Source organism: Oncorhynchus masou, chromosome 9, assembly GCF_036934945.1.
Source record: "Oncorhynchus masou masou isolate Uvic2021 chromosome 9, UVic_Omas_1.1, whole genome shotgun sequence".
Classification (NCBI taxonomy): Eukaryota; Metazoa; Chordata; class Actinopteri; order Salmoniformes; family Salmonidae; genus Oncorhynchus; species Oncorhynchus masou.
In genome coordinates, this window is record NC_088220.1 from 33,474,417 (window position 1) to 33,546,505 (window position 72,089).

At 44.2% G+C, this 72,089-nt stretch overlaps 1 protein-coding gene across 1 annotated transcript; it reads right to left on the bottom strand.

Annotated features, from left to right (window-relative positions):
- Window positions 1-5,230: 5,230 nt before the first annotated feature.
- Window positions 5,231-57,910, bottom strand: LOC135544994 (neuronal acetylcholine receptor subunit alpha-7-like). Its single transcript, XM_064972669.1, has 11 exons — window positions 57,849-57,910; window positions 52,204-52,268; window positions 51,507-51,646; window positions 25,343-25,387; window positions 24,276-24,385; window positions 13,575-13,822; window positions 12,947-13,141; window positions 9,040-9,126; window positions 5,944-6,053; window positions 5,690-5,836; window positions 5,231-5,659 (listed from the first exon to the last, which is right to left on the bottom strand). The coding sequence occupies exons 1-11, from the start codon at window positions 57,908-57,910 to the stop codon at window positions 5,231-5,233; spliced, it is 1,638 nt and encodes a 545-aa protein (XP_064828741.1).
- Window positions 57,911-72,089: the final 14,179 nt, after the last annotated feature.

Genomic DNA, 72,089 nt, shown 5'->3' on the forward strand with positions numbered 1-72,089 from the left:
TGGGTTCAGCCACAGGGTTCTATATGACACTTCTGAATCAGTTTAAGAAAACCGTAGCTATTTGAATACATAAATGATAGAATAACACTATTTTACCAAGATAGTCAGAATAAATCATCAAATACATTAAGTTATCTATTCTCATCAGATTAATTACTGTCATCACTGAACAACAACGTGACATCATTTACTTGTTTTTTTGCTTGGTACCATTATTGCTGGCTACACTAGCCTAGACCATACTTAGAGGGAAATGGCAAAGATGTGTTCTGATTGGTCTATTTGTATTTGTTCAGGCTTGTGATTGGATTGCAGATAGAACTTTATAGGGCCAAGTTCAAATGGTTTTAGACAGATAGAACTTTCATTTGTTGCACTTAAAATATGATTTTTCCAAAAATATAACTCCACAGTCATCTGAAAACCCATCTAAAGATCAATTATATGTGACTAACTCATTTCTGACAAAATTGTCAGAACCTTACAATCCCAAGGTCTCGATTGGTGAACGTGTTGCTAGACTCATGGATGGTCAGCTACTTTAGCAGTGAGAGTAGAATGCTAGGGCATTGAGGCTAATAATCCGGTGTGGGTTGATTACATGTAATCTGATTACAAACAACTAACTGATCAGTTACATTACCAGCAAAAATATTCTGATCAGATTAAAGAACTAGATTACTTTTTGGATTGCTTTTTTTTTTTACATCGACACCTTTCTGTTTTCTCAATTACATTAAATTCAGCATTGAAAAAAGGTGCAATTTTAAGTTTGTTCCACCTGAGCAAGTCTGACCAAGTCAGAGACCACTATGAAGACGCATTAAATGTGTTTAATGGATCCCTTTTGTCTTCTAATGCCTCTTAAAGACATGCTCTGGAACTCTGAAGACTACTAAGTATTTTTTAAACCTCCTGCTTTGGGCTGGTTGTGTTAATGTGTAGTTTATACATGCATAATCCATGAGCAGAATGACTGTTTTACCTCAATTAGCCACAAAATTCCTAGTTGAAAGCGACTGTTTTTCTGGAAGCTGTGCTGCGCCATTTTCCCATTCGAGATCAGCCAATGAACTTCAGACCTTCGCCATTTGAGTGACAGCTAGCAAGAGGCACATCATGCACATACAGCAGTGAGAGCGAGAGCAATGACGTGATGCACAAATCTGCATGTGACGTAGTACACAATTTTCAGGGACCACTTTTAGCGCATGAGCGCTACTTTCAGAACTAATGGCTAAAAACATATACAAAAGTATCTTTAAAGTAAAAGTAATCCGATTACATTACTGAGTTTGGGTAATCCAAAAATCAGGTTACTGATTACAATTCTGGACCGGTAACTGGTAACGGATTACATTTGGAAAGTAACCTACCTAAACCTGCTAATAATGATTGGCCTGCAATATGGAGAGATCCCTTGGATATTTACATATTTCCGTGGTCCCAGTCAGCCCATATTCACCCAGTAGGCCCATATGTGACTTGTTTCAGGAAACTAGTCATAGGTCGCGGGTCACTACTTCACAGGAGATGTTTGAACGTAAACTTTTTTTTAAATTCAAAATTACGACCCTAGTTGGTTTAGCCACAGGAAAAGTCAGCAACCTTCCCGCTAGCCATGATTGGCTGAAAAAATGAGTGGGCTGGACATGTCGATAGATGAGTTGGGATTGGTCTGCCATATAGCATGCTTCTATCTATTTGAGCTGGTCAGTTTGTGTAGGCAATCCTGTCTAACGCTGCTTTTAAAAAAAAATGTATTGCGTCTTCACTTTTTGGAGGACCGAGTTTTGAAATCAGTGGAATTAGACTATGATAGCTAAGGAGATGGAGAAAATACCAGTCTCTTTATTACATCTTCAAACTAAGGGCAACCATGGCATCCTTGACAGGGAGAAGCATCCATCTATGAGGTATATGGGCAAGATAGTCCAGCAAGCTACATTTTCAGATATTACACATTTCTCATTTTGACAGAAAGTAATTTCTATTTCAGGTTAAAGTGTTCTGTTAGCTAGCTAGCTAGCTAATATGTGTGTGATTGTATTACTCGTATCATAGAGCCATTTGCTTTGCTAGTTATAGTCTAATGTTAGCTAGCTAACATTGAACCTGGTTGGTTAGCTACCTGCAGATTCATGCAGGGTAGTAACATCATGAGTTGGGATTGTGTTTCATTGTTTACCTAGCTAGCTAGCTACATGTCTTAACAAAAGACACAACTATGCAAGTAACTATTTCAATAGAATGTCACTGCGACAACTGTTGATAAACGTAGCTGGTAAAATCGCTCTGGCTATCTACTCCGATTTCAGAGCACTCTCGTCTGTGTGCCAGATCGCAGAATAACTGATGAATTTCAAGCTTGTCAACTTTCAAAGCAGAATAACTTTCCCATTGTTCCTCAAATGCAGTGTATGACATACCATTTTGTAGCTCTGATTCTCTGCTTTTATCAACTGTTTAAAAAAAAACAGTTTCAAATTGTGCTACATAAGACCGAATCAAGGCGATCGGTCACATATACACCCAGTCAGACCATCTCCTGTCACATTCATGTATATATGGATAGTCCAGGTTGATATTTTCTTGGGCTACATGGGAGATTTATTAGGGAAGTGCAACGAAATCACAGGAAGAGAAGGACAGCAGTGTGACAACCGATACAACAGAGGAAGACTGACTGTGGGGTGGGGGGAATATGTTCAGTACACAGTAACAATGGTTATTAATAGAAAAAGACAGACACGGACTTACTCTCTGATATGACAGGCAGTCGATAAGTCATTGAACTTAACTATCTGCCCTGAGAGCTTTGATATACCATGGTCTTTATGGATAATAATATCACATTAAAACAAAACATGACATCTGAGTTTGTTTCAATCAATAAAAACAGGAAGAGTCAGAGGTTATCACGTGAGACAGACATCCTCCATGTTAATGTAACACCACTATATCCATTCCCCTATATACAACACATGTCATATCAACTGATCGCAATTACTAATACTACGTGGATCTACTGTAGTTATCTGATGTATGGGGGCATTACGGTGTCCATACTACATTTTAGTCATTTAACAGACACTCTTATCCAGAGGGAACATCGACAGATGTTTCACCTAGTCGGCTCGGGGATTCGAACCAGCAACCTTTCGGTTACTGGCCCAACACTCTTAACCGCTAGGCTACCCACCACCTTTTTATATTAGGACAGCCTCCGTCTCAGCAGGAGTATCTTCCGTCTAGCAGCCGGTGCAGTAGTTCAGTATCCACTGAAAGTCGCATGGTCATGTCTTTGTCCAGTGGTTTGTTTCCATAGCTCCTGTTGTTGCAGGTTGTTGAAGGTTGAGTCCTCTTCTAATGTACATATGAGTCTTACACCATGACGTCACAAATCATTCAATGTTATCATAGGGGCACAGTCAATGTCAGAGTTAATGACGTTATTTGTGGACCTAGAGGACACCGACTACTTCTACACCCGTGACAAAGTTAGCTGCTATTTAGAATCGACAAGTAAACCGTGTGTATGTACAGTACGCAAACTTATAATATAGTGAAAGTAAAATGGTTAGAATACGATAAGAAGGTCATGGTCACAGTGAAACATCTCTGTATTTACACAGTTACTTTAACAATGCCACATAATGTCACAAAGTCCAGAAAGTCCAGTAAAGTTCTAAAGGTCGTAGAATGCATGACCAGGAATCCAAAGATCAAAGGTCAAGTTGATATTATAATGAGATAACTGGAAGGCATGGCAACAAACAGGAACAACCTCAGTTAAGCTGGATCCAGTCAGAGAAGAGGGACTATGGAGAATCCTTGCATTGATTTTCAGTGTACATCTATTTACATTAAAATCTATTTTCTCAAATATACTCCAGAGTAATCTGGATAGAACATGTAAGGCTTGTTTCCCGTACACAGCATTGGCCTAGTCCTGTACTACAAAGCATGCTGAATGGAGATTCTCCATTGAAAGTGGTTCTTAGTCCAGACCTAGGCCTAATCTGTTTTCATGACGTTGGCCTGGGGGTAGGTTTTTCCTCTCTCTACCCTACTGATGTTACATTTGCAAACACCTTGGTTAACAGAGATTCTGGGAACATCAGAAGGTGGGGGGAAATTAACTATATTCTAGTAATCCGACCAATTGAACATATGCGGTGGTACTTAATGAATATGATGTCAGTTCGGTTGTCATCTGAGACATTCTCATCAATGATAAGATGACATAAACTCTACAGTGGAAAGTCTACACATCAGAGTTATCGGATTCACTGGAATTGTTGGAATTCAATGGAATTGTTGTTCAAGTTAAATGTTTGAATATGAAATTATTTGTGATGGGATGAAATGTGATTTTAGCTTCTAAAATGTGAGATTTGGGTTTTCATGAGTGAATTAGGCCCGACTCAGTGGCCCGCCCACGTGAAGAGACATAAACTATGAAACACACCCTTTTTCTCCCTTCCTATATAAAGCCTTGACGACAACATAACCTTCTGTTCCGAGGATGTGAGGACGACGGTCCTATGTCAGAATGGTTCAGATAATAACTACAGAACGAAGCCAACATCAGCGTGAGCTTTGGTTGCAAATGGTATGAACTTTGAACTCTTATTCACTACAGAAGTCATACCGCCTAGCCGTTGAGTTAGCAACAGCCCCTGCAAACAAGGGTTAGGAAGGAACAGACAGAGTATCCCGTCTATCACACAACGACGTTACTACAACGTATCCAATTGACCACCAGAGTCATTCTTCAAAGGACAAAGTTTGGCAACGCGGCCTTCCATCTACAACAAACCTACCTAAGCGCAGCTCAGAGTAAATATTTATAGCATTTTCCTTTTCCAAATGGGCGGTAATTTAGAATACATAAGATATTGTATTTAACTTGTTAGCCAGGGTTCGTGAAGATAACCAAGAATTTACAACTTTCAGATGAGACCGAATTAAGGTGACGATTAATATGGACTGCTATTGATGTAAAATATTACTAGGTCTTTATTCGGAAGATAACAGCTCTATAAATATTATTTCGTGGTGCCCCGACTCTCTAGCTAATTACATTTACATGATTAGCTCAATCAGGTAATATTAATTACGGAGAAATTATTTTATAGAATAGCATGTCATATCACTTAATCCGGCATAGCCAAAGACACGACACTGTGTTTGGGGAAACTGGCCTATACGGTTTAATATATTGACACTATTTCTTTAGATAGTCCTTGGTGACGGCCTCCAAGAAGTTGGGAGCAGACATGAGGATGGTGAAGGTGCCGATGATGGAGAACAGAGTGAAGGCCACCAGACACAGCCTGTCCACCACGGCAGCAGCAAACTTCCACTCGCTGCAGATCGCCACTTCCTCATCTTGGTCCCTAAAGCGCTGGGCGATATACGACACCTCCTCCAGGATCTGAAAGACTTCCGGAGGAGTAAAGATCAACCCCCCTCCACCTCTCCCTCTTCCAGCACCTCCCCCTGGGGGCTCAGCCTCCTCGCAGGGGGTCCCTTGGGCCAGTCCCCCCGACGCCACGCCGGAGTCGCTGGAGGTGGGACAGCGGGGGCTCTCCACAGCGTTGTAGCTGAAGTAGAGGCTCATGCTGCCGTTGGAAGTGCCAGTGGGGCAGGGGGCCTGGGAGAGGGGTGGGGTGAGGCCCATCACGGTGCCCATAGGTCCCATCTCGATGGAGCTGGCGCTGGAATGTTGCTGGGGAGGGTGGCCGTACTGGTAGCCAGCGGGTTTGCGCTCCTCACCTGGCTGTTTCATTCGCAGAAACCAGGCACACCAGTTCAACAGCACCACTCTGACCTGGACAGAGAGAAGAGGGGGATGAGACTGAGACACACACAATGGCGACGATGATGATAACGATAATGATGATGAGGGATACGATGAAGACTGGGAGCGAGACTCACCCATCTGGGCATCTTGCCGCCCTGTGGGTCGTGGTGATGGAACTGCAGGACCAGAACAGTCACCACCACAGACAGACCCACTATCATCATTGTACTGGCAAAGTACTGAGCTACAAAACAAAAGCCACAACCACATCAAACATTAACACAGTAACATCACACGTGATACAGACACTGACCAAAAGAAAAAGGAGAATGTGTGTCCCAAATGGCACTGGTCATGGCAAAAGCTGTGCACTCAATAGGGAATAGGTCGCCAGTTGAGTGTGTCATTGTATATCAGTGGAAAATCAAGCAACCCAATAAAATAACAGCAGTAAAACAGAAGAGAAGGCCAACAACACCGAGCTTTAGTGCCGAGTCATTGAGGGCACATCATGAATGGGTTCTCTCAGGGGAGGGACTGGGGGGAGACAGGGAGGGATGTGAGGGGAGCTTCACCCCATTCAAGCGTTAACTCAACACTGTTCTTACCCAAATATCTCAGCTCTGTAGCTGCCTCCCAGGCCAGTCACACACCCCCCCTCTCTCTGTTAGCAAACAACCGCTAAACAGTTCAGACAAGAAGAAATGCTAGCAGGGCAAAGTGCACATGACCCACTGTGGGATCAGGGGTTAGGGCTATCCTAGTCAGCTTAGGAAGAGGAAGATGAGGAAGATGGGAAGGAAGAGGAAGATGAGGAGGGAGGAGGAGAAGGAGGAGGGAGGAAGAGAGGAAGTGGAGTGAAATAGAAAAGACAGAGGAAGAGTATGGTGAAGGGTAAGGGAGAGAGCAGGAGAAAAGAGGAGGAAAACACGGAAGCAGAACACAAATTAAGATAAGTATGAGAAAGAGGAGGAGGTGGATCCATGAGAAGAGTTGGATTCTAATAAGGAAGAGTTGGATGAAGACACCAGATAGCAGTCCTGCCAGAGTCTAATCCAGCAGAGTGGAGGTGGGAAGTGCAGAGATGCCCCTACAGACCTACAGAGTGCTGACTAACACTGCCCTTCACTTAGAACTCTACCCAGCCCATCCCCATCGGAGCCTGTCAGCAGCTTCACATTCACACACACACACACACACTCAAATCTACATGAGTGTGTTCGAGTGAGACACACAGAGATGGATCAGGCCAGGGAAGGGTAGTATGGGGGGGAGATGAGAGAGGGTGCTGACGTTACCACTTTTTGGGTATAGTGGGACCTCATCAGTACCCTGACTGTGGTTCAGTGTCTCGAGGCCCAAAAAACACATTCAACCAATCGACTAATCATCAACGTGGATTTGATGGATCAGGTGTGTTAGTGCTGGTCTGGAACAAAAGCCTGCAAACACTTCGAGCAGCAGGAGTGAGAAACACTGCTGTATAATGTATAAACAGACTGAAATGTACAGGCAGCTTCTGGAGTATACCTCACTGGCAGACAAACGCGCTGTGTAGTTCATAGAAAAAACGGGCATCATTCATTTGTATTTGACTCCTCAAAGTTTTTGAGCGCTGAGCCTCCCTGCTGGTCAATGGGACATCAAATCTGATTGATTACATCATAAACACAACTAACAGTTTCTGGCGCAAATGCACAGATATTTACATGGTAAACAAATGTAGGACTATTTTGCAGGAAGATGTATAGAACCTGCATAGGTCGACAGACACAGACACACACACACTCCTCATAAGCCTCCACACCAGAGAGTTGATGGCTGAATTAGTGAGCGTTTTACCCTCATATCATGAGTGTCTCATCGCAGCAGCTGAAGCCTTTGAAGTTCTCTCTCAGAACTTTAGCCCCTAAAGGTTACTCTACTCCCTCCCTCCCTCCATCCAGCCTTCCGTTCTGGTCTTCTTCCTTTCCTCACGGGGAGCCTGACTTGCTATTCTTCCTCTCCTCACGGGGAGCCTGGCTTGCCCTTCTTCCTCTCCTCAAGGGGAGCCTGGCTTGCTCCGCATCCTCTGCTCACGGGGAGCCTGGCTTGTCACAGCCTCCTAATAATGGTGACAGTATTATTGTCATTGTCCGTCAGTTCCGACACCGTCCTGTTCCATCATAACATTAAGGGATTGACACTCTGACATACTGGACGTATATCACAGGAGGCTGGTGGCACATTCATTGGGGAGGACGGACTCGTGGTAATGGCTGGAGCGGAATAGGTGGAATGGTGAAAAATAATCTGATGCAGCCGAAATGCGTCAGATTTTTTACATTTTGTTTACATTAATATTCCATACAAATAAAGGCATGTTAATTAATGATATGCAGAGTGCCTTGGTCCTCCCTTCTTTTTGATAATCAATGTAAAGGTCTTTGAAAACAAAAAGGCTTGGTAGAGTATATGCTCAGTGCTCCATTGACATTTCACATCCAATCTGGTTTGAGTTTGGTGGGACTAACATTTGATTTTCAACTGGACAATGACCCAAAACACACCTCCAGGCTGTGTAATGACTATTTGACCAAGAAGGAGTGATATAGTGCTGCCTCCACAATGGCCTCCACAATCACCTGACCTAACCCAATTGAGATGTATTTGGGATGAGTTGGACCGCAGAGTGAAGTAAGAGCAGCCAACAAGTGCTCAGCATATGTGGGAACTCCTTCAAGACTGTTGGGAAAGCATTCCAGGTGAAGCTGGTTGAGAGAATGCCAAGAGTGTGGAAAACTGTCATCAAGGCAAAGGGTGGCTAATTGTTTGGTTACTACATGATAACATATGTGTTATTTCATAGTTTTGATGTCTTCACTATTATTCTACAATGTAGAAAATAGTAAAAATAAAGAAAAAACCTTGAATGAGTAGGTGTGTCCAAACTTTTGATTGGTACTGTATGATTTTGATTGGACACCCTAGTACATAGGCTCTCAGCCCTCACTGACATTAATAACTTATTAATGTACCGCTAGTCAAACCTAGCGAGGCCCTCAGAGGATCACAGACTGTATAAACATACACATTAACACAAGATTTGCACACACACACATTAATACAAACACACACTCTGGCTTTACACTCACTAATGCACAGCCAATCAAATGAAACCATAAGAGGACAGAGGATAATGTATATAACACACACACACACACACACACACTCACACACACAGAACCCACCGATGAGAGGCACAGAGTCTGAGGTGGCGGGCATGATCTCAGCAACCAGTAGCATGAAGACTGTTAGAGAGAGCAAGACCGTGATACCTGGAGAGAGACAGAGAGACAGAGGCAGAGAGAGAGCGAGAGCGAGAGCGAGACAGACATAGAGACAGAGAAAGCGAGAGGGAGAAAGTGAGAAAGAGAAAGTGAGAGAGAGAAAGAATAAGTCCTTCTACCTGTTAAGTAAAGCATGATAAAAGACAAGCAGGTCTAGAGGGAAAGGGGTGGTGTGTGCGTGCGTGCCTGGGTGCGTGTGAGTCTTTGCTGCCTCAGCCCAACCTGTCACAGTAATGTTCAGTGAAGTGTTATGCATGGCTAGCTGTGGACCAGCCAACACAGGACCAGAGGTGATGCCCAGGTGAGCTGATGATGTCATAAGATGTTAAACATGCAGCGACAGTCAGTGAATAAACAAACCACTGTCGTCCTTCATAAGTAATCTGCTCGCCTGCTGTGCCTGTTTATGGCTGAAGCACTGCTACTGACTACTGGGTTGTTGTAAACACACATTTCTATTAGTGATCGGGGACAATAACTTAAATCAGTTCTACCAAATTTCTATCAACATGTTAAATATGCAACCAGGGGGGAAACAATTCTAGATCACCTGTACTCCACACACAGAGAGGCATACAAAGCTCTCCCTCGCCCTCCATTTTGTAAATCCGAGCACAACTCTATCCTCCTGATTCCTTCTTAGAAGCAAAAATTAAAGCAGGAAGCACCAGTGACTCGGCCTGTAAAAAAGTGGTCAGATGAAGCAGATGCTAAACTACAGAAATGTTTTGCTATCACAGACTGGAACATGTTCCGGGATTCTTCCGATGGCATTGAGGAGTACATCACATCAGTCACTGGCTTTATCAATAAGTGCATTGAGGATGTCGTCCCTACAGTGACTGAACGTACGTACCCCAACCAGAAGCCATGGATTACAGGAAACATTCGCACTGAGCTAAAGGGTAGAGCTGCCGCTTTCAAGGTGCGGGACTCTAACCCGGAAGCTTACAAGAAATCCTGCTATGGCCTGCGACGAACCATCAAACAGCCAAAGCGTCAATACAGGGCTTAGATTGAATCATACTACACCGGCTCCGATGCTCGTCTTATGTGGCAGGGCTTGCAAACTATTACAGACTACAAAGGGAATCACAGCCGTGAGCTGCCCAGTGACACGAGCCTACCAAATGAGCTAAATCACTTCTATGCTCGCTTCGAGGCAAGCAACACTGAGGCATGCATGAGAGCATCAGCTGTTCCGGACAACTGTGTGTTCACGCTCTCCGATAGCCGACGTGAGTAAGACCTTTCAACAGGTCAACATACACAAGGCTTTGGGGCCAGACGGAATACCAGGACGTGTGCTCCGGGCATGTGCTGACCAACTGACCGGTGTCTTCACTGACATTTTCAACATGTTCCTGATTGAGTCTGTAATACCAACATGTTTCAAGCAGACAACCATAGTCCCTGTGCCCAAGAACACAAAGGCAACCTGCCTAAATGACTACAGACCCGTAGCACTCAGGTCCATAGCCATGAAGTGCTTTGAAAGGTTGGCAATGGCTCACATCAACACCATTATCCCAAAACCCTAGACCCACTCCAATTTGCATACCGCCCAAACAGATCCACAGATGATGCAATCTCCATTGCACTCCACACTGCCCCTTCCCACCTGGACAAAATGAACACTTACGTGAGAATGCTATTCATTGTCTACAGCTCAGCGTTCAACACCATAGTACCCGCAAAGCTCATCACTAAGCTAAGGATCCTGGGACTAAACATCTCCCTCTGCAACTGGATCCTGGACTTCCTAACGGGCCACCCCAGGTGGTGAGGGTAGGTAGCAACACATCTGCCACGCTGATCCTCAACACTGGAGCTCCCCAGGGGAGCGTGCTCAGTCCTCTCCTGTACTCCCTGTTCACCCACGACTGCATGGCCAGGCACGACTCCGACACCATCATTAAGCTTGCAGACGACAACAGTGATCACTGACAACGACGAGACAGCCACACTAGGGAGGAGATCCGAGACCTGGCCGGGTGGTGCCAGAATAACAGCCTATCCCTCAACGTAACCAATATTAAGGAGATTATTGTGAACTACAGGAAAAAGGAGGACCGAGCACGCCCCCATTCTCATCGACGGGGCTGTAGTGGAGCAGGTTGAGAGCTTCAAGTTCCTTGGTGTCCACATCACCAACAAACTAGAATGGTCCAAACACACCAAGACAGTCGTGAAGAGGGCACGACAAAGCCTATTCCCCCTCAGGAAACAAAAAATATTTGGCATGGGTCCTGAGATCCTTAAAAGGTTCTACAGCTGCAACATCGAGAGCATCCTGACTGGTTGCATCACTGCCTGGTATGGCAATTACTCAGCCTCTGACCGCAAGGCACTACAGAGGGTAGTGCATACGGCTTAATACATCACTGAGGCTAAGCTGCCTGCCATCCAGGACCTCTACACCAGGCGGTGTCAGAGGAAGGCCCTAAAAATTGTCAAGACCCCAGCCACCCCAGTCATAGACTGTTCTCTCTACTAACGCATGGCAAGCGGTACTGGAGTGCCAAGTCTAAGACAAAAAGGCTTCTCAACAGTTTTTACCCCCAAGCCATAAGACTCCTGAACAGGTAATCAAATGGCTACCCGGACTATTTGCATTGTGTGCCTCCCCAACCCCTCTTTTTATCATATATTCATAGTCACTTTAACTATACATTCATGCACACGCTACCTCAATTGGGCCGACCAACCAGTGCTCCGACACATTGGCTAACCGGGCTATCTGCATTGTGTCCCACCACCCACCAACTCCTCTTTTACGCTAATGCTACTCTTTGTTCATCATATATGCATAGTCACTTTAACCATATCTACATGTATATACTACCTCAATCAGCCTGACTAACCGGTGTCTGTATGTAGCCTCGCTACTTTTATAGCCTCGCTACTGTATATAGCCTCGCTACTGTATATAGCCTTGCTACTGTATGTAGCCTCGCTACTGTATGTAGCCTCGCTACTGTACGTAGCCTCTCTACTGTACATAGCCTAGCTACTGTACATAGCCTCGCTACTGTACATAGCCTCGCTACTGTACATAGCCTCTCTACTGTTTATAGCCTCTACTGTATATAGCCTCTCTACTGTATATAGCTTCGCTACTGTTTATAGCCTCGCTACTGTATATAGCCTCGCTACTGTATATAGCCACCCTACTGTATGTAGCCTCTCTACTGTATATAGCCTCTCTACTGTATATAGCCTCTACTGTATATAGCCTCCACTGTATATAGCCTCGCTACTGTATATAGCCTCGCTACTGTATATAGCCTCGCTACTGTTGTATTTTATTTCTTTACTTACCTATTGTTCACCTAATACCTTTTTTGCAATATTGGTTAGAGCCTGTACATAAGCATTTAAGCATTTCACTCTACACCTGTTGTATTCGGCGCACGTGACAAATACACTTTGATTTGAAATATGTATACAGTTACATATCACAATAATATTTTGGACAATATTATATCGATACTTTGATCCCAAATAGTAGTTTGTAAAAAAAAATGATAATAACATTTTTTTTTGCTAGGTACAGTAGCGTTCGACAGCGGCAGTCAGCTGTACCTCCGGCAAAATTCTGGTAGAGCGAGATAAGATTGTCAGATTTATAACCTCTTGGCTAAACTGACTTGTTAGACTGACAGTTTAGGCAAGTTACCAATTGGAAGAGATTACAGGTAACTGCTGACCCTGCGATATCTATTAATAAACCTGACAGAAGTCCAGTATAGATAGTACTCCGTAACATACAAAAATCCAAGATGGCTTCCCGGCGTTCCTTCCTTACCCAGGGAGATCTTCTCTCCGGAGTCAGCGGGCAGCAGAAAGACCAGCAGGGCCAGGCCAGAGATGAGGACACAGGGGATGAGCAGGTTGAGACCGTAATAGAGGGTTCGTCTTCGCATGGTGACGGTGAAGGTGACGTCAGGGTAGGGCTCCTTACAGCAGTCATAGTACAGCTCATTACGCTTGGCAGGGACTCCTAGGAGACACACACACACACACACACATTAAGAAACACAGAGGGGGGATTCAAAATCACTGCATTTACATTGATACAACGATGGACTGTTCACATTTTCTTTGACACACACAAGTACGAACCACACATTTCAAAGGACATACAGGCAACAAATAACACGGGATGGGGATCTCCACACATTCCCAAACACGTGATCCTTTTGCTAAGCAGAGTTAATCCCAGTAACATGCCCTCTCTGGCAGTGTGGAGTAAACATGAAATGTGCCATCAGGTCTGACAACCCCCCCCCCCATACGCAGACACCCCCCTCAGGGCAACTGGCTGGGGTGACAGCCCCACCCCCTCTCCCACAACCCCATTCCCACCCACCTCTATAGAGGTAACGACAGAGGCATGGACATACATGCTGAGAGAGAGATGAACCACATCGTACCCACGAGGTCCCACTCTCCATTGGGTATGTAGGTAGACGTGTCCACGTCCAGCATCTGCAGGTCCAGCAGCCAGCCGTTGTGGGTCCACGAGCCAAACTTCAGGTCACACTTCTGGACGTCGAAGGGGAACCAGCGCACGTCAATATAGCAGGTACTCTTCAGGATGCCCGGGGGGATGTACTGGCAGTAACCCGACGCATTGACCAGCACGTTGGTGTGGAAGGTGGCATCAAATCTCTCATCAGCGCTGCAGGGAGAAGGAGAGAGAGCGATGCATCCCTTTAACCTGTGACATCTCAACAGATCCAAGTCAAAAAGGGTTACTTGTATATTTGTGATGTATTTGTGATGCAAGACAGAATACAAGGAGAAAGAGTGTATGTGTGTATTAGAGAGAGAGAGAGCGAGAGAGCGAGAGCGAGAGAAAATAAGTCATTCTACCTGTTAAGTAAAGCATGATAAAAGACAAGCAGGTCTAGAGGGAAAGGGGTGGTGTGTGCGTGCGTGCCTGGGTGCGTGTGAGTCTTTGCTGCCTCAGCCCAACCTGTCACAGTAATGTTCAGTGAAGTGTTATGCATGGCTAGCTGTGGACCAGCCAACACAGGACCAGAGGTGATGCCCAGGTGAGCTGATGATGTCATAAGATGTTAAACATGCAGCGACAGTCAGGGAATAAACAAACCACTGTCGTCCTTCATAAGTAATCTGCTCGCCTGCTGTGCCTGTTAATGGCTGAAGCACTGCTACTGACTACTGGGTTGTTGTAAACACACATTTCTATGGTAGAGCATATTAGATATATGTTTAGAGGTCAGCTAAAGCCCGAGTTAGAGAAGTTAAAACAGTCAGACAACCTGTCCTGTGTCAACACACACACCCTGTGAGTAACGTACACAGATCTACATTGACACACACATAAACTAACGGTGCCCACAAACTGTTAGGGCCTACATAAAGCTGTCCCAACAGCAGAGTCCCAACAGCAGTCCCAACACCTTACCACTGCTACACCTGGCTATCAGCAGAGCCTGTTCTGGCAGCGAAACCATTCATTCACTGTCATTTACTGCCTATAAATAAATATAGCTGATATGGCTGACTTGCTTTTACAAATGTGGGGGGGTTTCTACTGACAATTGAGATGTACAAACTATGGCATAAGGGGAAGACAAGCAGATAAGAGGCAATCCGTGATTAAGACATTAATGAGCGAGCTAGGACGGACATAGTCAGTATAACTATTTGGTCAGCACTTTTGAAATGTACAGCAAAAGAATTCAGAACATGGGTCGTTCTTACAGTGTTCTCCCTGCATACAAAGTCAGAACTGTAGGATAAATAAAGGGGGCATATAAGCAGACAATGAAAGCTCTTACAATATTTGATGATTACATTTCTCAAAAACAGGTTATAGGCTACATGTGCACCACCAAGTCAGAAAAGTAGGCGAAATTAAGAGGTGTAAATAAACCAAATTATTAGGGTGAGGCACATGGGCTACTAACAGCTTACTACACAACATACACTTAGTATTACTTTCTAAGCTACAGTATACATATCTCCCTGGCATATACAGAATGTATGCAGCAGCATATGATACATTTTCGGACTCCTCTTGTTTTGCTGTGCTCACTTGAACAGAAAGGTGGCGCAGCGGTCCCTCGTGGACATATTTTGTCATTAAACTTTGATTGCTTTGCAATGATCTGAGAAAGATTTAGTGAGTCCCATTGCTTTAGGACTTGGTCAGGGGGTTTAAGCATATCCCAGTTTTGGTCACCTAGCAGGATAAATTCAGACTTAGTGTAAGGGGCCAGGAGAGAGCTAGGGCAGGTAGGGTACAGGCCGGTGCTGATGGAGGACGATAACACCCAGCAACAGTCAACAAAGAGCTATATGGTAAAGATTGCCACTCCCCCACCTTTGGAAGATCTGTCTTTCCGAAAAAGGTTATAACCAGGAAGGTTAGAATCAGTATTCAAAACACTCGTCTCAGTAATGACCAACACATCTGGATTGGAGCTGTGAACCCACACTTTCAATTGATCCATTTTAGGAAATAAGCTTCTAGTGTTAACGTGCAGTAAACCTCGGCTTTTATTGAGAGCAGAAATCAGTGAAGCAGATATCAGAGCACAGTCAGAAGTCAGAATTGGGGCTAGCAACAGTAGATGGGTGTACATGCACATTTCCATATATCATCAGCAGAAATACAATCAAGGCACGGCAGAGGACTAGGAGATCTCTGCAGGGTTGATTTATGACATTTGAATGTGCATTAGATGGCAACAAGATCATATTGTACAGCAATTGTATCAGGTAACATGAATACAAAGCCGTCGAGAGGTGGTTAGAATAGGATGGGAGGCCAACAGAGAGTCAGAGTCCCGAGTGTGGGAACAAACATAGTCTGTCCCACAGTTGGGTAAACAAGAAAGCTCAGTCAACAAAGCATTCAGGAGTCATGAGGCAAATAACAAACTGTACAAGAACAAAAAAACGACTTGGGGCTAGCCATTGTAAGTTCAGAGTCACTCGCCTCAACAGTGCCTGTTTGCTGGAGGCGCTTGAAAGCTCGGGAGACCTTGAGCCTTCTTGGATGGGCACTTCTAATGCAACTCTATGGCAGCATCCAAGGGGCTTGAATTTTCTAGCGTCCCCATGAGTGACGGAACACAGCGCTACGCTCCGTATTTTCTGCTGGCTTTGCCCCACCACCACAGAAAGCACTGAGCGAGGCTGAAACACCTGCATTTTGGAACTGCCTTACTCAAATAAACAACAAAAGAGACCATGTTTGTATGCGGCTTTATAAACTCAATTATATACACTACCGTCCAAACGTTTGGGGTCACTTAGAAATGTCCTTGTTTTTGAAAGAAAGCACATTTTTTGTCCATTAAAATAACATCAAATTGATCAGAAATACAGTGTAGACATTGTTAATGTTGTAAATGACCTTTGTTGTTGGAAAAGGCTGATATTTCATGGAATATCTACACATGCGTACAGAGGCCCTTTGTCAGCAACCATCACTCTTGTGTTCCAATGGCACGTTGTGTTAGCGAATCCAAGTTTATCATTTTAAAAGGCTAATTGATCATTAGAAAACTCTTTTGCAATTATGTTAGCACAGCTGAAAACTGTTGTGCTGATTAAAGAGGCAATAAAACTGGCCTTCTTTAGACTAGTTGAGTATCTGGAGCATAAGCATTTCTGCGTTCGATTACAGGCTCAAAATGGCCAAAAACAAAGAACTTTTGTTCTGAAACTCGTCAGTCTATTCTTGTTCTGAGAAATGAATGCTATTCCATGCGAGAAATTGACAAGAAACTGAAGATCTCGTACAACGCTGTGTACTACTCCCTTCACAGAACAGCGCAATCTGGCTCTAGGGTTAGGGTTGAACCGGGATGTGGACATGAAGCTAGGGTTAGTGTTGAGGCTAGGGTTAGGGTTGAACCGGGATGTGGACATGAAGCTAGGGTTAGAGTTGAGGCTAGGGTTAGAGTTGAGGCTAGGGTTAGAGTTGAGGCTAGGGTTAGAGTTGAACCAGGATGTGGACATGAATGTAGGGTTAGGTTTGAGGCTCGGGGTTAGGGGTTAGGGTTGAACCAGGGTGTGGACATGAAGCTAAGGTTAGTATGGAACCGGCATGTGGACATGAAGCTAGGGTTAGGGTTGAGGCTAGGGTTAGAGTTGAGTCTAGGGTTAGAGTTGAACCAGGATGTGGACATGAATGTAGGGTTAGGTTTGAGGCTAGGGGTTAGGGTTGAACCAGGATGTGGACATGAAGCTAAGGTTAGGATGGAACCGGCATGTGGACATGAAGCTAGGGGTTAGGGTTGAACCGGAATGTGGACATGAAGCTAGGGGTTAGGGTTGAACCAGGATGTGGACATGAAGCTAGGGTTAGGGTTAGGGTTGAACCAGGATGTGGACATGAAGCTAGGGTTAGGGTTGAGGCTAAGAGTCAGGGTTGAACCGGGATGTGGACATGATGCTAGGGGTTAGGGTTGAACCAGGATGTGAACATGAAGCTAGCGTTAGGGTTGAGGCTAGGGGTTTAGGGTTGAACCGGGATGTGGACTTGAAGCTAGGGTTAGGGTTGAACCGGGATGTAGACATTAAACTGGGATTAGGGTTGAGGCTAGGGGTTCGGGTTGAACCGGGATATGGACATGAAGCTAGGATTAGGGTTGAGGATAGGGTTGAACCGGGATGTGAACATGAAGCTAGCGTTAGGGTTGAGGCTAGGGGTTTAGGGTTGAACCGGGATGTGGACTTGAAGCTAGGGTTAGGGTTGAACCGGGATGTAGACATTAAACTGGGATTAGGGTTGAGGCTAGGGGTTCGGGTTGAACCGGGATATGGACATGAAGCTAGGATTAGGGTTGAGGATAGGGTTGAACCGGGATGTGAACATGAAGCTAGCGTTAGGGTTGAGGCTAGGGGTTTAGGGTTGAACCGGGATGTGGACTTGAAGCTAGGGTTAGGGTTGAACCGGGATGTAGACATTAAACTGGGATTAGGGTTGAGGCTAGGGTTCGGGTTGAACCGATCGTGCCGTCCTTGACCAGGATGAAGCTAGGATTAGGGTTGAGGATAGGGTTGAACCGGGATGTGGACATGAAGCTAGGATTAGGGTTGAGGCTAAGGATCAGGGTTGAACCGGGATGTGGACATGATGCTAGGGGTTAGGGTTGAACCGGGATGTGGACATGAAGCTAGGGTTAGGGTTGAGGCTAAGGGTCAGGGTTGAACCGGGATGTGGACATGATGCTCGGGGTTAGAGTTGAACCGGGATGTGGACATGAAGCTAGCATTAGGGTTGAGGCTAGGGGTTTAGGGTTGAACCGGGATGTGGACATGAAGCTAGGGTTAGGGTTGAGGCTAAGGGTCAGGGTTGAACCGGGATGTGGACATGATGCTCGGGGTTAGGGTTGAACCGGGATGTGGACATGAAGCTAGCATTAGGGTTGAGGCTAGGGGTTTAGGGTTGAACCGGGATGTGGACTTGAAGCTAGTGTTAGGGTTGAACCGGGATGTGGACATGAAGCTGGGATTAGGGTTGAGGCTAGGGGTTCGGGTTGAACCGGGATATGGACATGAAGCTAGGATTAGGGATGAGGCTAGGGTTGAACCGGGGTGTGGACATGAAGCTAGGATTAGGGTTGAGGCTAGGGTTAAGAGTTGAACCAGGATGTAGATATGATGCTAGGGTTAGAGCTGGGGGATGGATCCAGTGATTAGGTGGGACTGGGACTGAAGTTGTAGTTGGAGCGACTGGGTATAGAATCTTACCTGTGTGAATGAACCATTATCAGATATGATCAGACACACGAAAACACATCCACAACGTCACTAGCACAGGTAGCACAGTATCAGAAACGAACACACAAACTGCGGGTCCTATGGGGCCCACCCCCCGCTTCCCCTTCTGTCAGGGGCCCACCCCCCGCTTCCCCTTCTGTCAGGGGTCCATCCCCAGCAGTGGAACCCAGCAGTGGAAACCCATTAAGGCACCTGACAGTTCTATTCAGACCCCTATCAACGACCACTTATCCCCCAGACAACCACGAGACACCCCAAGCGCTAAAGTAGACGCGCCTGGGAACACAGTCCTCAGGTTTACACACTCATTCAGCGCGGTGACAGGCCGAGCCTGAGAGAGGATTTACTGATTACCCTCGTCTCCCTATCTCTCCTTCCTGCTCCACTCAGTAGGTTGAATGATCTACATTTCCAGAGTTTAGTAGCGTCATCAATTTCTCGTTCGTGTCAGTGTGTTATCTGTGCTGGTCGGGCAGGAGACGTGTGTGTGTGTGTGTGTGTGTGTGTGTGTGTGTGTGTGTGTGTGTGTGTGTGTGTGTGTGTGTGTGTGTGTGTGTGTGTGTGTGTGTGTGTGTGTGTGTGTGTGTGTGTGTGTGTGTGTGCCTGTGTTGTGGGGCAAGGGAGATAGGGCTGCATGTGCAGGGGCTGGGGCTGTGTGTGTCGCTGCCATCCCTGGCTCATTGAATTATTCAGACCTCTGCTTCATTGTGTCAGAAAGCTTCTGCCCGCGTTCCACTGCAACCAGCACGCATATCAGCTAGTGTGTGTGCCAGAGTGCGCATGCACACACACACACACAAAACAGGGAACATCAAACAACACATAAACATAATCCAGAAACTGACAAAACACACCCCAAAGATAGAAGCGCGTTAACACACAATGGGACAGGTGATACCCCTGAGAGAAGGAACAGAGAGCGGGGGCACATAGTTTAAATCACACACACAGAGACAGAGACAGAGACAGAGACAGAGACAGAGAGAGAGAGAGAGAGAGAGAGAGAGAGAGAGAGAGAGAGAGAGAGAGAGAAGCCCTAGACATGTGTCCTAGACATGTGAGCACAGTGAAAGGGGACAAAGCATTCTGGCGACACACAGAGGTCAGACAAACAACGGAGGTAGTGACAGGTTTCTGCAACCAGGGGACGTGAGTCACCTTGCTGTCTTCTCCACTTACTCAACACCTCATTCTGCACCTCCACGCACGCGTGGTAATGAGATGGAGCAGCTCACGAGAGAGAGAGACAGAGAGATTAAACCCAATGAAATACACACAGAGAAAACAAGAGAGAAGTAAGAGATATGGAAAGGAACAGACACCCAGAGGGCAGAAGAGACAGCCAGTCCAGTCTGCCCCGAGAGGAAGAGAGAAGAAGAAGAGAACAGTCTCTTTGGAGGTCCAGCCAGGGTTCTATGTTCTTGCTCTCTCCAGAAGCTGAGGACATAGTATGGCTTATGCCTCTGTGAAACAGAGTAGAAGTTATCCAAGCACATTATTCTGGATGTGCCTTCCCAGATCATTAGGATCAGGCATACAGGGTGACAGCCCCAGGGGCCTGATGAGTTGGAGTTTGGATATGTCCATCTCTATCTCTGCAAGCCTATCGCACTGAGAAACAGTGTAGTGACAAGGTGAGCCTCATCTTCATATGTTCCCAGTATAAATACACACAATATTCAGTACAGAGAAGGAAGAGGTAAATATTTTCTTAACTCTTTTTTTCTTAAAACGGCACTGTCGGTTACGGGCTTGTAAGTAAGCATTTCACGGGTAATATTGTATTCGGCGCATGTGACAAATAAAATGTGATTTGATTTGAAGAGAGAGAGAGAGTGATTATCTCGCTCTTTTTTTTTTTTTTTTAAACAGAATGTGTCCGTTCACATTGCGGTCATAGTCACAGCGGCAGGTAGCCTTGCAGGTTAAGAGCGCTGGGCCGACCACCGAAAGTTTGAGGTGAAAAATGCCGATGTGCCCTTCAGCAAAGCACTTAAACCTAATTGCTCCTGTAAGTCACTCTGGGTAAGAGCGTCTGCTATAAATGACTCCAATTTATTTGAGAGACACTACTGTGTGGCGTGTGCATGTCCCGCCTGGCTCCTTGACTTGGATGTCCTTGGTCTGATGGGCCCTATGAAAACATTGACTTTAGCCCTGTCCTTCTCAAATGAGGGAGATGGTCATGTAGTAACTGATCTAATGGTGATTAAAGTCTGTCTGATGCTGATCCACATCTACACAAGGTTATGGCGTGAGATGTGCGTACTTGTCACTGTAGAATTGTCAGTGCCCACATGAAAAACATACTACAGTTTACTATAGATTACGACAGTACTTACTATAGAATTGTGTAGTAAACTGTAGTGTACTGTAGAATACTATACTACACACTATTATCCCTCGATCATGTGTAGTACTTACTATAGAATGTTGTAGAATACTATAGTAAATACAACAGTATACGACAGGACGCAAAAACACTTCAGTGAATACTAGAGTAATGTCCGCAAAAAAACTCCATAGTAAACAGTTCAGTATACTACAGTCTGCAAAAACACTACAGTATTTACTATAGTATACACTTCAATATTTATACTATAGTAAACTGTAAATACTCCTTTAGTCCACAAAAACACTACAGTAATTACTATAGTATATACACAGTATTTTTACGATATTAAACTGTAAATACTACTTTGGTACACAAGAACACTATAGTACTATAGTATTTGTACCATAGTACAATACCATAATAAAATGTGGGTGTGTACAATGCTCAGTGTGAATGTACCTTTTCCTGAGATGAGCTACACGTGTCATGTTTGAATTGTTTTCGTGTAATACAACAGCATATAGCCTTTCACACCCCCATGCCATTACATTCAGCACATAGTGTCTATAAGCACGACACTAATAAGGATTCCTTCATGGCAATTTGTCAATGGAATCAACTGACATTGAAGTCAAATCCTGCTATGTGCTGAGTCACAAACAAACAGCAATCAGAGACGTGTTCAACTTCCTTTTCATCCCCCAGCCCTCGGCGGCTGAATACCAGACCGACTGAGATGCGAAAGGATCGTTCAGAGGGGAAATGAATGAAATGGCATGCAGAAAAATAATGCATAATCTGTCACATGCTGTTGATCCTTCCATTGTGCCTATACAACCCTCCACACTGAAATGGCCTTTTGATGAGATACATGGGATGTATTGAACTGACTCATTAAGGCTCTCGTTAATTAAGCGCAATAGAAGTGAATACATTCGTTATTGCGTTTTCGCACCTCAAAAGCATGCTAATGAGACCGGGTTCCTCTGCTATACACCGCTGTCAGACTAGCGTGTTATTGCTTACGCATTCATGACGAACGGTTTAATGGCGCATGTTATGTCACCAACGTCTGCTGTGTCAATGTGTGTCTCTATGTGTTTGTGTGTCGATATCATGGAAGCAGACTGCAAATTTGAACTTCCCTTTTGGGGAAGCTAAACCTCAGCAACACTCGGAAACGGGTTCTCCTCGGCAGCTACCCTCTATTACAGGGCCATGACATGATCTACAAGGTTAACTCTGCTCTTACGGTGAAATTCGTCAACATCTGTGATGTTTACGTCACATGACCCAAACCAATGACCCAAACCTGTCATGTAACTTCTTTACAGCATCGTAAACGCCAAAGAATTGTGAGAGCATGAAGAACAGACGCATTTTACATGAATGAAAAGTATGTTTCCTGTTACCTTTGACCTTTTGGGACGTGAGTGAGGGGTGAAGCAGGTTAGATGAAGAGAAGAGGGGAGAGAAGTAATCCCTTTTGCAAATGCAGCAGTGCTTTTAAAATCAGGATTAAATACCCATTGTTTCTCTCCTTAATCCTGTGATCATGTGATGGTGTGGTGCTGTGTGTGTGTGTGGTGTGGTGTGTTGGGTGTGTACGCGCATGGAGATTGTAATTAAGCAATAATACATTCAAGTCCATATGTTATGGCATTTTTATCATGGCTGTGACGTGGTCATAGCCACGAGGCGAAGCCGACAAGTTACCAGCATTAAAAAGCAAGATTACTATTATTATTTGTATTTTTTTTACCTGATGCTACATTCACTAACACTGGTTGTCAAGTGCAAATGTAGGTGTTCTCTGGTCTTTAGTTCTATGTCCATTGACTGCCATGTAAAGCTAAACTAAACGCATGATCCAGCGCTGGTGGATCATTCCGGGAACTTTGCAGGTTGCTGGCCAACTACACAGCAAACTAGCTACATTTCATGTTGTTTTACCAGTTCTGATGCTGATTGGTGATTTGGACTGGCTGAGAAAAGCTGCATTCCTCTCTCCTCTGTCGACACATTCATTAATACAGGAGACTGTGGAGATCAAATTACAATATTACAAACATTTTGCAAATGTCGGAGATAATGTCTAGGCACTTTTTACAGTGGAGATCAAGTTAATTAATTGCGTGGCTGGGCAGATCTGTAAAAGTAGTAGTACTAGCAGTAGCAGAAGCAGTAGTCGTAGTAGTTGCTGGTTACCAATGTAATTAGAACAGTTAAAATAAATGTTTTGTCATACCTGTGGTATACAGTCTGATATACCACAGCAGTGAGCCAATCAGCAGTCAGGGCTTGAACCCCCCCAGTTAATCATTATGAATGAACCCTCTTAAAAAAAGGACTGAACTTCCTTCACTTCTCTGTGTGCCTACCTCTCTACATATATTTCTCTTTCTCACATGGTCTAGCCAGTGCATTTTCTTGTGGTTTTGCCCTACATGGCAAAGTGAAGAGGAGTAGATACCATCTCTGTAAGCTTTCCCCACTAACAGGAGAAAGGGGTTAAGAACAGAGAGATGAGACAGAATAAACCCGACCTGTTCCAAACACTGTGCACGTCTAAAAACACATATACCCCACTGTATCTTAATGCTAACTCACACACACGCACACGCACACAGAAAGAGAGATACACACACACACACACACTCACACAGAGAGAAAACACACACACACACACACAGAGGTACACACAAACACACACAGGTACACACGCACAAAAACACACACACACACACACACTTCGGGAGACTTCCAGACTAAACACAGCCATAAACATATTTCACATTCAGGTCCCGTCCCTCCAGGCAGGCTGATGCCAGGTCACAGATGCTCCGTTGCTGTTGGTTTATCAACCAAATCTCAGCTCTGAAGTCATCCAAAGAAAGGATCAATCATAAATGACTGCATCAGTAAGTTGTGGGAGGAGATGAGGATGATGGGAGGAGAGGATTATTGGAGAGAGGAGGGTGATGGGAGGAGAGGAGGATCATGGGAGAAGATGGGGGTTGTGGGAGCACACCTGTTGTAGAGGAGGATGTCAGGGGTCCAGATCTGGCTGGAGGGGAAACGTAGGTTCTGAACCCCAGGGTAGTTCTCTGGATTCCAACTCAGGTACACATCAGTCCAGTACTGAGGACAGAACACAGAGATACACATCAGAGATAATCACACAGCAAAGAGGTACATCAGTCCAGTACTGAAGACAGAAGACAGAGATACACATCAGAGATAGTCACACAGCAAAGAGGTACATCAGTCCAGTACTGAAGACAGAACACAGAGAGAAGGTCAAAATAAAGACAAGAAAGAAGTGTAGAGTTAAGTGATACAATTGAGATTGTCTTCCACCAAGTTCCACCGGGGGGGGGGATCAGTCTGTCTGTGATAAAAGATCCAGTCTGAGCTTGGGTCTTGGCAGTCTGTCAACTGAAGGGTTGCGACAGCACTCGTCTCTTATGAGTTCACTCCAGTTGACGGACATTGAAATATATTTCCCATGGCCCGCCTGGGATGCGTCGCATAAACCACACAGCAATGACACTGATTGGCTAGAAAATTGAGGCTGACGTCCTGTCAGGAAGACTTCTATAAAGGAGTAAATGACTCGATAAAAAATCAAATGAATTGATGGGAAATTGGACGGAGGTCTGTTTGTAGTGACTGTGGAGAGTGGAGGCGTTGTTCTCCTTCTCCTGGGTCGTGTCGATGGTAGAGACCAGACAAGGTGGACCGCATGCCCCTCTCACAAATCCAACCTCATCAACTCTCCATAAGCATGTATCCTCCAGATTACCAAGGAAACATTGGGATAAGCAATCAAAGCTCTATGTCCAATCCAATATGTTGGATCAAGCTCAGACTGGCTAAGAGAAACTAGCAGTTTTAACTTAACAGAAGCAATATTTCAAGAGACAATACGGACAGGCTATTGTCATCTCAATATACAACTAACAGTATGTGGTGGTGCCAGTCAACACCTGCGGCATATCAACTTGAGATGGTGTGACTGCCTTTTTGGTGGGATGGGGGGGATATGAGAACATCATGAGTCACAGTGTCATTCAGTCCTCAACCATTTCCACTCACCAGCTGTAGCCATGCGTTGGTCATCAGAACCTGGTTCTTCTCGTCCTGAACAAACAGAGAAGAAAGGAACAATTCAAGAAGAACAACTCTCTAAAAGAGCATTTATGTAACCACAGTGTTTTTCCACGCATTGGTTTTTCAGTGGAGGCATGTAGCACATCATTATTAGATGCCTAATTTCAAAATCTCAAACAACAAGCCCCGTGGACCTAAACAGCCCAACACACACAGAGAAAGGAGAGAGGAGAGAGAGAAAAGAGAGAGAGAGAGAGAGAGAGAGAGAGAGAGAGAGAGAGAGAGAAAGAGAGAGAGAAAGAGAGAGAGAATGAGAGAAAGAGAGAGAGAATGAGAGAGAGAAAGACAGAGAGAAAGAGAGAGAGAGAATGAGAGAGAGAGAGAGAGAGAGAGAGAGGGAGTGTCAGGATTTGGCCAGGGTTGTTCCGGGTTTTTGTCACTAGATGCCCCCATTGTGCTTTTTGACCTTATGTTTTTTCCCTTGTTCCCCATTATTATTTGCACCTATGCCTCGTTTCCCCTGATTGTATTTAAACCCTTAGTTTCCCTCAGTTCTGTGCTCTGTGTTTGTATGTTAGCACCCAGCCCTAGTGTTCTGTGTATTCTTGTCGAGTGGATGCTCTTGTGGAATTCTGTTGTTGTTTTTGAGTATCTCTTGAGGCTTTTTTGTGCTATTCCTACCACCTTTTGGATTTGCCATTTTTGTATTTAAGGACTTCTCCTTTTTACTTTATTAAATACACCGTCTTAAGTACTGCTGTGTCTGCCTCATCTTCTGGGTTCTGCTGACTATTCGTGGCTCAGTTGGTTAAGTGACTGTTTCTCACTCCGGAGACCCAGGTTCGTAACCGGGTCCTGAGAGAGAGAGAGAGAGAGAGAACTCTAAATTATCTCTCTCTTTGCAGATCTCAGTTTTTGGTCTGTTTCTACCTCTCTTCAACTCTCAGTCATTAACACCCACTTCCATCAATTAGGGCTGAGTTATGTGCCAAATATTTCTACATATCCAGGATTGAATCAAATGACCCAGATGATGAAGACGGAAAAGTTCCATTCTTTTTAAAGTGAATGTAGAGATGCTTCGCAGATCGCCCTCTCAATGTGCGTGTTCTGATCCCGCAGTAATGGTGTCTGACTAGCAAACTGGGTCGGGGGGAGATGGGAGTTGGGGGATGTTAGGGTCAAATCTATGAAGGGAAAACATTAACCCTCCAACTCAGGGTGATCACAGCAGCACACACACACACACACTTTAGTAATTTAGCAGACACTCTTATCCAGAGCAATTTATAGAAGCAATTAGGGTTAAGTACCTTGCTCAATACACACACACACACACGTTGTCTCTCCAATAGAAAGTTACAAAAAAAAATGTAATGTCTTCAAAATGTCAAAAGACCTTGGCATTTAAAACAATATTTCCTATCTTAATGTTTTAAGATTGTTATCATTCTCATCCGTTGCCTAACAATGTGTCTCAGCTGGTGTCTGATACCTGTCTAATTGCTGTCCATGAGGAGCCAGGAGCCAATCAAAACTAACTGGCTCCCCTACACGAGCAGCAGAGAGACATCAACAGATTGGAAAGTAATTAGCTAGCATGATGAAGAAAACAATTTACAGGATGTGGTGGGATGTGAAAAAAAGGAATTCTCCCTCTCTCACACAAACAAACACAAACAAACACCCCATGCCATCAAATCCAGCATTATCATAAAGAGACTTTCCAGGAAGATTTGCATACTTTACAGCCAGTCGTTTTGAAAGTAGTGCTCAAGAGCCAAAACGGGTCCCCCGAAAATTGTGTACTACATCATATATGGGCAGATATCTGCAGTATGTCATTGCTCTCTCTCTCTCCCTGCTGTGTCACCTAGCCATTAGGTACACCCTGAAACCTCAATGGATAATGCTGGGCAGGCCTGGGCCAGCCTTCTTTCACTGTGAAACCGTCAATGTGCATCTTGCTAGCTGTCACTCAAATGATGAGGGGCTGAAGATCATTAGCTAACATTTTTATTGCATTAGTGAGGTCGGGCACTGGTGTTGGGCAATTAGGCCCGCATTCGGCATTTCAATTCATCCCAAAGGTGTTCGATGGTGTTGACGTCAGGGCTCTGTGCAGGCCAGTCAAGTTCTTTCACAACAATCTCAACAAACCATTTCTGTATGGACCTCACTTTGTGCACGGGAGCATTGTCATGCTGAACCAGGAAAGGGCCTTCCTCAAACTGTTGCCAAAACGTTGGAAGCACAGAATCATCTAGAATGTCATTGTATGCTGTAGTGTTAAGATTTCTCTAAACTAGAACTCAGGGGCCAGAACCATGAAAAACAGCACCAGACCATTATACCTCCTCCACCAAAATGTACAGTTGCCACTATGCATTCAGGTAGGAGGCATCCGCCAAACCCAGATTCGGACAGCCAGATGGTGAAGCGTGATTCATCACTCCAGAGAACGCGTTTCCACTGCTCCAGAGTCCAATGCCAGTGAGCTTTACATCACTCCAGCCGACGCTTGGCATTGTGCATGGTGATCTTAGGCTTGTGAACGGCTGTTCGGCCATGGAAACCCATTTCATAAAGCTCCCAATAAACAGTTCTTGTGCTGAGGTTGCTTCCAGAGGCATTCTGAAACTCGGTAGTGAGTCGGCACTCAGCGATCCCGTACTGTGAGCTTGTGTGGCCTACCACTTTGCGGCTGAGCCTTTGTTGCTCCTAGACGTTTCCACTACACAATAACAGCACTTAGAGTTGGGGTAGCTCTAGCAGGGCAGAAATTGACGAACTGACTTGTTGGAAAGGTGGCATCTTATGACCGTGCCACGTTGAAAGTCACTGAACTCTTTAGTAAGGACATTCTACTACCAATGGTTGTCTATGTAGATTGCATAGCTATGTGCTCGATTTTATACACCTGTCAGCGACGGGTGTGGCTGAAATAGCAGAATCCACTAATTTGAAGGGGTGTCCACATACTTTTGTATATATAGTGTATGTTCAATTGGGTGCATCAACAAAACACCAAATGATGGAATTTCTACTGGAATAAAGGTGTCACATCCCTTCAGACAGTCTTTATAGCCATTGATTTTTTTACACATTTTGTTGTGTTACAGCCTGAATTTAAAATGGATTAAATTGAGATGTATTTGTCACTGGCCTACGCACAATACCCCATAATGTCAAAGTGGAATTGTGTTTTAGAAATATTTACTAATTAATTCAAACTTAAAAGCTGAAATTTCCTGAGTCAATAAGTGTTCAACCCTTTTGTTATGGCAAGCCTATATAATTTCAGGAGTACAAATTTGCTTTACAAGTCACATAATAAGTTGAATGACTATCTAATTTATGTACCCCACCTCAGTCGAGCAGTGAATTTCAAACACAGATTCAACCACAAAGACCCAGGAGGTATTACAATGCCTTGCAAATAAGTGCACCTACTGGTAGATGGGTAAAAATATAATTAAAAAACAGACATTTAAAATCCCTTTGAGCATGGTGAAGTTATTAATTACACTTTGGATGGTGTATCTATTACACCTAGTCACTACAAAGATACAGGTGTCCTTCCTAACTCAGTTGCCCGAGAGGAAGGAAACCACTCAGGGATTTCAGCATCTGGCCAATGGTGACTTTAAAACAGTTACAGAGTTTAATGGCTGTGACAGGAGAAAACTGAGGATGGATCAACAACATTGTAGTTACTCCACAATACTGACCTAATTGACAGAGTGAAAAAAGGAACCCTGCACAGAATACAAATATTCCAAAACATGCATCCTGGTTGCAACAATGCAGTAAAGTAACTGCAAAAAAAAATGTTGCCCTGAATACAAAGTGTCATGTTTGGGGCAAATCCAATACAAGACATTACTGACAAACACTCTTCATATTTTCAAACATAGTGGTGGCTGCATCATGTTATGGGTATGTTTTTAATCATTAAGGACTGGGGAGGTTTTCAAGATTAAAAAAAATGTAATGGAGCTAAGCACAGGCAAAATCCTAGAGGAAAACCTGGTTGTCTGCTTTCCTTCAGACACTGGGAGACTGATTCACTTTTTAGCAAAACAAACAATAACAAAAGGCCAAAGCCACACTGGAGTTGCTTACCAAGATGACAGTGAATTTTCCTGAGTGGCAAAGTTACAGTTTTAACTTACATTTACTTGAAAATCTATGGAAAGACCTGAAAATGGTTGTCTAGCGATGATCAACAACAAATTTGACAGAGCTTGAAGAATTTTGAAAATAATAATGGGCAAATGTTACACAATCCAGCCATGGAAAGCTCTTAGAGACTTACCCAGAAAGACTCAAAGCTGTAATTGTTGCCAAAGGTGCTTCTACGAAGATTTGACTTAGGGGTGTGAATAATTACAGTATCAATCAATAAATCCATCTATAAATTGGACACACCTACTCATTCAATGATTTTTATTTACTTTTACAATTTTCTACCTTGTAGAGTAATAGTGTAGACATCAAAACGATGAAATAACACATATGGAATAATGTAGTAACCCAAAAAGTGTTAAACAAATCAAAATATATTTTATATCTTAAAATCTTCAAAGAAGCCATCCTTTGCCTTGATGACAGCTTTGCACATTCTGAGAATTCTCTCAACCAGCTTCATGAAGAATGCTTTTCCAACAGTCTTGAAGGAGTTCCCACATATGCTGAGCACTTGTTGGCTGTTATTCCTTCACTCCGCAGTCCAAATCATCCCAAACCATTTCAATTAGGTTGAGGTCTGGTGATTGTGGAGGCCAGATCATCTGATGCAGCACTCCATCACTCTCATTTTTCAAATAGCCCTTACACAGCCTGGAGGTGTGTTTGGGGTCATTGTCCTGTTGTAAAACAAATGATAGTCCCACTAAGCGCAAACTAGATGGGATGGCGTATCGTTGCAGAATGCTGTTATAGCCATGCTGGTTAAGTGTGCCTTGAATTCTAAATAAATCACAGACAGTGTAACCAGCAAAGCATCCTCACACCTCCTCCTCCATGCTTCACAGTGACACCCACACGTGTAGATCATCCGTTCACCTACTCTGCGTCTCACAAAAACACGGCGGTTGGAACCAAAAATCTCAAATTTGGACTCATCAGACCAAAGGACAGATTTCCACCGGTCTAACGTCCATTACTCGTGTTTCTTGGTCCAAGCAAATCTCTTCTTCTTATTGGTGTCCTTTTAGTAGTGGTTTCTTTGCAGCAAACTGACAATGAAGGCCTGTTTCACACAGTCTCCTCTGAACAGTTGATGTTGAGATGTGTCTTTAACTCTGTGAAGCATTTATTTGGGCTACAATCTGAGGTGCAGTTAACTGTAATGAACTTATCCTCTGCAGCGGAGGTAATTCTGGGTCTTCCATTCCTGTGGCGTTCCTTATGAGAGCCAGTTTCATCATAGCGCTTGATGATTTTTGCAACTGCACTTGAAGAAACTTTCAAAGTTCTTGACATGTTCCGTATTGACTGACCTTCATATCTTAAAGTAACTATTTGGCTGTCATTTCTATTTGCTTATTTGAGCTGTTCTTGTCGTAATATGGGCTTTATCTTTTAGATATTTCTGTATTTCATTTTGAATTAGCAAAAATTATGAATTAGCAAAAATGTCTAAAAACATGTTTTTCACTTTGTCATTATGGGGTATTGTGTGTAGATGGTTGAGAAAAAAACACTTATTTAATCAATTTTCAATTTAGGCTGTAACACAACAAAATGTGAAATAAGTCAAGGGTTCGGAACATTGAAAGCACTGTAGTTCCAGGCACTTAAAGAATCTATGCGCATTGAAGCTGTTCTGGCGGGTCATGGTGGCCCAGCACCCTAATGAGACACGTAATGTTGGTGTTTCCTTTATTTTGGCTGTTACCTGTATGTGTGCTTCCTTCAGTGTGTGTGTGTGTGTGGAGCGCCAGTCAGTCAATGTTGTTTACATAAAGGTGATAAATACATTAACAACTCTAAAGCTATCAGTGCTTCCCGAGGATCAATGTGTTGGGAAGCACTAACATACAGTATCCTGGCTAATATCCACCGTGCTATGCTAACAGCAAACAGGCTCTGAGACCATTTGGACTACGCTAGGCTAATAATGAATCTGCTATGTTAATGCGAGCTGTGCTGGCTTACAATAGCTACTGAAGCCTGGCGTGTTTGCATTCGGATGGCCTGACCAATGACCAGTGTGTCAGAAAGGCTAAATTGACTATGCTAATCAGCTACTGGAATACCAAATTAGTTTATTACTGTTGATCTAGAGACATTACTGCCAGTGATTACCATTACCACACGTAATCAAGCAGTAATGTTATGGCCTGTAACTGTGATTCATTGAACCATGTGTAGAGCTGTGCTGTAGCTATGGCGACAGGTAGGCTACTTTGAAAGGTTACATATGACATATGGAACACAGGGAGAGATTTCATGCTTAAAGCAGCTCTTCCTCAGAAATAATCAAGTGTCACATTCTCACCTAATCAATTTAGAAATCTGAGGAGAGACAAGGGTAGGTTGTTTATTTATGCATAACTCAGGTCAACATTGGGCCACATTAAGTGTTTAATGTAACTGGAAAATAAACTAAAAGACGGCTCTGCATGATAAACCCAGCCAGGTCACCTGTGATACAAGTCAGTATTCGACGTCCATCCATGTCTGAGTACGTCAGGAGATGACGTGGAAACCATCCACTAGGGGCAGCAGTGAGCACTGTTACCTTCAAGTAGGTTTCGGTTTTGCCAGGTGTTGTGGACGGGGATGGTGGATGGTTGTAAGCATCTGCCTCTGATTCCAAAGGGCCAAATGTTGCCTGTTTGAATCCAGCGATAGAAGATTGTTTTTGATATTTTTGTTTTAAGCCTATCCCAAACCTTAACATTTACCTTAACCATTGTGAGTTCATGCCTAACCTTAAAAATGTGGAGTTAATGCCGAAAGGTTAACCTAAAACACTTCAAAATGTTACGTTTGAGAAACATTGATAAACGTCTAATTCTGACTTGAGACTGTGAGAGCTGGGATAAACCACACACACATTATTACGGTTAATAACAGACCTAATATACATGGAAAACACAATCTCTCACATCAATGCAGAGCTCTAACTGAATTATGGGATGCCGCAAAATACATCCCAGCATGCTCCAGAGACTCCGAATGTGCTAGTTTGTAATTCAAGATCATTGGTAAACAAAGTGAATGAATTTGAACTGCTCCTTCAATCAGTAGATGCAGTTACTGGATGGGTCACTGAAACATGGGCCCGCGAAAATATCCCAGATGAATCTCTTTTCGTACAAGACTATCAGCTGTTCAGAAACGACTGGTCCAGAGAGGGGATGAGAGGAGCTATGGACATAAATCACAGTATTCAGGAAAAGAGAAGAACTGACTTAGAGAAACAGGAGTTTATTTTCAATTTAACCAGGCAAGTCAGTTAAGAATAAATTCTTATTTACAATGATGGCCTACCAGGGAACAGTGGGCTGACTGCCTTGTTCAGGGGCAGAACAACAGATTTTTTACCTTGTCAGCTCGGGGATTCGATCCAGCAAACTTTCGGTTGCTGGCCAACCCTCTAACCACTAGGCTACCTGCTGCCCCTGCCGTATATGTGGCTTCAGCTTTGTCCTAAACCACTCGGCAGCTCCGTTTCAACTCTGGTAGCGGGAGTACTCTACCATTCACTATAGGCAAATGAGAAAACACTTCAGCAGAACACTGTGGATTATCTCATAAATACTATCCATGTCCTCGGGATGTCCATGCTGTGTAGACTTTAATCACCTGCCCATCAAGATGCTGACAAACTCCCATCCAGACATGAAACAAGTGAACATGATCAGAGGGGACTCCATCTTAGATTAGATCATTATAAATCTGAAGAATCACTACAACACCCTCACTGTACTTGCTCATCTCTCAGATCCAGTGGTCACAAATGTCTGCTGTTCTCCCCAAACACAACATCGGGAGGGAGATGTGAGGTGCAGTGGGGGAAAAGGACATCTGGTAACCCAGAACAGAAAGGAGGCCTTGGCACGATGTATGGCAAGCACTGATTGGTCTGCCATATATGAGGTGGAGAACATCGATGCAAAGGTGGAGAATAGAGGGCCGATTTCTAGTTTTCATAACAATCGGTAATCTGCATTTTTGGATGCCGATTATGGCCGATTACATGAGGAAGCCACGAGGAAACTACGTTGCAGGCTGACCACCTGTTACGCGAGTGTAGCAAGGAGCCAAGGTACGTTGCTAGCTAGCATTAAACTTATCTTATAAAAAAAGTCAATCTTCACATAATCATTAGTTAACTACACATGGTTGATGATATTACTGGGTTAACTAGCTTGTCCTGCGTTGCGCATAATCAATGTGGTGCCTGATAATTTATCATCAAATCACAGCCAACTTCGCCAAACGGGGGATGATTTAACAAAAGTGCATTTGCAAAAAAAGCACAATCGTTGCACGAAAGTACCTAACCATGAACATCAATGCCTTTCTTAAAATCAATACACAGAAGTATATTTTTTTGAACTGTATATTTAGTTCAAATAAATTAATGTTAGCAGGCAATATTAACTAGGGAAAATGTGTCACTTCTCTTGCGTTCATTGCATGCAGAATCAGGGTATATGCAACTGTTTGGGCTGCCTGGCTCGTTGCGAACTAATATGCCCGAATTTTACATCATTATGACATAACATTGAAGGTTTTGCAATGTAACAGCAATATTTAGACTTAAGGTTGCCACCCGTTCGATGAAATATGGAATGGTTCCATATTTCACTAAAAGAATAAACGTTTTGTTTTCAAAATGATAGTTTCCGGATTTTCCCATATTGATGACCAATGGCTCGTATTTCTGTGTTTATGATTTGATAGAGCAGTCTGACTGAGCGGTGGTAGGGGCCGCAGGTTCGTAAGCTCGTAAGTACTCAGTCAAACTTTCCTGCGTTTGCCAACAGCTCTAAGCAATGCTTGCTTCACAGCGTTTGTTTATGACTTCAAGCCTATCAACTCCTGAGATTAGGCTGGCAATACTAAAGTGCCTATTAGAACATCCAATAGTCAATGGTATATGAATTACAAATGGTATAGAGAGAAAAAGTCAACGCGTCATAATTCCTATAATAACTAACTACAACCTAAAACTTCTTAACTGGGAATATTGAAGAAGTGGGAATATTGAACCACCAGCTTTCATATGTTCTCATGTTCTGAGCAAGGAACTTCAACGTTAGCTTTTTTACATGGCACATATTGCACTTTTACTTTCTTCTCCAACACTGTTTTTGCATAATTTAAACCAAATGAGCATGTTTCATTATTTATTTGAGACCAAATAGATTTTATTATTATATTACGTTAAAATAAGTGTTCATTGTTCATTCAGTATTGTTGTAATTGTCATTATATATGTAAAATCGGGCGGTATCGGTATTGGAGTTGAAAAATCAGAATCGGTCAACCTCTAGTGGAGACATTCAACTTCTGCATTCAAACTGCACTTGATGTATGCATGCCAACAACAACACTGGACAAGCCCTAGATGACTGACCAAATAAAGGCTGCCATCAGGAAAAGACAGATGATTTTCAATAGATGGAGAAATGGTGAAAAACAATGAAATGGAGAAAATACAGAAACAAAGCGCAAATGCTTATCAAGGAAGCAAAGACAAACTACCACAAAACTGAAATCCAGGACCTAAAGAAGAAAACCCCTAAGGAACGGCGGGACTTCATTAACAAAGGACTGGGACAAAAGAAAACATCAAAAGGGAGAATACAGGTGGAGGGAATTGAAGATGACAATGTGGCTGATGTTTTCAATGTCCTCTTTGCTGAGGCATGGACAAGCACCCCACCTCTTGCCATCTTTCCATGCCTACACGGCAGGTTGAGCAGTGCAGCATTGGCCAGGTAAAGTAAGCTCTGACCAGACTCACATAAAGCACGTGGGCCTGATGGCATTCCAGCCTGGCTACTAAAAGAGCATGCAGAAGATCTAGCCCCTGTTGTCACACACATAGTTAACACCACCTACTGGCAGGGGACTGTTCGTGCTGTCTGGAAGACTGACAATGTGTGTCCCACACCCAGGTACAACGAGTGACTGGAGGCACATCTCTCTCACTTCATGCCTTGGAAAAGTCCATGAGAGCATCATGCTCACGCCAACAGTTTCATCTGAGTGCACGAATCAGTATGCCTACCTCCCAAACAAAGTCCAGTACTACTACTGCCCTTGTGAAAGCCACACACTCCTGGCTGACAGCTACAGACTCCAGAAAACCACCAATGGTGAGTGTTGTGTATTGATATTCTAGTTTTGTCCCTGTAACTCCCCCCTTGCTTACCTACGTTGAAATGCTTGGAATGTTCTTTCTGAGAGACGCATTAAACAATGCCCACGTTAATTTCTACTCCCGTCTCATGTCCTGTCCTTATATTAGTTGTAGAAGTAATACCGTGTATTATACAACAGTGATGGTGTTACTCGACGACACAGTTGAAGTCAGAAGTTTACAGACACCTTAGCCAAATACATTTAAACTCAGTTTTTCACAATTTCTGACATTTAATCCTAGTACAAATTCCCTGTCTTAGGTCAGTTAGGATCAGCACTTTATGTTGATAGTAGAGATAATGATCTATTTCAGCTTGTATTTCTTTCATGACATTCCCAGTGGGACAAAAGTTTACATACACTCAATTAGTATTTGGTAACATTGCCTTTAAATAGTTTAACTTGGGTCAAACGTTTTGGGTAGCCTTCCACAAGCTTCCCATGGATTTTGGCCTTTTCCTCTTGACAGAGCTGGTGTAACTGAGTCAGGGTTGTAGGACTCCTTGCTCGCCCACGCTTTTTCAGGTCTGCCCAAATATTCTATAGGATTGAGGTCAGGGCTTTGTGATGGCCACTCCAATACCTTGACTTTGTTGTACTTAAGCCATTTTGCCACAACTTTGGAAGTATGCTTGGGGTCATTGTCCATTTGGAAGACCCATTTGCGACCAAGCTTTAGCTTCCTGACTGATGTCTTGAGATGTTATTTAAATATATCCACAATTTCTCTACCTCATGATGCCATCTATATTTTGAAGTGCACCAGTCCCTCCTGCAGCAAAGCACCCCCATAACATGATGCTGCCACCCCCGTTCTTCACGGTTGGGATGGTGTTCTTTGGCTTGCAAGCCTCCCCTTTTTTCCTCCAAACATAACGATGGTCATTATGGCCAAACAGTTATATTTTTTGTTTCATCAGACCAGAGGACATTTCTCCAAAAAGTACGATCTTTGTCCCCATGTGCAGTTGCAAACCATAGTCTGGCTTTTTTATGGCGGTTTGGGAGCAGTGGCTTCTTCCTTGCTGAGAGGCCTTTCTGGTTATGTCGATATAGGACTTCTTTTACTGTGGAAATAGATACTTTTGTACCTGTTTCCTCCAGCATCTTCACAAGGTCCTTTGCTGTTGTTCTGGGATTGATTTGTACTTTACGCACCACAGTATGTTCATCTTTAGAAGACACAACGCATCTCCTTCGTGAGCGGTATCACAGCTGCGTGGTCCCATGGTGTTTATACTTGCATACTATTGCTTGTACAAATGAACGTGGTACCTTCAGGCATTTGGAAATTGCTCCCAAGGATGAACAAGACTTGTGAAGGTCTACAATTTTTATTCTGAGGTCTTGGCTGATTTCTTTTGACTTTCCCATGATGTCAAGCATAGATGTACTGAGTTTGAAAGCCATGACATAATTTTCTGGAATTTTCCAAGCTGTTTAAAGGCAAAGTCAACTTAGTGTATGTAAACTTCTGACCCATTGGAATTGTGATACATTGAATTATAAGTGAAATAATCTGTGAATTTTTTTTTGAAAAATGACTTGTGTCATGCACAAAGTAAATGTCCTAACCGACTTGCCAAAACTATAGTTTAACAAGAAATTTGCGGAGTGGTTGAAAAACAAGTTTTAATGACTCCAACCTAAGTGTATGTAAACTTCCGACTTCAACTGTATGTCCAAAGATCACGCAAAGCTCCTGCAATGTTTGTCTGACATTGAACTGTGTCCAAATTACTAGCCTGGCTCCATAGATACCCCACCGGAAGAAGGAAGAGGGTGATGGCAAATGGCACATTTAGCCCTTGGTCAGAGGTCACCTCTAGTGCCACAAGAGGACACTTCCATGGGCTTGGAGGCAAAGCAACTGGAAGAGTGGGTCACACCCAACAACATATATTTTCTAGAGACCATCCACAACCTGCACCACTAATTCTAGGAGGACAGGAAGTACCAGTGGTAACAACAACTCAGTATCATCTAGGCTCGATGCGCAGTGGTGACACGTGTGGAGCAGTCAGTGAGGAAGGCCTCAAAACACCTGTTACTTTGACTGTTCTTGCCAGAAATGGCCTACCCACTGATGATCTGGTCAAAGTAAACACTACGCTGGTCAGGCCCTGTCTGGAATATGGTGGAGGGCCTTGAGGATCATCTCCAGAGGTGGAGCAGTCCAACCACAGCTCCCGTCACCGCAGAGCAGGCGAGAGCAGGCTGCAGTGCACCTGGTGAAGGACATGCACACTCTTGACCACTGAATGACCTGCTCCCTACAAAAAGAGGTAACTGCACCACCAGGCTCCTGAGAAACAGCCACAAACTGTCCTGTATAACTGCCCGTACGAACCGCCTGCGAAACTCCACTCTATCCACCGCTATCAGACTGTCTAATAACTTAAATGGTTCTCCCAAGTATTATATTTTTAACAGTCACACTTTAATATTTAAATTTCCATCATGAAAATTGTAATGTTTCAAGTGTTCTGTATTCTTTTTTTCACATATTATGTATGTATTTTAAAATTTGTGTTTTGCAGTTATTAGTAATGTAAATTCTGCATTTCTTCAGTTTTATCTGCGAGCAAGAATAAATGAACTCTGACACACACACACACACACACACACACACACACCGATGCCCAGTGGAGCAGTGGCAGCTGTGCTCGTACCGTTAGCCAATCAGGGTTAAATCATGCGTTGAGCGTTTCACAGACAGGACCCAAGGGCCCCCCTCACCACCTGAGTCTCACTGCCCTGCCCTGAGTCAGGACCACTAGACTTGACCTCATCTAGACTAGACCAACAGACTGGACCAGACCTAGATTAGACCTGACCACAGGACTGGACCACACCAACAAAAAAACATACCAGTGGACTAAACCAGACAATAACCAAACCAGACAATAACCAAAACATCTGGACCGCACTAAACCACTAAACAATGGGTTCCTCTCTATCTGTGTCTAGCAGAACTAGCCTGACCTAGATCACAACGTAATAGTTTTAAGACAAGGCTGAAAAAGACTGTGTGTGAATCAAATCAAATGTCATTTGTCACATGCTTCATAAACAACAGGTGTAGACTAACAGTGAAATGTTTACTCACAGGCCCTTCCCAACAAGGCAGAGAGACAGAAAATAGAGAAATAATAGAAAAGTTAAACACATAATAATAAAAGTAATAATAAATACACAATGAGTAACAATAACTTGGCTATATACAAGGGTACCCATAACAAGTCGATGTGCAGAGGTAGATATGTACATAGAACTAGGAATAAAGTGACAGATGGTAAACAGTAGTAGCAGCGTATGTGATGAGTCAAAAGTGATTAGTGCAAAAAGGGTCAATGCAGAGAGTCTGGGTAGCTATTTGGAAAACTATTTAACAAACTATTTTGGGGGTAGAAGCTGTTCAGGGTCCTGTTGGTTCCAGACTTGGTGCATCGGTACCACTTGCCGTGCAATACCAGAGAGAACAGTCCATGACTTGGGTGGCTGGAGTCAGGGCCGTACACACTACCTTCTGTAGCGCCTTGGAGCCAGATGCCAAGCAGTTCCCGTACCAAGCGGTGATGCAGCCAGTCAATGGTGCAGCTGAAAACCTTTGAGGATCTGAGGGCTCATGCCAAATCTTATCAGTCTCCTGAGGCGGAAGGGGCATCGCCGTGCTCTCATCACGACTGTGTTTGTGTGTGTGGACCATGATAGATCCTTAGTGATGTAGACACCGAGGAACTTGAAGCTCTCGGCCCGCTCCCACTACAGCCCCGTCGATGTGAATGAAGGCGTGTTCTGCCCCTCTGTCTCCTGTAGTCCACGATCAACTCCTTTGTCTTGCTGACGTTGAGGGAGTGATTGCTATCCTGGCACCACACTACCAGGTTTCTGACCTCCTCCCTATAGGCTGTCTCGTTGTCGTCTGTTATCAGGCCTACCACCGTCGTGTCGTCTGCAAACTTAATGATGGTGTTGGTGTCGTGCACGGCCACGCAGTCATAGGTGAACAGGGAGTACAGGAGGGGACTAAGCACGTGCAGCAGTGTGATGTTGTTCCCCTAGATAATGCACCAAGTTGCACTCAAGGACCAATTCAAAAAAGCCAGGTCAAGAGGGGATGTTAATAATTTGATAATAGTAATAATAATAATCATCATCACTGATGATAATATCCAATCTGTTTCTTCTTATTTTTTGTGAGTCAGTACCCAATTACAACGCAGTCATTTTTCAGAACACAATGAGAATTACTCAGAATGACAGTTTGTTGTACATCACGTGCTGGTACAGGATAAAGTTGAGTTAAGGGGATGTTAGATAGAGGGTACTTTGCTACTACTCTGCGCGGAGATATTGTACCTCGGTTGAGGGAGGCAGGTGTGGTAGAGGGGAACTTTCTAGCTCCTTCAGACATCATCCTGGTGGGTTGTGGTGGGACACAAACTAGCCCAGTGGGCATGTGTGACTTAAAAATACAGCTTTATGGCTTCAGTTATGTCGTCCCAGTGCTTCTTGTATATGGGCAGGTTGATGAACTCATTGTGGGCACTAACGTGTTGAAGTCTCTGATTAGACAGTTCAAATCAAATGACAGCTACTGGCAGGTGGTGGGTACGCCAGGTCCTTCTAGCCAGTGTGATAACAGCCAGTTCCTGCGTCTCCTATCAAATCTGGAGAGACGGAGAGGAGACTCCATCCCAGATAAAGTGGGCACCATTAAGTTGAAGAGACCCGTAACACTCCAACCCATGAGTGAGCATCTGGTGTGGGGCTACCTACCCCCAAAGACAAAACTCTCTGTGGGCAGTACTGTTGTTGTCGAGCCCAGCACGTCCCGTTGTGTGAATCGACACATATTAGTAGGGAGAGTAGTTACGCCTCTGTGGGGGGATGGATGGCTCCCTGTGAAGATTGTGTATCCAACAACTTCGCCAGTTATCCTGAGACGAGATCCCAAAGTGGCAGATGTGTACCCTTGCATTGCATTGGAGGATTTTGATGATGTCAAGCAGCAAGCAGCTTACCAGAAGGTGGCAAAAGTACAATGTGACAGCTCACATGGCAGTCTTACAGCTAAGAGTTCAGTTGGTGGCAGTCTAGTTAATGGCAACAGTACACGGAGCAATCTTGGACTTCAAGGCCTGTCTGTTGAAGAGTGTCCAGTTTTGAAACACAAATCTGTCGGTTTAATTGAGAAGTATGACACCGTGTTCTCTAGACATAGCCTGGATTGTGGAGAGGCAAAAGAGTTCTGCCATTGCATACGGCTGACTGATGACCGCCCATTTCGAGTACCTTATCGTAGGCTTTCCCCAGCTCATTACCAAAAACTCAGGGAAACACTGGATGATATGGAGGAAAAGGAAACCGTCAGACAATCCAGCAGTGAGTACGCCTCACCATTGGTGCTGGTATGGGAAAAGAATGGGGACTTGCGTCTATGTACTGACTTTAGGTGGTTAAACGCCCGCACAGGAAAGGATGCTCATCCCCTGCCTCATCAGGCTGATGTACTGGCTGCGCTGGGAGGTAATGCCTTCTTCAGCACAATGGACTTGACGTCAGGGTACTACAATGTGCCGCTACATGAAGAGGATAAGAAATACACTGCCTTTTCCTCTCCTTTAAGTCTGCACGAGTACAATCGTTTACCTCAAGGCCTTTGCAACAGCCCAGCTACTTTTATGAGAATGATGCTGACCATCTTTGGTGGCCAACACTTTCTAAGTCTCCTCTGCTATTTGGATGATCTGATGGTTTTTGATAAGACGGAGGAAGAGAGTCTGCAGAGACTCGAGATGGTTTTTCAGCGGTTGCAGGAGCACAATCTTAAACTGTCTCCATCTATGTGCAAGTTTATGAGGAGGTCTGTTAGGTTTTTGGGACACATCATTTCTCAGGAGGGCGTAGCCACTGACCCTACTATGGTTCAAACCATTTTAAATGTGAATGAGAGTGAAATGATGGAAGCTGATGGTGTCACTCCATCTCCTAGCAAAATCCGTTCTTTCCTTGGTATGGTAGTATACTATCAACACTACATTGAGAATTGTTCCATGGTTGCTAGGCCATTGTTTCAGCTGACTACAGGTCAGAAGAAGCCTAGGAGAGGCAAGGGCAGAAAGAGGCCTGGTGTCTCTCGCAGGCTCACTGCTGCAGACTGGACTGCCGAATGCCAACTCTCTTTTGAAGCTTTGAAAGCAGCACTAGTTGACCAGGCACTGCTGGCTCATCCACATTTCTCTCTGCCATTTTTACTTTCTGTTGATGCATCTACTAGTGGTTTGGGAGCTGTACTATCCCAAGTGCAAGATGGGAAGGCCATAACCAGGCCAATAGCTTTTGCTAGTAAATCTCTTAATCATGCACAATCCAAGTATCTTGCTCACCGGCTGGAATTTCTAGCCATGAAATGGACCATTCATGATAAGCTCAGCCATTGGCTGCGAGGGCACACGTTTACTGTGTGGACCGACAACAATCCACTCAAATATATTCTTACGAAGCCGAGACTTGATGCATGCGGGGCAGAGATGGGTTGCAAAGCTGGCACCCTTTGATTTTGATATCCAGTACATACCAGGGCCCAATAATATCGTTGCTGATGCTTTGAGCAGAGAGCCATTAGTCCGCTCCAAAGTTCTGCACCGACTGACAAGAATTCCATATGATGTCCTGCTGGAGGAAGCCTAAACGTCTTCGAGTGGATGATGTACAAGACATGTTCCGTCTCTCCTGTGAGCAGCCCGAGGCTGGCTGTAGAACGTCTATGGCTCCTGGGAGTGAGTTGAGTAGAGCTGGTGACGATGTCAGTGGGTTGGTTTCCTGTGAAGAGGTGTCTGCTGTCCTCCATGCTCACCGCCGATGGGATGATGGTGTCACAGTGAGGGCCGTTTCACATGTGCAGCACCTTGAGAAGTTGATGTCCATGGGTCAGAGCCCTTTACCTGTCCTTACACACAAGTAGCTGTATGATACCCAGTCCCTGGATCCTATCATCAGCAGAGTCATGTTCTTTGTAGACAGAGGCCGGCGCCCATCTCGGAGAGAGCGAGTCCTTGAAGCTAAAGAAACAGTTTATACTCTAAGTCAGTGGGGAAAACTCACCACAAGGTTATGGATTCTGTATCGTGTCTCAAAACACCCAGTGAGTAAGAGGAAAATATTCCAGTCTGTCGTACCTGTGTCTTTAAGAGGCGTTGTGTTGAAGGGAGTTCATGATGATGTTGGTCATCAGGATCAGCAGCGCACATAGTGGCTCACGAGATAGCGGTTTTACTGGGAATCTATGGAGAAGGATGTCAAGGGATACGTGGCCCACTGTAAGAGATGTGTGTTGAGTAAAGCACCTGAGCCTGAAGCAAGAGCTCCACTGGTCTCCACTGTGACAACGGCACCTTTAGAACTTGTGTGTATTGATTTCTGGACTGCAGAAGATTCGAACAACAAGTCTATTGATGTGTTAGTAGTGACTGATCACTATACTAAGCTGGCCTGTGTGTATCCATGTCCAAACCAGTCTGCTAAGACTGTTGCTCGTGTTCTCTGGAATAATTTCTTCTGCATTTATGGGTTCGCTGACTGTATCCATTCTGACAGGGGTGCTAACTTTGAGAGTTCTCTTATTTCAGAATTACTTCAGTTATCTGGTGTTGAAAAGTCCCACACCACACCTTATCATCCCATGGGTAACGGTTAAGCAGAATTCTGAATCGCACACTGGTTGGGATGATTAGAGCTCAGCCAGCTAGGTCCAAGGCTAAATGGCCTCAGATGTTGAACACATTTACATTCTCCTATAACTACACTGTTCACAAGACTACTGGGTTTCCGCCATTCTTCTTGATGTTTGGACGCACCCCTAGGTTGCCGGTAGATGTTATGTTTGAAAGTGTGCTGTTGGATGGGGACACAGTAGATGTGGATAAGTATGTCCAGTCTCTGGGTGAGGATCTGAGAGAGGCCATGACAAAGGCCCAGCAGCATGCCAGTAAGCAACAAAAGAGACAAGCTGAGGTCTACAACAAACGGTCTAAGGGTCACTCGGTGCAAAAGGGAGACAGAGTTCTACTTGCTAACAAGAGGGACAGGGGCAAGAAGAAACTGGCTGATCACTGGGAGAGTGTGGTGTACATAGTGGTTGCGAAGAACAGCTCACTGAACACATATCGTATCCAACACCTTACCACATGAATCTCTATCGAGTGGTGACGTGATCTCTGAGATGTCTGCAGAGTCCAGCCAAATGGATGGGAGTGACACCAGGACTGTCCACTGGGTAGCAGGCCTGTCCACTGGGTAGCAGGACTGTCCATTGGGTAGCAGACTGTCCACTGGGTAGAAGGCCTGTCCATTGGGTAGCAGGCCTGTCCACTGGGTAGCAGGCCTGTCCACTGGGTAGCAGGCCTGTCCACTGGGTAGCAGGACTGTCCACTGGGTAGCAGGACTGTCCACTGGGTAGCAGGACTGTCCACTGGGTAGCAGGACTGTCCACTGGGTAGCAGGACTGTCCACTGGGTAGCAGGCCTGTCCACTGGGTAGCAGGCCTGTCCACTGGGTAGCAGGCCTATGCCGATCTGTAATACTCCCCATCCTGAGGTCAGACCTCTGAGCACGGTTAGTGCTGTCTGTGACATTCCTGCTAGGTTTTTGAGTGAGGGTGTTTGGACTAGACTAGGTAGACATATTAAGCCAGTGAATAGGCTAATCCAAACTATATCTACACAGGAAATGAAACAGTTCCTGGTTTCTCGGTGACGGTAGGATATTATACGGTTGAATAAGGAATTAGCTACCCCTTGTTTTTTGTAATCCTTCGCGGGATAGCTTTTCAGCTGATCGACCATTTGTGGGTGTAGAATTAAGGGACTACACTGGGTTACTCTGTCGCCCTGCGGGTGTAAAATGGGTTTTTTCTTTCTTTGCTTTGTTACCTTCGAGGTAATGTGTTTTGTTTTGTGCCTTTGATCTCTTGGAAAACGTGGGGGCGAATGTCGCAGTGTGATGTTGTTCCCCTAGATTATGCACCAAGTTGCACACAAGGACCAATTCAAATAGGCCAGGTCAAGTGGGGAATGTTAATAATTTGATAATAATTCAGTGTGTTTATTTAATTACAGCTGCATAGCTGATGTTATTATTTGGTGTACAAACACTTTTTCATATCAATATTGTACATACATGTGATTGTAAAAGTTTTGTATATTTTGGTTTGGTCCATCGCAGGTTATCTGTATTTCCATACCCCCTTATTGTTCTCTTTTGCCTGACCTTCGGGCTTTGCAAGGTATGTTGTCCTTGGCTCCGAAATTGTTCAATATAAAACCGTCATAATGTTACACAATGTGCTGTTATGCAACCATAAGTTTGTTACAATGTGGATAGTATAAAGATTTATGTTAACACGTTTCACCAAGCTTGCTAACGAGGGTATCTATTGAAATAACTTGTGAGTACTTGGGACAGTGTTTGAATGAGTGTCCATGTGCTTGCGCAGGTGCCTGAGAGCTATGACTGAGCCAAGGGCTAACATATTGTGTGTTGTCTCTTCGTGTGCAGGGCCTATAAAAATAATTCAACTAGCAGACCTCCAGTTGTGGCAGCGTCCTAATTAAAAGTGCACAACGCAGAACGAACCACGCTACACACGCACCCTTGAAAGGCCACCGTGTTGAGGGTCAGCGTGTTGGATGTGTTGTTGCCTACCCTCACCACCTGGAAGCGGCCCGTCAGGAAGTCCAGGATCCAGTTGCAGAGGGAAATGTTCAGTCCTAGGGTCCTTAACTAAGTGACGAGCTTGGAGGGCACTATGGCTTTGAATGCTGAGATGTAGTCAATGAACAGCATTCTCACATACAGTGCATTCGGAAAGTATCCAGACCCCTTGACTTTTTCCACATTTCGTTACGTTACAGCCTTATTATAAAATTGATTGAATAGTTTTTTCCCCTCATCAATCTACACACAATACCCCATAATGCCAAAGCAAAAACTGGTTTATAGACATTTTTGCTAATAAAAAAACTGAAATATCACATTTACATAAGTATTCAGACCCTTTATTTAGTACTTCGTTGAAGCACCTTTGGCAGTGATTACAGTTTTGAGTCTTCTTGGGTATGACACTACAAGCTTGACACCCCTGTATTTGGGGAGTTTCTCCCATTCGTCTCTGCAGGTCCTCTCAAACTCTGTCAGGTTGGATTGGGGAGTGTCATTGCACAGCTATTTTCAGGTCTCTCCAGAGATTTTTGATCGGATTTAAGTCTGGGCTCTGGCTGGGCCACTCAAGGCCATTCAGAGACATGTCCCGAAGCCACTCCTGTATTGACTTGGATGTGTTCTTAGGGTCGCTGTCCTGTTGGAAGGTGAACCTTCGCCTCAGTCTGAGGTCCTAAATGCTCTGGAGCAGGTTTTCATCAAGTATCTCTCTGTACTTTGCTCCATTCATATTTTCCTCAATCCTGACTAGTCTCCATGTCCCTTCCGTTAAAAAAACATCCCCACAGCATGATGCTACCACCACCATGCTTCACCATAGGGATGGTACCAGGTTTCCTCCAGACGTGACGCTTGACATTCAGGCCAAAGAGTTCAATCTTGGTTTCATCAGACCAGAGAATCTTGTTTCTCATGGTCTGAGAGTCTTTAGGTGACTTTTGGCAAACTCCAAGCAGTTTGTCATGTGCCTTTTACTGAGGAGTGGCTCCGTCTGGCGACTCTACCATAAAGGCCTCATTGGTGGAGTGCTGCAGAGATGGTTGTCCTTCTGGAAGCTTCTTCCATCTCCAAAGAGGAACTCTAGAGCTTTGTCAGAGTGACCATCGGGTTCTTGGTCACCTCCCTGACCAAGGCCCTTCTCTCCCGATTGCTCAGTTTGGTCAGGCGGCCATCTCTATTTAAGAAAGATGGAGGCCACTGTGTTTTTGGGGACCTTCAATGCTGCAGACATTTTTTGGTACCTCGGATTGTGCCTCGGCACAATCCTGTCCCGGAGCTCTACAGACAATTCCTTTAACCTTATTGCATGATTTTTTTCTCTGACATGCACTGTCACCTGTGGACCTTTCCAAATTATGTCCAATCAATTTAATTTACCCCAGGTGGACTCCAATCAAGTTGTAGAAACATCTCAAGGATGATCAATGGAAACAGGATGCATTTGAACTCAATTTCAAGTGTCATCGCAAAGGGTCTGAATACTTATGTAAATAAGGTATCTGTTTTAAATTTTTAATACATTTGCAAAAATGTCTAAAAACCTATTTTTGCTTTGTCATTATGGGGTATAGTGTATAGATTGCTTCAGACTTTTAAAATGTAATCCATTTTAGAATAAGGCTGTAACGTAACAAAATGTGGAAAAAGTCAAGGGGTCTGAATATTTTCCAAAGGCACTGTAGGTGTTCCTCGTGTCCAGGTGGGAAAGGGCAGTGTGGAGTACAATAGAGATGTCGTAATCTGCGGCTCTGTTGGGTCAGTAAGCGAAATGGACCGGGTCCAGAGTGTCTGGGATGATGAGCCGTGACCAGCCTTTCAAAGCATTTCATGGCTACAGATGTGAGTGCTATGGGGCGATAGTCATTTAGACAAGTTACCTTTGCGTTCTTGGGCACAGGAACTATGGTGGTGTCATGACTGGCCTGTTCGGGTCAGGTTAACGTTGACCACAATTCTGCATAGGGGGGGAGGGGGGGGGGGTAGAGAGGTAGGGGGTATTATGACACCTCACTCCCATTGTAAATCTTAAGGCAGCAGACAAAATCCTTTGTCCCCTCAGTGTAGAAGAATGGAATGTATGATGTCCCTATGGAGCTCCGACCTCAGAACAGTAACATTTTTGTAAAGATGAAATGTGAAGTTAGTTGTCTAAATTGGATCTGAGTAAAATCCAGACCTTGCCTCGTAACTAGTTATGCCCAGAGAACTTGCCATAAAGACATCACCTGAGGGTTTAAAACAAGCGAGTTAAGAATTTACATATCAGACTAGATGGCTGTGCGCTGCAGCCAAGGTCGAGGATTAGTCGCATCCCCAAAATCCAACACAAGGTTGAAGAAGACAAAATAAACTCTTAACAATCAATGCTATGGCTGAGTAGCTGTATCTAAGAAGGTGAATTCAAGCAGGACCACCAGGTTATCCAAGGAATCATGGGTCGACATTGCTTTCATTCCACGCTGGAACCTTTTCCACTGATGATTAGCCGTCCCTAGAAGACCCCTCTCACAGAACGAGGGCGAGGAAACAGAGCACTACGAGAAAGGCCACTGACATAAAGTGGACAATCATAGACTTACACCCGGTAACAACAGAGGTGTCGCCATCAGAGGAGGAGGAACTCGGTCCACGAGGAGATACCCCATCGGACACCTTCGAAAAGTAATTACATCATTATATTCTGACCCAGTTCGGGGCAAGATCCGGGCTCTTCACTGGCCATGGCAGAACACTCACATTCCGGTCGTGCAGGAAATCACACACAGAACGAGCAGTATGTCTGGTGGCATTGTCATGCTGAAGGGTCATGTCAGGATGAGCCTGCAGGAAGGGTACCACATGAGGGAGGAGGATGTCTTCCCTGGAACTCACAGCGTTGAGATTGCTGCAATGACAACAAGCTCAGTCCGATGATGCTGTGACACACCGCCCCTGACCATGACGGACCCTCCACCTCCAAATCGTTCCCGCTCCAGAGTACAGGCCTCGGTGTAACGCTCATTCCTTCAACGATAAACGCGAATCCGACCATCAGCCATGGTGAGACAAAACCGCGACTCGTCAGAGAAGAGCACTTTTGCCAGTCCTGTCTGCTTCAGCGACGGTGGGTTTGTGTCCATAGGCGACGATGTTGCCAGTGATGTCCGGTGAGGACCTGCCTTACAACAGGCCTTCAAGCCCTCAGTCCAGCCTCTCTCATCCTATTGCGGACAGTCTGAGCACAGATGGAGGGATTGTGTGTTCCTGGTGTAACTCAGGCAGTTGTTGTTGCCATCCTGTACCTGTCCCGCAGGTGTGTTCGGATGTACTGATCCTGTGAAGGTGTTGTTACACATGGTCTGTCACTGCAAGGATGATCAGCTGTCCGTCCTGTCTCCCTGAAGGGCTGTCTTAGGCGTCTCACAGTACGGACATTGCAATTTATGGCCACATCTGCAGTCCTCATGCCTCCTTGCAGATGAGCAAGGACCCTGGGCATCTTTCTTTTGGTGTTTTTCAGAGTTAGTAGAAAGGCCTCTTTAGTGTCCTAAGTTTTCATAACTGTGACCTTAATTGCCTACCGTCTGTAGGAGCTCAAGACTTCAGTAAAACACCTACACTTCTTTCTCAGTCACTCAACTCTGAATAGAGAGAAAGTTGAGTGAGCCAAAGAAAAAAAACATTGCAGAGCCACTATAAAGTCCTGAGGGGAACTGAGTCTGGCTGACGAATGGGAATTGCAAAAGCCATATTTAACACAGAAACAGTTTGGTTCGCTCTGAGAGTTTAACAGACACACTTGTGTTGTTTTCTGCAGCTCTGAATGACTGACTGACATCCAGGGGGGAAACACCACTGCCCCATGGGCCCTTGACAGAGAAGACAATCTGGAGGAGAGGACACACACTACTAACACTGCTAAAACACCCTACACACCCCTAAAGGTTCATACAAGCTCCACTCTGTTGACCTACATGCATGTCTGGGATGATGGTGTTGATGTGAGCCATGACCAGCCTTTCAAACCCTCTCTGCATCATTAAGCAGCATAGCAGCCCAGATGTTCTGGCTACTGAGGTACTGTAGACATATCTCTGGTGATTAGATGGTAATTATAAAAGTATGATCATACACACTTCAGTGAGCTGTGAAGGGTGTGTGTGTGTGTGTGTGTGTGTGTGTGTGTGTGTGTGTGTGTGTGTGTGTGTGTGTGTGTGTGTGTGTGTGTGTGTGTGTGTGTGTGTGCGCGTGTGTGTGCGCGTGTGTGAATGAATGACAGAGCTATTGAGGATCTAATGACGAGAACATAGGGATGAGACAGCCTACTATGGGGTGGTGATGTGTCCATGTGTCAAAGTCTCAACATGGGTCTGTTCTGACTGTGAGGCGATGGAATGGTGGTGCAGAACTCTATCAGTGGACACACACAGTGCACACACACACACACACACACACAGCATGTGGGGAAGTGTGACGTAGTTTCTAGATCTTTGCTAAAGCATGAAATGCGCTGCATTAGCATCCCCCTGGTGAGACTCTCTCTCGCACACATACACACACACACACATACAATCATACACACATACACACATACACACATACACACATACACACATACACACATACACACATACAATCATACACACATACAATCATACACACATACACACATACACACACACACATACAATCATACACACATACACACATACAATCATACACACATACACACATACACACATACACACATACACATACAATCATACACACATACACACATACACACACACACATACAATCATACACACATACACACATACACACATACAATCATACACACATACACACATACACACATACACGCACATCAGTCTACATTTCTGAGGAACTGACATTCAAGTAGGCACATTTTTCTTCATTTGTCGATTTACATTGAGTAAACAAAACATTGGAACACCTTCCTAATATTGAGTTGCACCCCCTTTGGCCCTCAGAAGAGCCTCAATTAGTTGTGGTATGGATTCTAAATCAAATCAAATTCAATGTTATTGGTCATGTACACATGGTTAGCAGATGTTATTGCAAGTGTAGTGAAATGCTTGTGCTTCTAGTTCCGACAGTGCAGCAATATCTAACAAGTAATCTAACAATACCGCAACAACTACCTAGTACACACAAATCTAAGTAAAGGAATGGAATAAGAATATATACATGTACATATACATATAAATATATGGATGAGCAAGGACAGAGAGACATAGGCAAGATGCAATAGATGGTATAAAATACAGTATGGACAGTATATACAAGGTGTCCAAAGTGTTCCACGGGGATGCTGGCCCATATGGACTCCACAGTTGTGTCAAGTTGGCTGGATGTCCTTTGGGTGGTGGACCATTCTAGATACACATAGGAAACAATTGAGCATATAAAAACAGGCAGTATTGCAGTTCTTGACACAAACCGGTGCACCTGGCACCTACTACTAAACCCCATTCAAAGGCACTAAAATCTTTTGTCTTGCCCATTCACCCTCTGACTGGCATACATACACAGTCACCGTCTCTGTTGTCTCAAGGTTTAAGAATCCTTCTTTAACCTGTCTCCTTCCCTCCATCTACGCTGATTGAAGTGGATTTAACAAGTGACATCAATAAGGGATCATAAAGTTCACCTGGATTCACCTGGTCAGTCTATGTCATGTCACGTTCTTAATGTTTTGTACACACAGTGTATACACATACAGTGTGTGTGTGCGTGCGTGTGTGCGTGCGTGTGCAAGTCTGTCTGGGAGGTCTTATATAACAGGAGGCAAACAGCAGAAGTGCATTATCTCTACATGTCTGCAGATACAGGACCTAATCTCAGAAGTACATACCTGCCACTGTATGTCACCTCTACACAGTTAAAACATATGTCTTACACACCAGTAGTGAAAGTGTCAGTCCTTGTTAAATCAACATACACCTCCACACATAAACAACTAGCCGACAAATTAATTCACCCTCTCACATGCACCCACACCCCGACACACACAAACACACAATCCCTCCCTCACCACGTCTATGATCTGCAGCAGAGTCATTCCCAGCTCCACTAGAAGAGGAGAGGAGTCATTGATCACTGGTCTCTCCAGGCGGTTGTAGTTGGCCATCAGCTCCTTGTACAGTCTGCGCTGGTGCTCCCCCTGTAGAGACCCTGGGGAACAACAAGGGAACCAGTGAGAGTTCATGTTAGTTAATAAAATGTCTATTCTACAGTTTCTCAGTTGGCTGGGTGGGGAGGGGGGGGGGTGTCGGTGGTGATTAGGATGATGTGTTTGCAGCTTTCATCCCCTTGACTCTTCTCCTCTCTCTTCCCTCTGTCCCACTGATCCCATTAAGAGCCATCTCTGGAGAGGAGAGGAGAGGAGAGGAGAGGAGAGGAGAGGAGAGGAGAGGAGAGGAGAGGAGAGGAGAGGAGAGGAGAGGAGAGGAGAGGAGAGGAGAGGAGAGGAGAGGAGGCTAAACTACCTGCAGCACTGGTCAGTTAAGGACAATGGTCATTAAAACACACAGGCTGTTCATTATCTGATCCTAAAAGGGAGTTTGTTCAGAACGATGGCTAAACAGATGCATGGCCTAAATGTGTCCTCCATGAGAGAGAAATGAATACATAACCGAAATGTGCAGACAGAGTTCACAAGTCCTAGACACACTGTTCTGGGTTGGTTCAAAGACAACTGTATAGATAAGAGGCAAGCAGTTGTAGTCTACAGTACACGTTGGCTTTGGGTTCACACCTCTCGCCCCATTGCACAGCCAACACCAGGAAGAGCAGACTGTGGAAGATACGCACAGACAGTCACATATGCATAAAAGAGAGAGAAATCATGGAGCGAAAGGAGAGAGAGACAGTGAGAGAAATGTAGGGAGAGTGTCTGTCCCAGCGTGTTGCTGATGAGCTCCATTGGGGCCATAGTGAGGTTACAGCAGGACAGGACTCTATTGGGAGTTCAGAGCGAGGAAGAGAGAGAGGCCGTGTCTACACTTGATACTTACATGTGACTTCTGCTATCAGAATAGGAAGATCGCATTGAAAAGACGGGTTTAGACGCACAAAAGTGGCTTTGTGGTCTGATTGTGTTCGGATCTGTCTGACCACTTCAGGAGCTGGTCAGGGATGCATTGTGTGTAGATTTCTCCTCAGTCTGGACACAATCAAGCTACCGAAAGCATATAGAGTGGGCGACATCATCAGCGCTCCTCCCACAAGTCTCCACAAAAAAATGGTGTTTTGGGACCGAGAGGCACCTTTTCATTTTAACGAGGAAATACGTTCCTAGCGTGTGAGGAACGTGTTTGCTGGACTCCTAAATGCTAACCAGCTAGCTAATATGCTAACCCATTTTCAATCCCTTTAGCGTTGCTTGCTAGCTAACAGAGGTTAGCCGTCTCGTTAGCTACAGTAGTTAACTACTGCCATCGGTTGCTGTTGCGGTATCATATTTAGCCTATTCCACCGTTTGTAGAATGGATACCGGCATTTGAATATAGCGCGGGAAAAGGGAATCCCGGACACACTGTGGACACATTTAAATGTAGGTGTAGATGCATGACGAGATCAGAACTCCATGATCAGAACACTAAAGCTACATGAACCTGTCAGGTCTAGACACGGCCAGAGAGGGGGAGAGAAACCTGAGCACCGCAGCACACTGACACTTACCCACTTCTTCATACAGCCGCGTACTTAAACATCTATATACTATATCCATACACCCATACTTCATATTTATACACCTGTATAGGCACACCTTCTGTACAACACCCATGTTGCACACAGCCTTTGATAACAGTGGTTTAAAGAGCTATCCATAGTACACGTCAATACATACAACTTGTGCATTGATATAACTATTAGCAATTCAGCACCTGCTGTATAAGGCACAGCCCTGTGGGTTCTGAAAACATGTTGAGATTATGCAATCCACATACTGCACATCCATATTTGTCCATAATGCACATCATCGCATCTGTAGGTCTCCTGCATAATACGCAGCTTGGCAGAAACATCCCCCCCCCCTTCCTCTCACCCTCTCTAATGTTTTATACCTCTCTGATATATCAAGATGACATTCCTCTGGGACAGTCACCTTGTCATGGTGAGGGGACTTTTGTACCTTAATGCCAGTGGGAGGTAACTCCAGGCAGGTCTAACTAGTGGTGTAAAGCACCCAAGTAAAACATTTACTTAAAATACTACTTAAGTAGGTTTTTTTGTGTCTGTACTTTACTATTTATATTTTTGCCAACTTTTACTTCACTACATTCCTTAAGAAAATAATGTACTTTTTACTCCATACATTTTCGCTGACACCCAAAAGTGCTCGTTACATTTTGACAGAAACATTGTCAAATTCATAAGGAATTTGAAATGATTTATACTTCTACTTTTGATACTTAAATGTATTCTAGAAATTCCATTTACATTTAAAATGATTTTGTTACACAGCTACAGGGAGGATTGCAGCAGGTTCCATGGCAGACAAAGAGAAATCCACATCTGCTTGGTTCAGGTTGGAGTCACAAACACAGATTACACACACACTCATATTCCTCCATGTCCCCAATCTCATGATATTCATAGCTTCTCCAATGAAGAAATGATCTCTTTGGTCTCAGTGTCTGTCACACACACTCATACACTCACACACACGAGGAGAGTCAAATGCCACATCCTTTCTTCCTCTTACTAACCAAGGAATCGATAGGCCTCCGCTAACTCCTCTCTTCCGCCTCCGGAAGGTGTGGTGGGGAGGAGTGTGCTAAGAGATAGTGTCTCGGTCTCTCGTTATACTTCTCTCTCTCTAACAGTGATTGGTTATTCTTTTCATTGTTAGGCTACATCTGTCCTGCCTACAGCTGTGTGCTACATTCGACTGAGGGTGTCACGAATCTATTCTTAATGCCCTAATAATTCTAGCAACAACAAATAAAATGATTGAGTAAAACTGTTGATTGAAAATACATTTTGTAATTGAAGCAATGTTAGCCAGTAATTTTAGAGTTGATCATGAAAATATACAAAATGTATCCGTTTGTGGTCAAACGACCATTCATCTGGTTTTGGTGCCAAACTTCTGTTTACGTCTCCACGAGGTTATTCTTCCATTCGAGCATTTGTCGATTAAAAGTGACTATAAATCACTATAAAGGGACCATGTTTCAGAATTAAAATGCTTAAGTTAAAGGGGAGTTTCACCTAGGCTCTGCCACGGCATATAGTCATTACTATATTAACAACATTATGTTTAATCATAAACATCAACATTATCCAAACCACAAGCTACAACTAGCACATTTTCATTTCACTGGTAGAATCAGGCAGTGTCCTTGTGTATTCGTCTGCTCATAGTGAACCACTAAGTCCGGCATTCATAGCAAATCCTGATACCACCCTGCTAGGTAGATTAGACCTCAGCTCACCATAGACCTCAGCTCTTTAATCCCACCCCTCTGCCACTCTCAGCCCATCCCACCTATCACCATAGACCTCAGCTCTTTAATCCCACCCCTCAGCCACTCTTAGCCCATCCCACCTATCACCATAGACCTCAGCTCTTTAATCCCACCCCTCTGCCACTCTCAGCCCATCCCACCTATCACCATAGACCTCAGCTCTTTAATCCCACCCCTCAGCCACTCTCAGCCCATCCCACCTATCACCATAGACCTCAGCTCTTTAATCCCACCCCTCTGCCACTCTCAGCCCATCCCACCTATCACCATAGACCTCAGCTCTTTAATCCCACCCCTCTGCCACTCTCAGCCCATCCCACCTATCACCATAGACCTCAGCTCTTTAATCCCACCCCTCAGCCACTCTCAGCCCATCCCACCTATCACCATAGACCTCAGCTCTTTAATCCCACCCCTCAGCCACTCTCAGCCCATCCCACCTATCACCATAGACCTCCCTTGTTTTGGTTTCCTGTGTCAAATATTTTTCAATTGTGCTGTGATGTTTTAAATAATTATTTTATCTTTCTAAACATATCCACAGATTGTGAACTAAAGATGAAAACCTTCCCTATGAGGCTATGTGGCTTTCCAAATCACCCAACAGTGCTATTTGTAAGGTTCATTTTAAGTGAATGTTGTTATTTTTAACCATTACTGAACCTGTGACCAGAAACAAGCTACATAGTGGCAATACCAGAATAAATCATCTATTGATTCTGTCTCTTCACAGCAAAAATCTACAGAGCTGAGATTGTTGTATGCCTCATATATATAGCATTATGTTGGGTGCAAGAAGTTCATATAATAATTTAAATTGAAAAACCCTTGAATCAAGTGTCGTTTTTTGTACCAGTTCATAAACCACGTGGGAGTGCCCAGAAACTTGGTTCATGGCGGTTTACTTCAAACGACCAACACACTAATCTCAGAATTTCTCAAAGCATTTTTTTTAACGTTTGTTTTTCACAAAAGTTGTTCGGTGTACGGTGTTCTGTCTGGCTGTGCTAATTACAAACAAGCGTAAATGAGTCATCTGTCTCCGTTCTACCCACCAGAGATTTACCCAGGTGCTGCCAGTGGTTTGCGGCTATCAAGAATGATGCTTACGGTGACCAAAGATTAGCAGAGGGATTTTCAGGCTGAACGGATGGGGAATCCATTTAGACGACGACAGCTGAGAAGTGATGCAATACCATCGTTTTCTCCCTTCACAACAAAATGGAAGATTCTCGATTAGAGGTACGCATCACTGTCAATTCATTTTGCCTATGCCATGGTAGTCACTGCTAGACTGGTAGCTTCCATCAGCAGAATAAACATGTTTGTCTGTTCGTTCTATCTTTGACTAATGTCCCCAAACATAAGCTAGCTAACATTAGCAAATAAGAGTAACTCAATCTGGTAGCCATCTACTCCACCCTTGTCTGGGAAAAAAACAGAATTGTCAAAATATCGAACTCACTCTCTGTGTGTCACGCCCTGACCTTAGAGCTTTTTATGTCTCTATACTGGTTTGGTCAGGGTGTGATTTGGGTGGGCATTCTATGATATTTTTTCTATATTTTTGTATTTCTTTGTTTTGGCCGGGTGTGGTTCTCAATCAGGGACATCTGTCTATCGTTGTCTCCGATTGGGAATCATACTTGGGTAGCTTTTTCCCCACATGGTTTTTGTTGGTAGTTAATTTCTGTTTAGTGTTTTGCACTTTACAGGACTGTTTTGGTTATTCTCTTGTTTATTTTTGTTATAGTGTTCGGTTTTAATAAAACAAGCATGAACACTTACCACGCTGCGCTTTGGTCCAATGATTCCTCTTCTTCAGATGATGAATACCATGACACTGTGTGTTGGTAGTAATTATGAATGTGTATAAATTGTATAAGATTGATTAGTAGGTTCTCACCTGGCTAGCAATCTTGCTGCCAATTTAGTGACGCTAACTAGCCAACAGCAAGCTAACAATATTAAAATGTCTATGTTAGGTGTGCTAAACTAGCCAGTCTAATAGAGATCAATACAATTAGTGGGGTGGTTAAATTGTGTATTGTTGAGTGTTTTGTTGTAGGTGGTACATAATCTGATTCCAACAGCATGTGTTTCCAACCCCAAGGTAAATTGGGAAAAATATTTACAAGCTGACGGCTAAGATAGCTCAATTTACAGTAAGCATGGCATAAAACGTGAATTGGGTACTGTTTGTGTCATCGGGTTACAGGTGGTTAGATGTAGCCTGAGGACCACAGAGAACCTTCCAGAACATGAAATCGATTTAGTCTACCCCTTTTATCTTTTGACCCCTTCTCTTTGTAAATCTCAGGTTATCTGGAGTGCTTCCACAGCCCCTGCTGAAAAATACCCCAAAGCGGCGGCATTTTGGGTACACGAGCATGAGGAAGGGGACAACCCTTGTGATTTATGGAGCACAACAAGATTGTGGGACAAAAACCAGCAAGGGACACTGAAAGGTATAAAATCAAGACGACAACAGTAATGACACAACCACCTCGTTATTTTTCTCTGCTGATTCTCAAAACATAATACAAAGACACGTCTACAAAAAAAAACGCTACTATTGACAAGAATGATCTGTCAAAGTCAAAGGGCTGAGGGAGGTTTACAGGCAGGTCTTTGAGATGCGGAAGGGGGTTTTGGTTGTGCTTAGAGACAGTAAATGTATTGTTTTGTAAGGGAACGATTGAAAGGTGCCATTTCTACTCAATCTCCCATACACAACACATACTGTGTAAGAACTGCCCCCTTAAGAATTCTCACACCGTATGTAGCCCCCCCCAGCCCATTCACTTTGTTGACTCATTTTTCCTGTCAAAAGCAGCTCCCAATGTCCCTCGTCGTCCCTGAACAATACAAAAAGTCTGTCTTCGGCAAGAGGTCCAAACAGTTGGTGGTTGGTCTCCAGCTGGCCACACACCGCAGACTTGAGACCATTCGCCACAAGCATCATGCCAAACACTACTGCCAGTGTACCGAAGCCAGATAAAGGACCATAAAATAAATATGGACAGTTTCAGATCAATCCTCAAAATGTTCCTGCCTTCATGGATTCACAGAAGATTTCTATTGTTTTATATGTTCAGATAATAGCCAAAGAATTGACAAGATTTAATGCAAACAAAAAGAGAACTGGGTATTCAACAAGAATGTTATGGGGAAAAGTAACATACAAAAAATACAGTGTATGAACAGTGTAGTGCAGTTCAGTTATGTCTGAAGTGTAGTCAAGTGCAGAAAACTGTAAGTACAGATTATTACAAAAGATAATGTGATTTAACCAAAAATTGTTGCTATCTATTACTGGGAGTTATAGGATAGTGTCGTGACGTTGTATTAGTTCATGTGACGACTGTTGCTCATTGAATGATCAAAGGTTTCTAATTGCGTGATTAACTGAATCAAGCAATTATTAACTCCTTAACCTGGGGCACCATGGGAAAATTAGTTTTGAGTTTCTATTTCCCAAATTAACTCAAAGAATATCAGAATATCGATTTTACAACATCCGCTAATTAATCAGCTACCTCTACAGAACGTCGCATCTGCACGGACCCGGGTCTCACCAATGAGTTCGTACCACACCAATCTTAGTTGAGTATTTATTTACTAGAAAGCTAAAATGATAAAAGATACACATACACAAAAACACATTCTAGGCTATTGATTAGAACTTAGTATAACAGGCCAACGCACTATGGCGCGTGTTACCCAAAATGGGGATTTAAAAGAGAGCGAAAAAGAGAAAGTACACGAGAGAAATATACATTTGGGTGAATTTGCCAGCTATGCTTATTCTAACCCTAGCCTTGCCCCAAACTGCCACTCTCATGGGTCAGAATATAATGATGTAATTACGTGTGGAAGGTCTCCGTGGATTCCCCGCATGGACCGTTCAGGCTGCTCAATGACGCATTTCCCAACTCTGATGTCAGTGTCCTTTTGGCTTATGGGTCTGTTCCCTTGCCCTTGCTCTGGAAGGGGTCTTCTGAGGACAGCCTCCATTCGATGGGAGTGGAGGCTAGGTGGTCCGGCTTGAATTCACCCGCTTAGACACAGCTACTCATCAGTAGCATGGGTAGAAAAAGAAGTCTTCAAACTTGTGCTGCGTTTTGGGTTCGTTGACTTTTCTAGACCTCGGCTGCAGCTTGGGTCACTTAGTCTGATATATTAATTCTTCACTCACCTATTTCGCAACAAAGCATCCTTCACTCATGCTGCCAAACATACCCTTGTAAAACTGACCATCCTACCAATCCTCGACTTTGGCGATGTCATTTACAAAATAGCCTCCAATACCCTACTCAACAAATTGGATGCAGTCTATCACAGTGCAATCCATTTTGTCACCAAAGCCCCATATACTACCCACCATTGCGACCTGTACGCTCTCGTTGGCTGGCCCTTGCTTCATACTCATCGCCAAACCCACTGGCTCCATGTCATCTACAAGTCCCTGCTAGGTAAAGTGCCCCCTTATCTCAGCTCGCTGGTCACCATAGCATCTCCCACCTGTAGCACACGCTCCAGCAGGTAGATCTCTCTAGTCACCCCCAAAACCAATTCTTTCTTTGGCCGCCTCTCCTTCCAGTTCTCTGCTGCCAATGACTGGAACGAACTACAAAAAGCACTGAAACTGGAAACACTTATCTCCCTCACTAGCTTTAAGCACCAACTGTCAGAGCAGCTCACAGATTACTGCACCTGTACATAGCCCACCTATATTTTAGCCCAAACAACTACTTCTTTCCCTACTGTATTTAATTTATTTATTTATTTTGCTCCTTTGCACCCCATTATTTTTATTTCTACTTTGCACATTCTTCCATTGCAAATCTACCATTCCAGTGTTTTACTTGCTATATTGTATTTACTTTGCCACCATGGCCTTTTTTTGCCTTCACCTCCCTTATCTCACCTAATTTGCTCACATCGTATAGACTTGTTTATACTGTATTATTGACTGTATGTTTGTTTTACTCCATGTTTAACTCTGTGTCGTTGTGTCGAACTGCTTTGCTTTATCCTGGCCAGGTCGCAATTGTAAATGAGAACTTGTTCTCAACTTGCCTACCTGGTTAAATAAAGGTGAAATAAAATAAATAAATAAATAAACTCAGGTTTTATACCCTCGGGTCAGAAGTGGGCGTAACTGCCTTTAGGGAAATTCTCTGGGCGTACCAAGATAAGAGGCAAGGTCTAGATTTTACTCAAATCCAATTTTAAACAACTAACTTCACATTTCATCTTTACCATAACATTCTCTTTGATTTGGACATTTTCCATACAACGTACAATGTATAAACATCAAACATATACTGGGAAAACTCTTAACGTTACATTGTTTTCGTAATAACGTCATCTATTAACCTTTAATGACAAAACAAAAATGACATACATTTTCATATTCCATCTATCGTCATGACCACCATTGTGGCTGACAGAAACCATTTTTCCAAAGTTCCTTTATTTCATGTTTAATGTTCTGAGGCTGGTTCTCTGTAGTGACAGAACAAAGGAATTTTTCTGCGGCCTGAGATTTACCAGGGGCGTGAGGGGTCATAAAAACACCACATCTTCAGACCCCTAGATCTCTCCTCCTCTGTTGGGGTTGAGAGATAATCTGTAGGGTTGTGGTCTCCTGTAACCTGACCTGATCAGGACAGTCATGACAATAGGCACTATTTGGTGAAGCACAGAGAATTTTCAGCCAACGTTAGTTTGGCGGTGCGGTCTTCATCCTTGATTCGCGGAAACAGGAGTCTCAAAATGTCGGTGTCCAGTTGCAGGGGGTCCGTTTGAATTTAGAAAATGCTCCGTTATAAAAAAAATTAAAAAATTCTGCTCTATGAAGTAATTCAACAGTGTGTGCCGCCATCTTTTCTATTTCAAGTCTTCTGTCATTGATCGAGACAGGTGAGTGTCCACCCCAAAGTGCCGCATGGCATGACCAGTGCTTCATTTCAGCCAGATCCTGCTGGAACAGGATCCGGCACCTCTCAGATTTGACTTTGTTTGTTCCGGCATCCGGTACCTCTCGCGTCATGAGTTATTAATGATTTAACTGTTTGCACTGTAGACATTCTAATCATAGCGATCAGTTTTAAATCAAGTTTCCCCCTCGTTATTTTTCCCGCCCCCCAGAAAGACCATCATGTAAAAACGTGGTGATCTTTCTATGTAATAATCCTATCTTGCCACACTGATTCCAGACCTGCTCTTTTATTTGTACATAGAGGTTATGGGGAGGGCCAGTGGGGTAAGTACCTGATCCTGACACAGGTCTTGGTAGTGGTGGTCAGCTAGTGAAGAGGTCCCTACATAATCACGTCACATAGAGTTGTCTCCCTACTGAATTTGAATCATGGGAAAGCCAAATAAAAAATGGGTAAGAAAAGGCAATCAAGTTGGACATTTTTCAAGTTCAAAAATCCAGAGAAAGATGGTGAATCGAACCCAGAACGAGCCAAGGAAATGTCAGTGCTGGAGGAGATGGGTGAGCGGCAAACTGTTCCTGATGGCAATACTAATCCCACCAGTTCAGCATCACCACCGGCAGCTCCACAAGCTAGCAGGCCTCCTAGTGAGTCAGACTCAGTGGGAGAGGGAGACGGGGACCTGGGGGAGGGGGGCAGTGCATCCACCGATGAAGTGCTCGGAGCAGGTGCAATTTGCAGTTCAAGAACAAGCAAACGTATAAGCCTTGGCTGGTCATGCATAATTCAAAGTTGGGCTGTACAAAATGCAAAAAGGTAGGGAGCTTGGGTCTAGAAATGAGGGAATAAACAAGCAAAAGAGTGGGTGGAATGTACAGTAAATTAACATCCTATGCATCAGATGTAAAAACAAAAACAAGGTGGCTAAACATCACAGCCACAAGCAATCGCCATCACACTGCACACTGCCCTATCCCATCTGGACAAAATTAATATCTATGTAAAAATGCTGTTCGTTGACGACAGCTCAGCATTCAACACCATAGTACCCTCCAAGCTCATCAGCAAGCGGGAGGCCATGGGTCTCAACCCACCCTGTGCAATTGGGTCCTGGACGTTCTGACGGGCCGCCCCCAGGTGATGAAGGCAGGAAACAACATCTCCACTTCGCTGACCCTCAACATTGGGGCCAAAAGGGTGCGTGCTCAGCCCCCTCCGGTACTCTCTGTTCACCCACGACTGCGTGGCCATGCATGCCTCCAACCTCAATCATCAAGGTTTCAGACGACAACAGTAATGGGCTTGATTACCCAAAATGAAGAGACAGCAGACTGAAATGGTCCATAGACAGTGTAGTGAAGAAGACTTCAGGAGGCTGAAGAAATTTGGCTTGTCATCCAAAACCCTGACAAACTTTTACAGATGCACAATCGAGAGCATCCTATCGGGCTGTATCACAGCTTGGTACGGCAGCTGCACCGCCCTCAACCGCAAGGCTCTCCAGAGGATGGAGGAGTCTGCACAACGCATCACCGAGGGCAAACAACCTTCCCTCCATGACACCTACAGCACCCAATGTCACAGAAAAGACTAAAAAGATCAAGGACAACAACCACCCGAGCCACTGATTGTTCACACCGCTACCATCCAGAAGGAGAGGTCAGTACAGGTGCATCAAAGCCGGGACCTTACATTACTCATATCACATCTATATACTGTATTTTATACCATCTATTGCACCTTCTCCATCGCTCATCCATATACCTACATGTACATATTCTCATTCACCCCTTTAGATTTGTGTATTAGGCACAGTTGAAGTTGGAAGTTTACATACACCTTAGCCAAATACATTTAAACACAGTTTCACAATTCCTGACATTTAATCCGAGTAAAAATTCCCTGTCAAAGTCTTGAGATGTTGCTTCAAAATATCCACATAATTTTCCTCCCTCATGATGCCATCTATTTTGTGAAGTGCACCAGTCCCTCCTGTAGCAAAGCTCCCCCACAACATGATGCTGCCACCACCGTGCTTCCCAGTTGGGATGGTGTTCTTCAGCTTGCAAGCAACCCTCTTTTCATTCAAACATAACAATGGTCATTATGGCCAAACAGTTCTATTTTTGTTTCACATCAGATGAGAGGACATTTCTCCAAAAAGTATGATCTTTGTCCCCATGTGCAGTTGCAAACCGTAGTCTGGCTTTTTTATGGTGGTTTTGGAGCAGTGGATTCCTTCCTTGCTGAGGGGCCTTTCAGGTTATGTCGATATAGGACTCGTTTTACTGTGGATATAGATACTTTTGTACCTGTTTCCTCCAGCATCTTCACAAGGTCCTTTGCTGTTGTTCTGGGATTGATTTGCTTCTACACCTGCATTGCTTGCTGTTTGGGGTCTTAGGCTGGGTTTCTTTACAGCACTTTGTGTCAGCTGATGTAAGTAGGGCTTTATAAATACATTTGATTGATTTGCACTTTTTGCACCAAAGTACGTTCATCTCTAGGAGACAGAACGCATCTCCTTCCTGAGCAGTATGATGGCTGCGTGGTCCCATGGTGTTTATACTTGCATACTATTGTTTGTACAGATGAACGTGGTACCTTCGGGCGTTTGGAAATTGCTCCCAAGGATGAACCAGACTTGTGGAAGTCTACAATTTTTTTCTGAGGTCTTCGCTGATTTCTTTTGATTTTCCCATGATGTCAAGCAAAGAGGCACTGAGTTTGAAGGCAGGCCTTGAAATACATCCACAGGTACACCTCCAATTGACTCAGAAGCTTCTAAAGCCATGACATCATTTTCTGGAAGTTTACAAGCTGTTTAACCTTGCTAGCGCAGCGGAACCCCTCGACAACACTCCGCTGAAAAGGCAGCGAGCAAAATTAAAACATATTTTTTTTAAATATGTAACTTTCACACATTAATAAGTCCAATACAGCAAGTCCAAAACATCTTGTTAATCTACCCATTGTGTCCGATTTCAAAAATGCTTTACAGCTAAAGCACAACATATGATTATGTTAGGTCATAGCCAAGTCGAAAAAACACAGCCATTTTTCCAGCCAAAGATAGGAGTCACAAAAAGCAGAAATATAGATCAAATTAATCAATAACCTTTGATGATCTTCATCAGATGACACTCATTGGACATCATGTTACACAATACATGTATGTTTGTTCGATAATACTCATAATAAACATTGATAACAGATACATGTGTTATTCACAGAATTAAAGATCGACTTCTCCTTAATGCAACTGTCAACTTAGTGCATGTAAACTTCTGACCCATTGGAATTGTGATACATTGAATTATAAGTGAAATAATGTTTGTAAACAACTGTTGGAAAAATACTTGTGTCATGCACACAGAATATGTCCTAACCGACTTGCCAAAACTATAGTTTGTTAACAAGAAATTTGTGGAGTGGTTGAAAAATGAGTTTTAATGACTCCAACCTAAGTGTATGTAAACTTCCGACTTCAACTGTAGTTGTTGGGGAATTGTTAGATTACTTGTTAGATATTATTGTTAGATATTACTGCACTGGAACTAGAAGCACAAGCATTTCGCTATACTAACATTAACATCTGCTAACCATGTGTATGTGAGAAATAAAATGTGATTTTAATTTGAAGTTGACTCTCAGGAGTTAAACGGAATTGACATGGGGAGAGTCATTGTGGGAGGTTTTGAAAACTAAGGTAGGACATTTTTTGTTACTTTACCTTCACAGCACAGACCAAGTTTGTAATCTGAATATATGCTTCACATTATCACATAGGCAGGAGGCCTATATATTCTCATATGTATGTTCTGCTGTTGCCTACATTCGAAGTTCTATTCAGATATTGTTCTACTGCTACATTGACGTCTTGAAAATGATATGAAATCCGGGTCTGGTGAGCCCCACAGCTGAGTATGTGTGCATATGGAGGGTGTTCTGCAGTGTCGTCGAAAAATGTTGCTGTACGTTGATGTCTAGAAAATGAGGCTATAAGAAATTCAGACTTGTGTAAAGCCCCGCAGCTATTCTCAAGTTTGTGGGCATACTGCAGTGATGTCTGAAATTATTTCAATTAATTAGCACCTTGGAGAGTGTTTCACCACCATAAATATTAGGCAACTTGGCTGCTACGTTGTGTTTGACACTTGTGTGCCGGTACCTCAGAGCTCCCCCGGATTACCCCTCTAGCACTGGGCATGATGACAGACACCTGTCTCAATCAATGAGAGTAAATAACTTTCTCAGCTAGCTAGCCACTGTATTTCTCATCTTTTTATTTATTTTATTTTAAAATAAATTCATTATTTCACCTATATTTAACCAGGTAGGCCAGTTGAGAAGAAGTTGTTCTAATTTACAACTGCGACCTGGCCAAGATAATGCAAAGCAGTGCGACACAAACAACAACAGAGTTACACGTGTAATAAACAAACATACAGTCAATAACACAATGTAAAAATCTATATACAGTGTTTGCAAATGAGGTAAGAGTAGGGAGGCAAGGCAATAAATAGGCCATAGTGGCGAAGTAATTACAATTTAGCAATCTGACCTCTTGGTGCTGGCATCGGCTGTAGCTGAGCTTCTACCGTTAGCTAAATCCAACTCTTTGTTTTGAATCCTCTTCTTTACAAGTGAAAACAAACCCAGATTTCCCAGGGTGATGATGACAATAGCACATTGAATGACATTATCCTATACGAACACTTATCAATTGATTGAAAGTGGACTGACAGGTGGATATTGTAAATAGATGGATATCGAGTAAAGAAATTACATGACCTTTTTTTCTCCATCCTTGGCCCTGATTGGTTAGAAAAAAGGCAGGGCCCTGTGAGAGGGGAAATGAGCGGTTCCATACAGACAGTGTGAGAATGATGGAAAAGGAGAGATTCATTAGCGATACTATAGGTGAGTGTGAAAGAAAGAGAAATACCTCGAAGTGGTGAAACTCAATATTTACATGTGATCCTCTCAAGGGGATGAAAACAGAGGCAGAGAAAGTGAGAGAAGGAGATATATATGGAGATTAAGTGAGTGGCCAGTAAGGCACTGTCCTAATCTCTCTCTAACTCACCCTGACCCTTTTTTGTGATTTACACCGTTAAAGCTGTGTCTCTCTCGCTCTCTTTTAAGGCGTCCGCTTGCTTCTCACCCGAAACAGTTCGGAACAGTTTGTACATAGACAATGGTGACATTTTGTGACGTTTATGTTTGCTTTGGTCTTCCGCATGGTTTTTTTCTGGTTGTTTGTGCACACGACAATTTATCGAGAGGAAAGACGAATTTTGGTAGCTGAAGTTTACGTCCCGTCGTCGCTCATTGGTCAACAGTAGGGATTCTTATACCTCAGTGGAATCTTCAATTAAGTGTATGTTGTCAATCAACGATAGATGACTCGTTTTAATGCAAAATCATTACAAATACTGCACCAAACATCTTAGATGTTAAATTGTGCGAGTAAGAGCTCTTCTGCAAAAACGTCTGTAAAATATGTTCTGTTTTCTTATAATGAGCATTTCTGTATTTGGCGCTCTGCAATTTCACTGGATGTTGTACAGATGGGACGCTAGCGTCCAACATACCCTAGAGGGGTTTTAAGAACAAATTCTTATTTTCAATGACGGCCTAGGAACAGTGGGTTAACTGCCTTGTTCAGTGGCAGAACGACAGATTTGTAACTTGTCAGCTCGGGAATTTGATCTTGCAACCTTTCGGTTACTAGTCCAACGCTCAAATCACTAGGCTACCCTGCCACCCCAAATAAAAAAGTTTAACCGTTCTAATAGTGTGTAACGTTTGTTCGCTTTAAAACAGAACTGCCTCTGAACTGTTAGGCTGAGAAAGCCTAAAGAAGAAGTGTCCTAATGCATTATCTAGTAGATGGAAGTAGACGCCTTGTAAGTAGACGTATAAAGAGCGTTATCCGTGTTCTAATGTGTTCTTCATTGTGAGCTGATTTACCCTGCAGCACATGAACCAGGAAAAGGGCCTCTGTTCTGGGTAGCATCTGCAAACAGAGGCTGAGACAAGACAATCCCCCCCCCCTACCTCTCCGTCTAGTCCACACACACACACACTCTCTCTCTCTCTCTCTCTCTCTCTGATAAGAATGGCAGCCTCCCTCTATCCCTCCCTCAATGATCATGCCACATCTGAGACTCTTTACTGGGTCGGTACGCTCAGATGTGCACCCCACATTCAGCTCCAGACACAAGGCACAGGCTGGAGCCTAGAATGAGAGTTCCTCCTTCTGCACCAAGACTCCCTGAGACTAGAGCTAGCCGTCATTGATTTCAATCAATTTTGCGTAGTTTTTGACGAGTTTGCGTCATATTTCTGTTTATACTTTTCGTTGAAGCTTGCGTCGATGCATGCTTTTCGAAATGTGTACAAGCAGAGTACGCATCCGTGCCCCGTTTCGCATACTTTGATTTGGACTTATGCTCTGGCCCTGCCGTACTCCAATTTGTGTGCTCGGAGCACGGTCGTACGCATATTGAGAAACACCCAAAAATATCTAAAAAAAAGAACAGCAGAAATTAGAACAGTAAGGGACACAGGGCCAGAGTTTAGACCCTGGAAGGTACAGAACACTCTGTGTTTCGAGACCACTCTCCAGAATCTCTGCTCTGTCTCTCGAAAAACACCATGCGATATTAATGCAGAGTGATGGGAAGACAGTCACAGCTATGTAAGGTATGCAAATCACAAGGACTTCTCTCTCTCTCACACACACAAGAACACAGACAAAATAATGCAACTAATGGCGACCCAGACCTTCACGGGTGTCCTTTTAACTGCCTGTCAGAAAGCCATCCCAAGGTGAAGAAACAAAGGACCCATATCGCAATAATGTCACAGTGATAGATGAGGTTTTTAAACGGCTAGGAGTAATACATGTGCGCTGTTCTACAACTCTAAACAAGTGTTTTAAAATACCCCCAAAACCCATTGTTAAGACAGAATGCGTCCAAAGTGGCACCCTATTCAAATCAAATCAAATGTATTTGTCACATACACATGGTTAGCAGATGTTAGTGCGAGTGTGGCGAAATGCTTGTGCTTCTAGTTCCGACAATGCAGTAATAACCAACGAGTAATCTAACCTAACAATTCCAAAACTACTACATTATACACACAAGTGTAAAGGGATAAAGAATATGTACATACAGATATATGAATAAGTGATGGTACAGAATGGCATAGGCAATATGCAGTGGATGGTATAGAGTACAGTATATACACTGCTCAAAAAAATAAAGGGAACACTAAAGTAACACATCCTAGATCTGAATGAATGAAATATTCTTATTAAATACTTTTTTCTTTACATAGTTGAATGTGCTGTCAACAAAATCCCACAAAAATGATCAATGGAAATCAAATTTATCAACCCATGGAGGTCTGGATTTGGAGTCACACTCAAAATTAAAGTGGAAAACCAAACTACAACTACAGTGGAAAAAAGTGGAAAACCAAACTACAGGCTGATCCAACTACAGGCTGATCCAATGAGGCTCAGTAGTGTGTGTGGCCTCCACGTGCCTGTATGACCTCCCTACAACGCCTGGGCATGCTCCTGATGAGGTGGCGGATGGTCTCCTGAGGGATCTCCTCCCAGACCTGGACTAAAGCATCCGCCAACTCCTGGACAGTCTGTGGTGCAACGTTGGTGGATGGAGCAAGACATGATGTCCCAGATGTGCTCAATTGGATTCAGGTCTGGGGAACGGGCGGGCCAGTCCATAGCATCAATGCCATCCTCTTGCAGGAACTGCTGGCACACTCCAGCCACATGAGGTCTAGCATTGTCTTGCATTAGGAGGAACCCAGGGCCAACAGCACCAGCATATGGTCTCACAAGGGTCTGAGGATCTCATCTCGGTACCTAATGGCAGTCAGGCTACCTCTGGTGAGCACATGGAGGTCTGTGCGGCCCCCAAAGAAATGCCCCCCCACACCATGACTGACCCACCGCCAAACCGGTCATGCTGGAGGATGTTGCAGGCAGCAGAACGTTCTCCACGGTGTCTCTAGACTCTGTCACGTCTGTCACATGTGCTCAGTGTGAACCTGCTTTCATCTGTAAAGAGCACAGGGCGCCAGTGGCGAATTTGCCAATCTTGGTGTTCTCTGGCAAATGCCAAACGTCCTGCACGGTGTTGGGCTGTAAGCACATCCCCCACCTGTGGGCATCGGGCCTCATACCACCCTTTCTGACCGTTTGAGCAGACATATGCACATTTGTGGCCTGCTGGGGGTCATTTTGCAGGACTCTGGCAGTGCTCCTCCTGATCCTCCTTGCACAAAGGCGGAGGTAGCGGTCCTGCTGCTGGGTTGTTGCCCTCCTACGGCCTCCTCCACGTCTCCTGATGTACTGGCCTGTCTCCTGGTAGCGCCTCCATGCTCTGGACACTACGCTGACAGACACAGCAAACCTTCTTGCCACAGCTAGCATCCATCCTGGATGAGCTGCACTACCTAAGCCACTTGTGTGGGTTGTAGACTCCGTCTCATGCTACCACTAGAGTGGTAGCATTCAAATTTGAACAACACACAGCCAGGAAGCATAGGAACTGAGAAGTGGTCTGTGGTCCCCACCTGCAGAACCACTCCTTTATTGGGGGTGTCTTGCTAATTGCCGATAATTTCCACCTGTTGTCTATTCCATTTGCACAACAGCATGTGACATTTATTGTCAATCAGTGTTGCTTCTTAAGTGGACAGTTTGATTTCACAGAAGTGTGATTGACTTGGAGTTACATTGTGTTGTTTAAGTGTTCTCTTTGTTTTTTTGAGCAGTGTACATATGAGATGAGTAATGTAGGGTATATAAACATAAAGTGGTATAGTTTAAAGTGGCAAGTGATACATGTATTACATAAAGATGGCAAGATGCAGTAGATGATATAGAGTACAGTATATACATATACATATGAGATGAGTAATGTAGGGTATGTAACCATTATATTAAGTGGCATTGTTTAAAGTGGCTAGTGATACATTTTTAAAGTGGCTGGAGTTGAGTCAGTGTGTTGGCAGCAGCCATTCAATGTTAGTGGTGGCTGTTTATCAGTCTGATGGCCTTGAGATAGAAGCTGTTTTACAATCTCTCGGTCCCTGCTTTGATGCACCTGTACTGACCTTGCCTTCTGGATGATAGCGGGGTGAACAGGCAGTGGCTCGGGTGGTTGTTGTCCGTGATGATCTTTATGGCCTTCCCCCATCACTGGGGGCAGGTAGTTTGACCCCAGTGATGCGTTGTGCAGAACTCAATACCCTCTGGAGAGCCTTACGGTTGTGGGCGGAGCAGTTGCCGTGCCAGGCGGTGATACAGCCCGACAGGATGCTCTCGATTGTGCATCTGTAGAAGTTTGTGAGTGCTTTTGGTGAGAAGCCAACTTTCTTCAGCCTTCTGAGGTTGAAGAGGCGCTGCTGCGCCTTCTTCACAACGCTGTCTGTGTGGGTGGACCATTTCAGTTTGCCCGTGATGTGTATGCCGAGGAACTTAAAACTTACTACCCTCTCCACTACTGTCCCGTCGATGTGGATAGGGGGGTGCTCCCTCTGCTGTTTCCTGAAGTCCACAATCATCTCCTTTGTTTTGTTGACGTTGAGTGGGAGGTTATTTTCCTGACACCACACTCCGAGGGCCCTCACCTCCTCCCACGTCCCCTGTAGGCCATCTCGTCATTGTTGGTAATCAAGTGTACCACTGTAGTGTAGTCCGCAAACTTGATGATTGAGTTGGAGGTCGTGGGTGAACAGGGAGTACAGGAGAGGGCTCAGAACGCACCCTTGTGGGGCCCCAGTGTTGAGGATCAGCGGAGTGGAGATGTTGTTACCTACCCTCACCAACAGGGGGCGGCCCGTCAGGAAGTCCAGTACCCAGTTGCAAAGGGCGGGGTTGAGACCCAGGGTCTCGAGCTTGATGACGAGTTTGGAGGGTACTATGGTGTTAAATGCTGAGCTGTAGTTGATGAACAGCATTCTCACATAGGTATTCCTCTTGTCCAGATGGGTTAGGGCAGTGTGCAGTGCGATTGCGTTGTCTGTGGACCTATTGGGGCGGTAAGCAAATTGGAGTGGGTCTAGGGTGTCAGGTAGGGTGGAGGTGATATGGTCCTTGACTAGTCTCTCAAAGCACTTCATGATGACGGAAGTGAGTGCTACGGGGCGGTAGTCGTTTAGCTCAGTTACCTTAGCTTTCTTGGGAACAGGAAAAATGGTGGCCCTCTTGAAGCATGTTGGAACAGCAGACTGGGATAAGGATTGATTGAATATGTCTGTAAACACACCAGCCAGCTGGTCTGCGCATGGTCTGAGGACGTGACTGGGGATACCGTCTGGGCCTGCAGCCTTGCGAGGGTTAACACGTTTAAATGTTTTACTCACGTCGGCTGCAGTGAAGGAGAGTCCGCAGGTTTTGGTAGCGGGCCGTGTCAATGGCACTGTATTGTCCTCAAATCGAGCAAAAAAGTTATTTAGTCTGTCTGGGAGCAAGACATCCTGGTCCACGACAGGGCTGGTTTTCTTTTTGTAATCTGTGATTGACTGTAGACCCTGCCACATACCTCTTGTGTCTGAGCCATTGAATTGCGACTCTACTTTGTCTCTATACTGACACTTAGCTTGTTTGATTGCCTTGCGGAGGGAATAGCTACACTGTTTGTATTCGGTCATGTTTCCGGTAACCTTGCCCTGCTTAAAAGCAGTGGTTCGCGCTTTCAGTTTCACGCGAATGCTGCTATCAATCCGCGGTTTCTGGTTTGGGAATGTTTTAATCGTTGCTGTGGGCATAACATCTCCGATGCACTTTCTAATGAACTCGCTCACCGAATCAGCGTATTCGTCAATGTTGTTGTTGGACGCAATGCGGAACATATCCCAATCCACGTGATCGAAGCAGTCTTGAAGCGTGAAATCAGATTGGTCGGACCAGCGTTGAACAGACCTGAGCGCGGGAGCTTCCTGTTTTAGTCTCTGTCTGTAGGCTGGAAGCAACAAACTGGAGTCGTGGTCAGCTTTTCCTAAAGGAGGGCGGGCGAGGGCCTTATATGCATCGCTGAAGTTAGAATAACAATGATGCAGGGTTTTACCAGCCCTGGTAGCACAATCGATATGCTGATAGAATTTAGGGAGTCTTGTTTTCAGATTATCCTTGTTAAAATCCCCAGC

Coding starts and splice junctions, on each gene's coding strand:
- LOC135544994 (XM_064972669.1), bottom strand. CDS start 57,910: ATGCTTGTGGCGAATGGTCTCAAGTCTGCGGTGTGTGGCCAGCTGGAG. Junction 9,127..12,946: donor CGGAGAGAAGATCTCCCTGG/GTAAGGAAGGAA, acceptor GTCTCTCTCCAG/GTATCACGGTCTTGCTCTCT. Junction 5,660..5,689: donor AGATGGGACCTATGGGCACC/GTGATGGGCCTC, acceptor CCCCTCTCCCAG/GCCCCCTGCCCCACTGGCAC.